This window comes from Chenopodium quinoa, unplaced genomic scaffold (assembly GCF_001683475.1).
Source record: "Chenopodium quinoa cultivar QQ74 unplaced genomic scaffold, ASM168347v1, whole genome shotgun sequence".
NCBI classification, from domain to species: Eukaryota; Viridiplantae; Streptophyta; class Magnoliopsida; order Caryophyllales; family Amaranthaceae; genus Chenopodium; species Chenopodium quinoa.
In genome coordinates this window covers 1633803-1694750 of record NW_018743783.1, presented here as the reverse complement: position 1 = coordinate 1694750, position 60948 = coordinate 1633803, and the positions used below count along the sequence as shown (strand labels likewise).

At 38.2% G+C, this 60948-nt stretch overlaps 1 protein-coding gene and 1 long non-coding RNA gene across 3 annotated transcripts; one reads left to right on the top strand and one right to left on the bottom strand.

Annotated features, from left to right (window-relative positions):
* Positions 1-2602: 2602 nt before the first annotated feature.
* On the bottom strand, positions 2603-7510 carry LOC110684818. 2 transcript variants are annotated; one of them, XR_002503849.1, is made up of 5 exons: positions 4085-7510; positions 3688-4008; positions 3465-3608; positions 3279-3388; positions 2603-3190 (listed from the first exon to the last, which is right to left on the bottom strand). It is a non-coding gene; the product is annotated as an uncharacterized LOC110684818 (long non-coding RNA). The 2 variants fall into 2 exon arrangements; XR_002503848.1 differs by having other exon boundaries at positions 3688-7510.
* A 4898-nt stretch (positions 7511-12408) lies between these two features.
* LOC110684817 lies at positions 12409-31652 on the top strand. The gene is made up of 6 exons (XM_021861248.1): positions 12409-12731; positions 12830-12941; positions 15743-15787; positions 16784-16892; positions 18937-19198; positions 31135-31652. Exons 1-6 carry the CDS (start codon positions 12681-12683, stop codon positions 31336-31338), a joined length of 783 nt encoding a protein of 260 aa, XP_021716940.1. The 5' UTR covers positions 12409-12680; the 3' UTR covers positions 31339-31652.
* The last annotated feature ends 29296 nt before the right edge of the window (positions 31653-60948 follow it).

Here is a 60948-nt window from a genome sequence, read left to right as displayed (position 1 = left end):
AATGAATTTTTGAATATGTCAAACCTTGATCAACTCAAGAAGTTCTACCCATGATTTAATTGAGTTCTATATTCAAGAGAGCTACGTCTGGCCTGATTCCTTAACAAGGATACGTAGGCAACCCTTTTAAAGGGTGCGGCCACTTTAATTTCTCAAAATCCCGCCTTTTTTCGACAACACTTCAATTCATCAGCGCAAAAGTCAAGTATCGCGGCAAATTAGGAAACCAATGCGCCACGATAAATCCATCGCGTCGCGTCAGCAATATCACGCCACGATGGAAGCCGATTTTTTGTCGTTTCAAAGCTGCGATTAATCACGACTGTTTCAGATTACTTCGGAGATTCTGCGACTTCCATACTCGGATTATTTTCGAAATTACTCAAGTTGTTTAATTTCTTAAAGTTATTTCCAATAATAAAGGAATATTGAAGACAAAAAGTTAATTTAATTAAAAGTTAAAATTGCATTAAAAATTGGAATAAAGAAAATTTACATTATTGATGAAATAAAAGCTTAAAAATAAAATTAACTTGAAATTAAAAATTGTCTAATAAATTGAAAGGAAAGCAATGCTCTAATTTGTCTTCTCCTTCCTAGCTCTCTTCTAGTTCTTGTTTGTATCTTCTTCATCTTCTAGCTCCTTTACCAATAGGGAACCATTAGATGACCTAACCGAAACCTTAGAAGAAACAGTTTCCCCTTTAGCAAAAATGCCAACTTTCTTTCCAACCCAAGCCTTCTTTTCCTTAGGGTCAGCCTTTCTTTTACCCTGCACAACGCTTTTCTTCTTAGGCATGATAGGAGTCTTGAATTCAACTCTTGAACCCAGACGTTCTTTAGGAGGAGCCTTCTTGTCACCTAAGCGGTCTTTTATGTTAGTCTTCTCTGCACCCTTAGAGCTTGTGTTTCGAACCTTGTTCTTATCCTTTTGGTTTCGACCAAGTAACCATTGTCTAAATTCCCTAGACAATGGAGGAGGAACCCTATTAGAGACGACATTCCATAAGGTCTAGCACACCAATAATCATTAAATTGTTCAACATTCTTCAATACTGAGTACTCATATGGTCGACGATGATCTCTAGAAAGTATGGTTTGAGCAAGACCGTATTGTCTCATCACTCTAGAAGGGTAGTAAAAGGTCAACCTCGACAAGCTATGGATACGACAGAAAGGTTGAGTATTGACTCCTACCATCTTCTTAATTTTCCACCAAGGAATGACCCAGTTAATGGAGAAGTCGCGAGTTTCAAAGATTCTACTCAACTCCCGGCGTCCCATCTTCAAGGAAAAACGCTTCTTCCTTCTCACAAGACAGTTAGGAGTATACTTCTCAATATTGTCAGAAGGGCTGATTAATTCAAGTCTTTCCATTAGCCAAATCTGCAAGAATAGAAACAAATTGTTATTACTTTACAAAATTAAATATTTTTATTTTTGTAATTAAGAGTATTAATTTTCTACCTGTAATAATATTGGAGATCCTTGAAGTCGTGCTTTGGGATCCTTCTTTAGTTCATCTAAACTTAGCATTGTTTTTCTAACAATTAATGGCATTGGGATTCTCCCAGCGTCAATTTGCTTCATGACAGATGCTAAAATAGAATTACCCATATGCATACTACCACTAGTAAGCAGAAATTGGCTAAACATGCAATAAAGGAAGGCTCTTCTTCTATATATGTGTGGAATGAGTCAGACTTAGGTTTATTAAAATAAAAAGATGCAAATTTTCTAAGATCAACTTCACTACCACCAACTATAGTTTTCAAATCATTTTCCTTCAGATTATAACAACGCTCAAACTCTTTGTAGTAATATTCACACACCGTGGGAATTAGTGCAAGGTCTACTGAGGGAAAACCAAGAAAAGCACCAAATTCTTCTGGCAGGGGGCTAATTTCATCATTACCTAGTCTAAAGCAATGAGTGTTGGGGTCCCAACATTCTATGGCAGTATGAATAAAGTCACTATCAAAATTTACCCCTTTAATGCCAAATAAACCTCCCATATGAAGAAAGTCAAGCTCTTTTCTCTCCTTAGCGGTCAAAGACCGACACCACTCATGGGTTGTGTCACAAAAATTCCTAGACATGATTACTAATGGGAATGGAAGATTTAGAAGCTAGTGACTCGAATTATACTGAGTATGGCGTATTTGGGGGCTGTTTATAAGCAAAATCGAAGTAGAAATCGAGTCTCATTCGGACTCGATTTTCCCGAATCTATCGCGCTGCGTTACATGTATTGCGCCGCGATAGATTCCAGCGCTGGCGATATAAAAGCGCGTATTATTTTACATTGATTTGATTTTGACTCAGATTTGTACTTTGATTTTTTTTTCGGGATTTCGCTTCATCTTAACCCCCTTTTCTTATTTCACGCTTTCCTACAAAAATTCAACCTTTTTAGCTAAATCCTAATTGATTTGGGGAATTTCTTTGAAAGGAATTTCAAAATTAATTAATTTAACTTATTTTCCCTCTTTTTTCCTTTTTTCATTTTTTCTTTTGGGGGAGAAAGTTGGATACCCTCCATTGATAACAAAAATGACGGAATTTTTGCGCAAAAATTCATACACATGCACATAGATAAATGTAAGAAAATAAAAAGACTAAACAATATACATAAAAGTCTAGTGTACACACATAAGTCTAATAAAAGAGTTGATAAAATATACAATGTGTGTGCAAAGTCCTAGAATGTCCAAAAAATACATGCAGGAGCAACTATGGCGCTGGAGGACGCAAATCCAGAGGAATGCCAAAAGTATCATAGAACTCTGCACCATGTGGAGTCCACGCCTGATCAGTATCAGCACCACCACTTGTCGGGATTGTGATTATAGGACCAGTCCACTGAGTACCTCTGTGTGGCTCGTACTGCTAAAAACTCCCCCGAGCAAAAGGAGTGGGCCCTGGCTGCTGCGACAACAAGCCAACCTCGTACGTCCCACCACCGGGCCGAGATGATGGACCAGCCACAAAAGCACTCGGGGACCTGGTGAGGAAAGAGCAACGGAGTACCATAACCAAGTGGCCTCACATCCCCTGATGACGAGCTGCTATCATCCTTAACCGCGGCCTGGCTGCGCACCTCCTCCCTACATGGGATCTCCAAAAAGGTGCGTCGACGCCTCGATCCCCCTCGTTCCCTCGAGCTCTTTGGCCTCGAACGAGTGCGTGGCTGAGGAGCAGGATGAAATAAAAACAACAAAACGAGTCAAGCGTAAAAAGGCAAATGAACAAATAAAAGCAAATGTACAAAGGCATACCGGCACAACGCCATTCGTACTCGACACGACACTCAGCGACTCCATCTCACCAGCTGGTACCGAAAGGCATCCATGGTCGCTGCCATCCGCGTCACCACCTCGCGAGAGAACTGCAAAAATAGACAAACTCAGGGAAACACAAAATATATACATGTACACCGAATAAGCTGAAGAGTGAGAGCTCACCTAAGTCACGTGACGAGGAATAGACTGGGACACTAATCGCCACTCCTCCGGGGCCAGAGGAATCATTTCCTCAACAGGTCCATAAGTCCCTTGATAAGTGATGGACATGCATAGAGGAACAAACTCCACAAACTCCTCCAACTCCTGGAAAGAGTAAAGTCCAATGGTAAGACACCGTTGGGGGCTACAGAAAAGATGAAATGGATAGTCAGGAATGACAAACCTCCTCCTCGTAGTAGAGTGGCAGAGCTAGCCGAGGAAGAAACACCTCCGCGTAAGGACAATCGGGGTAACTATATATATGCCCGTCCTCACAAATCGCTCCGGTGGAAACATGAATCCGGAGCCGCTCCTAACTCATCATCTGAGCAGGAGGGTCAGCAGGAACTACATGAACAGTCGAGGAGTGCTGAATGGCCACCCTCTCGCCCAGGTACCATACTACATCGTAGTTACCCTAGAAGAAACGCCTCTCAGTAGTATATTGAGAAGCCAGCCTAAAATCACCCAAATCAGCCCATGGGCGATACTGAACATCAAGGCGCTACAACAAAAAAGAATAAGTTAAGTATTTGTGATGAAATCCTAAGAAACAAGAAAACAAAAGGAAAAATCTTTACCTCAAGAATAACAGAAGTAGTAGTAACTAAGCCAGCACGGCGTCCTTGCCAGCTGGTGGCGATTGGGAGCCCTCTAGCTCGAGGCCTCGTCGGCGCCAAAGAAGGGAAGTACTCGTAGAGCCAAACGTACAAGGAGATTGAAAACCTAAGACTCGATAAATATCGAGATGAAAATTAAACTCACCAAAATAGAAGGACATATACCTCTACGATCTTCCAGAAACTAGAGAGAGTAATCTTTGAACTACACTGTCGCTAACGACAGGCCAACCGCAATTCCAAAAGCAAGTTGGCATAGCCAAGGCTGCCCAGTCGCACGTGCCCATCAGCTGAAGATCATGCACGAAGGAGAGATAGTGTAGCAAGACACGACTTCCCCTGTTAGAAGAGAAAGTCCCCGACAGGAGAATAAGAACAAAGATGCACACCCGCTGCTCCTGGGTGGTCGCATCATCATCTAAAGCCTCCGTAAGTAGTGTCCTGTGGGCTGACCTCATGCTGGTGTTTAAATTCTGAGCCTCAGCAGCGGCTCGGTGGACAATAAAGCCTAGCAGCTCCATAATCTCGGGAGAAACTAGACTATGCATCCCGTCTGCAGGAAGTGAGGTGGGCCAAAATTCTAGGCCAGTGATAACGGAGAAGTCGAGAGGGGTGATGGTCATCTCGCCCCATGAAAAGTGAAAAGTGTTCGTTGTGTCCCAGAAATACTCCATGACACCCCGAACAATACGACGGTTCTCCCGCCAAGGATGAACAACCATAGCGACTCGAAAAAGGGGAGTCAACCCGCAAGACTCCCAGAGAGCCCTCATCGCCTCATTCCTCCCAATGTAATGGTAATAGATGTACGAAATGCTATCGTTGCCTGAGCTGTGACAACGAACATGCTCATCGGTGATACCCAGCCGGACGCGCTGGGAAATGTGATAGACTGGTAGAAAAGCTAGGGCGTGCTCGTCCCACTCAGGGAATGACCACCCCCGGCTGGTAGAAGCACCGTCGCCATCGCCTACGGGCTCGTCCTCTTGGTGGGACGAGTGGGAACGTGAGCCGGAGCCTTGACGACGAGCCATAATATTTTTTGTTGTTGACATAAAAACAATAAATTAAACGTTCTATAGTATCTAAGTTCGCATAGTCACATGATACTATGTTCGTCGAAAAATAGAGTACAAAATACAAAAACAAAGCATGATTTTGATTCGCACAATAACAAAAATTTTGAGCACCAAAACAATTTCTTGCAAGTTTATGGCCAATGTTGCAACAAATTAAGTACAAAGAGCAAGAAATCATGAAGAAAAAGCTACAACTCACGAACCTAGAGTGTTCACCAATGGCAAAATACTCGTTTCTTCACCAAATCAAGTAATTCTGGTCTCAAGTTACTCACAAAGCAAAAAAAAAACATATACAGGCATTTTTATGGCAAAAGATTCAACCAAAATGAATAAAAAAGGCACAAACATGTTCGAATTTCCGGAAAACCGCAAATAAGAACGCTTGGAATTTACCAAAATTAAGAAAAGTTTGAGCGAAACTTACATAGATCGGTAAAATAGAGTGAGAATGCAAAGATTTGCAAAAGATCTGAGTGAATTTTGTCAACAAACAAGCAAGAACGTACAACTTGAAGTTCCGCGAACGAACGAACAAAATGGAAGCAGCAGCGGAAAATGCAAATTTATCGCAAGGCGATACTCCCAACGTGGCGCGATACAAACTGGCATTGCGCGATGCGTCTACTGCTGTCTGCGTTGGACTTTGTAAGACTCATAGGCTGACTTTGTGGACCACATTTATCCGTTTGAGTTCTATGGCGCGCCATTTAGCCTCTAAGCAATTGATTTGATTGATGATCGGCCTGATGACGATCATATTGATAAATTGAGCACATTTGAGTATTGATTAGGCACATCCTTTAAGTAGTGATTGATTATAATCAAGAAATTCCTAAGATGGAAGATTTCTAAGGATATTGATTTGAGCTTGGTGAAATCTTGAGGAGTAAGGTTTTACAGTAGGTTTTCCAAGGCGTGAGAAGCTATCACTTCCAAGGCGTGAAGACGAGAGAATTTGAGAAGACCGCTCGAGGCGTAATGGCCTTCAACAGCGTTCCCTAAAATGTGGAAGTTGTCACCTTGATTTGAGAAGATGGCTCTAGGCGTAGTGGTCTTCGATGGCGCTCCTCGAGAATGTGGAGGTTATCAAAACAAAAAAAAAAACTTGATTGACTGTGTCGCAAGTTTCTCGAGGCGTAGAGACACGTAATTACTAGACAAGTTCTCCCAAGACGTGGAAAATTGTATATCATTGCGCACTTCTCAAGGCATAGAAGACGACGAATGTACCCCAAGGCGTGGATGCTTAGTGTTATTCCCGAAGTATGGAATTTCACTTGTGAATTGCTTAAGGCGTAGGAGTTCACGATAGGCTTCCCAAGGCGTGGAGACTGTCCCAGATTAGACTTCCTGAGGCGTGGAAAATCATCATTCAATAGGTTGCTCGAGGCGTAGGAATCTACGACATGTTGCCCGAGGCGCGGAAGCTTGTCACCTTTCACTTGTGAGTTTCTCGAAGCGTAGTGATTCGCGATGAGGTTCCCGAGGCGTGGAATATATCTCATATCAGTCTTCCCAAGGCGCGGAAAATTATCATCCGGTGGATTTCTCAAGGCGTGAAAAGTTGCTAAAAGTGTTTGCTACCAATACGTTGGTGTCATATACGCATTTTTTCTCCTTAAATCTCCTTTATTTGTAGAACTAGCATTTTCTGCAGGTATCGGAGTTAAAAAGAATGGTTTAGGATAGCATAACGTTCTGAATCATTCTCCGTCCCTATCGATCTACTTTGACTTTTGTTTTTGAAACTTACGTTTCTCCAAACTTAGTTAAAGTGGGGGCTTCTGTAGACACCTGATTGTGTCTCCCCAAAAACCAAACCCAGTGATGAGTACCTTCACGTCTTTGATTATCGAGTTAGGTGAAGAGTTGAAGAGTCTCGTGAGTTTCCTTTTAGCCTTAACCGTTTCTAATCTTTCCTAAAATCTTTTTAGCCAAAATCATTTATTTCGTGTCTTTAAACCCAAAATAGTTCATTTCGTTTCCTGAAAATCATTCATTTCGTGTCCAATTTATAAAAATGTCTAATATTGACTATTTTGGTCCATAATCTGGGTCAAATGATTGCGTAGTTGGATGGGGTTTGAAAAGAGATTTCCAACAATATATTATAAGCCCAAATCCGAGTTATAATGAGGAAGTTAAGGCCAAAATACTAAACTAAGCCCAAACCGAGCCTTACCTACGACTCAATGACCATGTGGAGGGTCCATTAACCTTAACACCATCCCTAAATCCCTTAGGATTTAATATTAGCTTCTAGAATCCTCTAGAAGGTTCTAATTTATCCAGTTTTTGAAAAGATAAAAATTTAAGAATTTTACTTCGGATAAAACACTTGTTTTTCAATAGATTTAATTTTGATAAAAACTAGAATACGTACGGAAATACGATTAACCCAATTTGATTGGAATTCGGATTCCGTACGGATTCTATCTTCTCAAAAGTATCGCTGAACGATGATAATATCGCGCAGCGATATAATTAGCGCCGCGATATAACTGTCGTTTCGCGATACGATCAGTTTTACTTCGAGTCGAATTCTGACTCTTTTCTGATCTTTTCCCTCGTTGTTCTCTATAAATAGAGGTCATTTTCCTCCGTTCTGATTCACCAACAACCATCATCTTAATCTCTGTGTCTAAGCTATAAGCTTTTTTTTTCTCTCTCTCTTTTTCTTAGCCTTAGCCTAAACACATCCCAACTCCATACATCCTTTGCGAGACTTGAATACTCCAACCCCTTCTCGTAGTTGCCTTCGACCTCGACGTGAAAGGTTGATAGTTCTGAGGGTTTGGTCCCAAATCAATATCTCAATTCTTATTTGTTTATTTGTGTGATTTATTCTTTTCTTGAAGTTACTAACTCGTGTATTGTTTTGATAAAAGAGATACGAGGCATCAAAGTGAGTAGATCTACTATTCTTATTCCTTTGATATAGAAATCGTGCTTTGAATATTATTTAAATTTCTAGTATCATGTTAGGATGTCTTTATGATTTCTAGTATCATGTTAGGATGTCTTTATGATTTCTAGTATCATGTTATGATGTCTTTATGATTTCTAGTATCATGTTAGGGTGTTAATTAATATTTCTAATATCATGTTGGTTGCTAGTATCATGTTTAGGATAAAGCTTTAATCTTGATTATTATTTAGTGACATGCTAGGGTTTGTTATTAATCCGTTTAGTATCATGCCTAAGATCTTGCTATTAATCATGTTTTGATGAGATTATGATGATGATTGTTGTGTCAATAATTATTATGCGTTGCTTGATTGTTCATGATATATTGTTATTGCTTGATCACGCACCTTCTTGCAGGTTTAAAAGGAATTTGTATTTGAAATCATGCCTAATAAGATAATTAATAATTTGATTTTAGGTTAATATGATTTAAATTCAAGTGATCACCAATAATAGATTTATTTGTGCATTAATAATCAAGCAATGTAGATTAAACAGGTTTAGGATTAATTTGTTGTATGTATGTTAATCGGAAAACGCACATTAATATCATAAGAATTAAGTAGAGGCCGATTTAGGGCGGGTTCAATCTCTTTTAGGTTGGATTCGTACCATCATCCCCGAATATCTAGTCATGGTTCCGGGCCACTATGGAGTTAGCGATCTCCGTGATCGTGTATGGGGTGTAACCTTTACACCCGTGAATCGTTTACAAGTTCTTAAAACTTGTTGGCGACTCTTTTATCTCTAGCTTCTTTCCTTTTGGACGCCACCATGCTTAAATGCATGACCACAGTGGGGCTCAAAGTTGATGTTTGAAATATTCTCTACAGTTTGTTTTTTTATTTCTTTTTTGTAATTTTACAGCAAGGAGAAATCTATAATATGCCACTTGAGATTATTTATGATAATCTTGAAGTCCCTGGAGCAATTATACACAAGTGTTGTTGGTAAACATCATTAAACAATTAAATTCTTCTTATTTGTTGTGCTTTGTGTTTTGTAACATAGGGTGAATCTTATGGAAAGGAAGCTTCATCTTATTATAATATATGGAAAGAGGTCCCATTTCAAACTCAGGTGTATGTTGTAAATAATATAATTTGCATGTTGAAGTAATACCTTATACTTATACATTGTCAATGACTTTTTGTAGGCTATAAATGTACCAAATTCTAGTCTTGAGCTCAATCCTCAAACCTATTTTAGCAGCATGTCAAATGTAAACCGATTTGGTATATTAAATGTTATATAATTCCTACAAATCGTGTGATACATACTTAGGTAGTATAAGCGAGTTCACATAGTGACATTTTTTTTACATGGATGTAGGTATGTGATGCTTAACGCCCCTCTGGGTTGCTTTACAAGTTGAAACTCATGGTGCAAGTTTGATGAAGAAAGAGTCATGTTTTTTATTCTATGTAATCATACATCATTATGAATTTATCCATATGCTCATTCTAAATAATAGTATCAATTCAATTAGTTTTATCACAACTCAAATATTTCTTCATAATCGTTTAGCCTATATAGGATTTGAACCTACTTTATTGTGTGCTTTAGCACAACGCTCTACCATATTGAGCTAATAGGCTAGACATTAATGGCATACCAAATTCAAGTAGCCGATGTAAGTAAGCTCTAGTAGGAGAGGTAGCTTGTCATACTACTATAAGTGAATGTAGTTTGTCATATACTTGAACATAAGTTCCACTAATTACAACAATATGTGCAGTAGAAATTAGGAACAAAATTCAACAGTTTGAAAAGTAAATTAAAATGGGTGGAAACTGGAAAGCAACAAAAGTTCTATTAAGTACTACGCAATTATGTCTGATCAAAATCAGTCAAAAGTCCTATACCAAGTAAAAACTAATTAACCATGATATAATCAAGATAATATTTCCCCAAAATTTGAAACTAATTAAAAAATAAGAGCAACAAAATTAAACCCATCAAGCTCCAATAAACAAAAAACCAATTACGAAGTATTATTTTAGCACACAATATATCAACAACAACAATTACGCGCTGCGGCTCACAAAGATTATAGAGAGAATCAAAACCCCCAAAATTTATCAAATTCAACCAAAATAAAACCACCCAAAATTAAAATTTCAAGAAATACAAACCTGATTTAATTAGATGCCAGGTGATACTTTGATGGTTTTTATTGACGATCAAAAGATGAAAATTGTCATGGGTAATGAGAATTTTGGTCATCTAGATTCTAGAAGACAATGGAGAATGAAGACCCATGAGAGAGAATGAAGTGAGGGAGGTGGAAAAAAAACGAGTACAATATGTAATTGGGGTGAATAATGATTTTTTTTTTAAAAATTTTTATTAATGAGTTAAGGAAGCAACATCAACCGTTGATATACATGGAGGGCTGTGATAAACCCAACTCTACATGGTACAGTTTTCCTCCAACTCTAGAGGATTTAGACACGAGAGTAATTTTTTAGGGGGAAAAAATTACACTGGGGGCCTGGGTAACTTTTACCCCTATTTTAGGGAAATATATTACTTTAAGGGGTTGTTTAGTTCAACAAAGAGAGAGAATAAACATAAGAAAGGGAAACAAGGAGAATGGAAACAAAAACCCATACATTTACCAATTTGTTTGTTTGAATTGAGAAATTAAAGGGAATAAAACCACTAGCAATCATTTCCAATTGTGTGTTTTTAGTGAAAACCCATAGATTGGATGGTGTTTTTGTTCACTCAAAACATAAAATACAATCTTTCAAAAACAATATCAGTCATTTTCAGTTTGAATATGTTTATGTTGCTTCTGAGTATTTGAGCTGCATATCTCAGGATCAAGGAATATTACTCCTCATACTCACCAATAATGAGCTTCTGACCCATTTTTCTAGCCATGTATGCCATATATCTGGTGCGCTCAACGCCAATCTTCCCGAGATAGTCAACCTTAGGGAAAATGTGAGAGACCAGAACCTCGTGTTGGCTCATCAGAGGGTGGGCATCAAAAAGATCGTCCATACATAGGTAAGGTCAACAACTCCATTTGATGTGGTTGTGAAATGGTACAAACTAATTAAACACTAACTGCTCGTTTAACTAACAAAATACTTAGCATATAATCGTGCGTTGTCATTGTTAAGCGTAAAGTATTTTAATTCATCAACTAAGCATAGCAACCAAAATCCACTTTCAACATCATAATAGTCCACTTTGAACATCATTAAAAAAGGAAAAAAATACTTCACTTTTAGCAAAACCCACAAGATATATAACACTCATAATAAGACAACCTTCCAATTTCATATAAAACACAACATACCTTTTCTAGTACGTAAAGCACAAAAACAATAAATAAAACCTAACTTTTCCTAAAAAAATAAACTTCCATTAACTCAAAGAGACAAAATTAAAGATTATACCTTAAGCAGAAGTCAATTTAGCTGCTTTATTTGCTTGCGTATCTTTCAGTGAGGTTGCAGTTAGGCCACATAAAATTAACAGCGAGCTCTGTTTTTTTCTCTTACTTAAGGATTTTTTTTTAGTTGTATAAATGCTAAAGTACAAGTGATGAAGTACAAGTCATTATATAGCCAGCTAAAACCAAGCAAACATTGGTGGAGTTGGTGGGGAACTCACCCTTGTGACTTTGAGGTCACAAGTTCAAGCTCCACCAACTACATTTGCTTAGGAGTAGGGGGATCCCTTACCTCCCCCCCTACTCTCAAGTGTTGACCTATGGAGCTGAGTTGGCTTAACCTGTGAGAGGTGCCGGTTCAATAGGGTTTTTTATCTTACCTTTAAAAAAAAAACAAGAACATAGCCAGCTAAAGCTTCTAGGGGGGTGAATCCAAATCATCTATTTTCCCGCATTATTTGCTCTGTTATGGGAGATATGAAGCCTTGGGTGATGTTCCCAAAAATGCCATTAATACAGAATTGCAGTGCAATTTGATTAATTTTTTTTTAATAACTTGCAAATTACCGGGTGTAGCAAGTTTTTGGCCGGAAAAGTAAACTCAGGCAGGTAAAAGTACCCAAGTTGCTATGGCCCAAACTTGAGTACCTAATTTGCAACAATAATGAAAGTTTAGTACCTAGTTTTTATATTAACTCGCATTTTTATGAATTTGTATTTCGCAATTATTGAACTGCAACCAAATAAGACTTTAGTGTACAAAGTAGTTAAAATTAATAAATTATATCACAATCGTCAGTTAGCGTATCAATATTTTGTAGGACCCGTATTTGATAAAAGTTATTGACTTTTTTTTTTTATTTATTTTTCAAAAATATTAAAAATTATTGACTTATTTACACAAATTGTCACTATCCCGAAAAACAGATAGATCATGCGATTTGAAATCCATTTGCAAATTTGCAATTAGGGAAACGGGGAAGTAGGAGCAACTAGCGGCTAGCAACCAGAACCGAGTTGCTGCAAACTCGGAATCATCATATATATCTAATAAAATTCAAATTTTCATGAAAAGTTGTTTGAATTCAAAGAATCAAAATGGCAGGTCCAGCATTAGACGAACTCTTCCGATCTCTCCTCTCCAAAACGGTAATTTTTGTCTATTTTTCTTTAAAATACCCAATTTTCAATTTCATTGAATTGATGGAACAGTTAATTGAGCTGATAATTTTCATTTGATTGAATAGGGACAAGAGAAAATGACCACCCAAGAATCAAAAGTCTTTGTTGAGTGGAAGTCTCAGGCCATTAAGAGTTGTGCTGTAGGAAGCGGTGTTGCCTCTGGGCTTGCTTGGATTGGTAAGTTAGATTCTCCCTTTTATTACCTAATTTACTCCGACTCGGACACGGGTATGTGTTTAAGTGTTTAATTGGCTATGTTGTGAAACTTTTCCATGATCATATAAATTAAAATGTCAATGTAACCATACCTAGTCGAGGATCTGACATGGGTTTGGTTTGGTTTATATGTTGGATTCAATTATGTCAGCAGTTGATTGATTTGTTGAAGATTCTTAGCAGCTAAAAATCTATCAATTTAATGTCATTTGAAAGGCAAATTAGCCTACATTTTTATTATAAGATGGAACGAAAACATTTTTAAATTGTGCAATGTCTATTTAGTCTGATCGCTAGATTAGACCAGGTTCAATAGGACAACAACTAGATTAATAAGGATACTAATGATAGTGTAGGTTCAATGATTGAGGATGAGTAACCTACGAAAAATGAATAAAGGGGAAAGTGAAGAAAAGACACAAGATGATGACCCAGAAAACCTTAGGAATTAGGGTAAAAACTGCGGGTGGCGTTGAGTCACCAATCTACTAATTTGAGAATTAAGTACAGGTACAGTATAGGTTGTAATTTGATCAAGAATGAATCTGTAATTTGGTTGCTAATTGCTAGTATGATGCTTAGGGCTCGTATCTTGTGTTTTTACAATGGTTTTTCATCCTATTTATAATAGAAGAGCATTTTGAAGTTTTGTAACAGCTTCTTTGATGATTCCTTGAAAATCAGAGTTAGTTGCCAAGTTCAGCTCCGAGATTCATGCCTCATTCTTCATGCTCTTATCCATTATCCTTTGACTTATTCTTTGCCAATAGTTAGTTGGAGTTTATGGTTCCTATTTTTATGGAACTTCTCTTGATTCATTCAAACTTGGATTCTCTTGGAATATTCCTTGGAAATATCTTCATTTAACTTCCCTTGACTTCCGGTAACCTAGTCGTTGATTTCGTAGCAACCTGTAACCTACAATCTAGCAACCTATAGACATCTGAACCTGTAGTGAAAATTTAGGCATAACAATGTCTGTTCAAAGAATTGGTGTTGTATTAAGAGAAATCATATTTGTTTATGTTTATGACATACTCCAATTTTTGTGCTAAAAACTTCTTCCTTTCTCTTTTGGGCCTTCCCTGGATTCCCTCAAATATTTAAGGGGGAAAATATAATGGGGACTATGGGGTACATTTTCCTAGAGGATCAATTAATGGGGTAATTATTCATTTTTTTCAAGTTTGGAATTATTTCAGGGGTAATAAACAAAATTAGCTTCTATATTAGCAAATCTGCCATCATCCAGTCAGAACCACCGTCATTATACTGTATGGTAGGGAGGAGTGACATATTGATGAAGAGAATTGTTAGGGGGGAAAAGTAGGGGGGTCTGGGAAACAATTTCGCCTAATTTGAGGGGAATATATTACCCCATTATAACTGTGTCCTCAGGCAACTCAAAACATCGGAAAATTTTCCTCCTTTAATTATTTCTCCCCTATTACAAGCAATCCAGGCAAGGCCTTGGTGTTGCTAGAGGGAATTCTATAGTTCTAGAGCCAAAAAAAATTATCATTTGGGATCTTGTTATATTCTAAATTCGCGGTGTCGTTTCATAATTTTAAGTATCATGTAATTAAAGATAATTATCATCAAAGATGTGCCTTGCAAAATTTGAAAAAGAAAACAGGAACAACAAATGGGAATGGAAAGAGGATATAATGTAGCTTAGAGCTTGGAGTGAATACTATGTAACAGGTTTGTCCTATTTTAGTGAACAACAACACCATCCAATCTGGATTTTTCCAAGGGAGCTGGGATTCAATGGCCTTACCTTTGATAGGTTAGGAATATTTTCATAGACAGTTGTTAAGCTATACCAAGTGTCATTATATGATCACTTAGCAGAGTTAGGCTTTTGATTATTACAATTTCGTAATGGGTGATTATTTGTGTGTTTTTAGTGAACAACAACACCATCCAATCTGGAATATTCCAAGGGAGCTGGGATTCAATGGCCTTACCTTTGATAGGGTTAGGAATATTTTCATTGACAGTTGTTAATCTATACCAAGTGTCATTATATGATCACTTAGTGGAGTTAGGCTTTTGATTATTATAATTTCGTAATGGGTGATGGATGATTGTTGTGGTATTCTAGGAATTTTGTATTTAGGTTTGTATGTTGTTATATTGGCATTTCTTTTGTTCAATAGTTGCTTCATTGTTGTTTGGATAGAGAATCTACATTCATGAGAATCATGGCTGGTTAATAGAATCATAGAATCTCCATTTGTTGCTTCTAAGCTTTGTTGATAACTTTGGAGGGAGTAGCACTAAGAATAGTTTATAAAAAAATTATTTAATGAGGCACCTCGAATTACATTGACTTGTATAACATTAAAGAGGTTATTCTATTTTCCTTCTATTTTCTACATAAGAATAGTATTTATCCTATACCACAAATGGTGACATGGTGACTTTAATGGTTTTATTACCCTTCTATTTCCTGCATAACGCTAATATTATTCTAATACCTGTACCACACTCCCCACCCCTGGCAAAGAAAATGGTTGGATGTATCCAATGCATCCTTGACTCAAAAATTACAAAGAGACTACTTCTATTGGACCCTTGATTCAAAAGTCGACAACCACTATCTACTTAAAAGAAAATAATAGAACTAAAAAAAAGAAGCAAGTATACGAGTCATTTTGACTTGTGTCCATTATAATCCAAAGCCTAACAATAGCGAATGTTTTTAATTTTTTTTTCTTCCTTCTATTACTTTAATTGAAAAATCTTTGTCTTTGCAGCAACGAGAAAATGGAGAACTGCTAATCGTGTGATACCTATTGCAGGTAATTTAAGCTTTATTTTTCATATCCGATATATTATTAATCTGCTTACAGATGATATATGAATTTCATTAGCACAATATTCATTTATATATTACAAAGTTGTGTTGTGTTCTTTTGTTTCCTATTTTCATGCTGTTACTTGTTCGGTCATGAATTTCATTCTTTGTATATTTGTAGCTGTCTGCTAAATTGCTAACATTGATGATTCTAAGGTATATTCAATCAACAATTACTCCAGTAAAGTTTAAAATTCAGTAGTTACATTTTATACTATTCTTCTTCAAATAACTGAGATAATGGACATGTATATCATCAGGCTGGAAAAATACTGCATTATAAAACTTCTGCACTATTCAGTGTGGATGGATGTTTTGAATATGAATATTCTGGGATAATTTCCGGCTAGATTGGTTCATTCTGAGGCTATAATTTCTTTTGGTCCCATAGATGATTAGATAGTTTAAATGGTTTTTCTATATCATAAGACTAAGAGTATAATGTTTTTCCTACCACAAACCCATAAAATTACTAAATTAGCCAGATGGTTGCTTTTGTTCAATTTTCATGACATTGTAGTAGCAGTTAAATGCAGCGAAATTCAGTGTAAGTGTCTGTGTAGACCTTAGATTCTTGTAATTATTGTAAAAGCTGATTTACATCAGTGTAAATATTATTTTCTAGGAAAAATGTTTCATGTAGCCATGAGGTTCCTAACATGTGGCTATGATTGCCAAAGCTGTGGACCAAATATCACTTTAAAATAGCTGTGTGAAATCATATTCTTTTACTGATCTTGGTTGAATATTGGAAATTTTTTCAGCATTAACGCAATATGATATTTTGTTCAATCTAGATAATCTTTATTAATGCTAAGTAAATTGTTTGTCCATTCTTAATTCCCTGATGACCTGATATGATTGCCATGAATAAACAATTAAGGCTTTTCTTACTATCTATGTCATCGTACATCGGAAGTCATTATCTTAACTATTACAGGAGCTGGGTTTCTGACTGCAAGTTGGGCATTTGGTAAATCTGTAAACACATGTGCTGACCGAATTCTTCAAATGGATGGGAGTCGGATGCAGTATGAGCTGGAAAAAATGTAGGTACAATGTCACAAACTACTTTATTTGTATTCCATATTTCTTGCAATGTTAATTTTGAAATGGGCAATCATGATGTTTCATTGAAATTAACTTAGGAAATGATTGTGTTGCTAGCTTTGTATCTCACTGAGTATATAATCAACATCTAGCATTTCACTGAAAGTTACTTAGGATACTTGTGGCCTTGCTTTATGTTTGATTTCAACATCTTCCCAGGACTTTTCTTATGCTTCATTTGTGAAACACCCTTACCCCTAAGCAAAAACACTAAAGATCACTCAGCATACAGATAGCTATGTTGAATTTATCTAGTTTGTGTTAGTGACATCATTTGGAAGGTACTTGGCTTAATGGTTGAAGTGTGATTTCTCTTTATCTTTTGTTATGGAACAGAAATTGGAAGGTTCTTGATTGCTAGCATTTGATTTTTGGGGGTATTTATGATTTGGGGTTGGGGAGGGAAGAGGCCGTAGGTTTCAATGCTTGGAGCTTGGAAGTTCATCCTTTGGAAATTTGTTTTGAGTTCTGCTATTTTATGATGATTATTAAGATATGGAACATAATGACCTGCTTCCATATTTCTCAGATTTTGAGGCTAGAACACCAAATGGGTATTTCAAACCATCTTTATGTATCATATTATATGGGTATTAAATCCGGGAACAACTAAGTAATAAAAAATTGACTCATTTTGCCGGGGCAGTTGTGTTAGTTTGGTGTATAGTTTAGTGTTTCAATTTTCATCATTATCCTATGATTTTTTTTCCTTAATGTACCCTTCCACTGAACTTCTCCCTTTTATTTACCATACTCTTAAAGACTAAAATTAAAGGAATTATATTTCACTAAATATATGATTCTCTAGGTCCCAACAGATTCTTATTAATAGTAGTGAGTAAATCCTAATATTGGAGTTATAAGTAAACCACAATTGTTATCTATGACCCAAGAAGTAGTTGCAAAATTGCATTTAATAACATTAATACACTAAGTAGAAGTAACATAGATGTTCTCCTCCTTGGGCAGGAACTATCACCAGGATATTTTTTCTTCACCCTTTTTGCTTTTCTGCTTTGCTGGTACGATATCAGTTTTGTTTCCATGCTTCTTAAACCCAATCTCTTTGCCCACCATTGAAATGTCCTTGGCAAGTCTTTCCTTGATATTGCCTTTAGTAGATTTGAGCATACCATAAAGCTCATTCAATCTTTTCGGCATTCTGTCATATTGAAATTCATTTTGAAGCTCTAGAATGTGTCCGGAAGTGAATGTGAAATGGTGTTTGTGGAAAAGCCAAGCAAAGGCACTCATAAAAAAAAATAAACATTTTAATAACAAGAGGACTGCCTCAACCTTATGGTTGACTATAGCTTTAGTTATCGCAAAATTCTAACTGCTCTTAAAACAAGTTCTTGATTTTGAGGTTGATAGTGTATGCATCGGAGTTCAGAAACTCCTTTTGCAAATCAGGGGTGGTTGTGAAGTTAGTGATTCGGATGTTAGGATTCGTAGATATGGTGGTGGTGGTGTTAAGTTTTATATATTTGGGGGGACGATGGTGGTGGAGAGGGGAGTTGGGGTGGTGGTGGCTGCCATGGGGAAAGGTGAAAATGAGGAGAGAGAGGGAGTGAATTAATTTGTAAATGGTCATGACTTTGTGAGTGATTAAAGTCCAGGGAATAATGTTGTATATGGTAGGACTATAATAAATGATAGGTGGTGTTTTGGTGGGTAATATTGTTTAAAGTAGGGTTAAAACTCTAATTTAAGACGATAACATACTGGGAATAAACTAGTTAAAGGTTTTTCTGCTGTCTATGTAGCGCTGTGTTCTTATTTTCCAAATTAATATAATGAAAAAAAAGTCATGCATTATGCTCAAGTAGAGCATTCTTGGTTTTTTTTTTTTTTTCTTTTTTCCAGTCTCAGGTTTCAATAAAGATTAACATAGTCCATGTTTTGTGCTGCGGTTTAATGTTTGTTGTGTAGACAAAATAATTTAGATGATGCTGAGCTATTTTTTATTATTTATTAATGCAGAATACTGGAGAAGTATGGCAATGATCCTGAGAAAATGAAGCCTTTCTCCAAGCATTTCTACTGTGAAGAAATATTTAATGATTCAACCCCTGGACGTCCCAAATCAATATACCGGCAACGGCATCTGCATGTCGATAATCACCGGACAACTGATAACAATACGAACCATGAGTCTGCTAAGAAAGGTGTCTATTATCAACAGAGAGAGGATGATTCTAACGTCAAACTGAAAAGCCCCAGTGCAGAGAATAAACAATCCTCTGTAAGTACATGCTCATGATTTGCTGCCAAATGTACTCTTATCTGCTTTTGTTATCTATGTTCTCTTCTATTGATTAGTGTGATAAGTACTGATTTTGATGACTTCTGCTTGAAATTTGGCTTGTTGCGATCTCCTAACAAAGCAAATGAGTCATTATCTATCATACTTTGTAGTGGCTGTAGCTAGAGTTTCTAACTTTCTATACTCTTATGTTGTGGATCCATAATTGATTGCTTTGATAAATTGTATTGCTTACATTTTGGCGACTGTTGAGCCCTTTAAGATAAACATAAGCGGAAATACTATATAATGAGGCTAAGTAAATTTTACTGAACTGTCAGTTTAGCTCTGATCTGATAGTAGAATATAATAGTAAGACAACCGGTGATTTCTCTTCCAGTTGAAACAAGAATTACACTCAACCAAGGCCTGATGACCATTACCCTGATGCTCATACGCTTTGCTTCAATCTACTGATCATATCCCAGCTCTCTCATTTCTGATTCCTGCAACTTTTAGCCCTTTGACATAGGAGTTATACCTAACTGCCTCTATTCTTCTTTTGAAACTCTGAAAGTTCCAAATGTGAGATGAATAATAGGGATCTTTTGAGGCATTTTGAATGGTGAAATGAGGATCTCACGTCCTAAAAGTAAGAATTATTTCTGAACTTATTAGGCCTGATCAATTTTACACTTTGTGATAGATTCAAATCAGTCACACAGCAAAACCAATATAACAGCAATGCAAGTTTTAATAGGCTGGTTTTCGGACTTGGAATTTCTGATTTAACTAGCAAATTAATAAAGATGGAAGCTTTAATATTGATTGATAATGGTGGAAGGGTTACAAAAGGGTAGGGTTCATAGCTTGAGGCTATCAATCTCACAAGTATCTTTAGGCTACAACTCTCTCAATAGTGACTTGAGGTCACAACTCTCAAAAAGACTCTATCCAATTTCTGCCTGATCTTTTTTTTTTCCCCTCTCTCTATATATATTCTAAGGACTATTAACCTAGCAAACTAATACTACTAGAATACCCATACTACCCTCCTTAGGTTATTCTATTACACAATTATTGCATCTGAGCCTATTTGACCCAACATTTATAATTAGTAGACAAAAAGAACAAAGCCTTGATAACTTTAAAATTTTGTATTCAAAGGGACCATGCAGTTAAAACAATCACCTAGTTTAGGGTCGCATAATTAGTTTTTCTAATTTTTTTTTTTCTTTTTGTGGGTTGGGGGCTTGAATACTGTTTTGTTATTGGCTATTGCATCCAGTTATTGGTGCTTGAGGAAAACCATTTTTCTGAATGATTTGGGGTAGGCTAACATGAATTGTTACAAAGAACCGTTCGTAAACGAAAATAAGCATAGCAAAATAATCGATTGAATAAAAGTTTGAAAAATAAAATTGTGTAATGAGGAAACATAAAATTAATCAATCAATCAAATAAAGCCTTAATCCCATAAGTGAGATCGACTACATAAACCAAAAGTGATTATTTTGTGTAGTCATCAACAAAAAAAACTTCCTCCTCCTTCCCTTACGATCCAATGCCTCATCCTCATACAAATTCATATACTTCATATCCTTTCTAAATCCTTCCAACCAAGTCATTTTCGGTCTCCCTCTCCTTCGTTTAACCCCTCCATGGTCCCACTCTTGCACTCTTCGTACCTGACACCGTACTGGGTAGGGGTGTACACTGGACCTGGACCGGACCTGTTTGGACCGGGGACCTAAATTAGGAAATTTTGAGGACCGGGAACCGGGCCTGATTCAACAGGTCCAGTTCCGGGTCAGACCTGAAAAATCAGGTCCGGTCCGGGTTTGGACCTGAATGGACCTGTTTTGTGATTTTTTTCGTTTTTTTTTTTTTTTTTTTTTTTTTTTTTCTCATAACCTGTTGGACCTGCATATGGACCTGTTTTGTGATTTTTAGACCTGTTGCATAATTTAATTACATATAAACCCAAATTATCAATCAAAAAACTACATAAAGTCTATAAAGTCCCAATTCTCAAACAAAAAAAATACAAATGAGTCCACCGAAAATACAAATGAGTCCATGAAAACTCATAACATTACATAAAGTCTCTTAAGTCTCAAGTACTAGATACATAATTTCTCCAAGGACAACTTGAATTGTGACGAGTTGTTTTCCCTTTGATTGCGTGATTCACACTAATGAGTCCACGAAAACAACTTCATCGTCTACATCGTTAGATTCACCACGTTGCACCTCTAAATAAAAAACAATATAGAATATATTAATGATTGATAACAATGAAATAATAAATTTGGTGTAACAAAATTTCAAGTACATAAAATTATTACTACCTTTCTCTATTTCCTGTAACTCTTTCAAATTTTCTTCCACATCAACGATTGGCACTCCCTTAGCTCTAAGCCAATCTTGTGTGCAAAGTAGCGCTTGAACCATCTTCAATACAAAAGTATTACATAAATATGTATAAACGAAGTCATATTTAGATATAAACAAACTTGATTTTATAAAATAAAAAGATAAAGATGCATTACCTTAGGAGTTAAAGAACTCCGAAATGGATCTAGAGTACGACCCCCCGTACTAAAAGCAGATTCCGATGCAACAGTCGACAATGGGATGGCTAGTATGTCACGTGCCATGCGAGTAAGAATCACATAACGTTGACCATTCTTACCCCACCATGTCAATGCATCTTGTTCTTCCTCCTCCGGCCCTAATTGATCATTTAAGTACCTATCCAACTCACTTATCGCATACCCACTTGTCCCCTTCAATCGTTCTGCTCTTTTTTTTAGTTTCTTCACATAATCGGAACGCACTCCTACACTATTATCAATATCCATTGACATATTATCTCCACAATCTGGAATATTAGAAGTAGCATACATTTTTCTATATTCCTCAAATAAAGAGTAAGTGAACTCCTTCACATCATTAGCAAGTTTCATACCCTTTTTCGGTCCATGCATATCCGTTAGTGTCAATTCAACAATGACCATCTTAGAGTGAGGGTCGAGAAGAAGAGCAACATAAATTAACTTATTCATTTTATCCACATCCCCCCAATACTTATCAAACTTTTTTTTCATTGCAATGGCCATAGCTTGAAAATTCAAGTCCCCACTTTGTTCCCAATTATTCAACATATCATACATAGAAGCAATTTCTCCTAAACCTTTATTAGCTGTCACATAATGGGAACCAGAAATTCGTTTAGTTAATACATAAAACCCCTCTATAAACAAAACCAACCTCTCCACTTTTTCCCAATCTTCGGGTTCGGGAGGCCTTTCTTTGTCATTCAAATCCTCTCCATCAGGAAGAGATAACCCACTAAAAACACGTTGAAACTTCAAAGCCGTTTTCAACATTATGTATGTGGAGTTCCAACGAGTGGGGACATCAAAGGATAAAGAAGATTTTGAATCTATGTTTGCTTTTTGCACAAGATCTTTGAATCTAAGTATTCTTGCAGGGGAATTCTTAACATATTTCACAGCATTTCTAACTCTATCAATGCACACACCATGCTCTCTTATACCATCCCACACAATTAAGTTAATGATATGAGCAATGCATCTAACATGAAGATTTTTTCCATCATTAACACATCCTGTTCTTCTAACCATTCTACTGAAGTGTGCACAAGCAACATCATTTGAAGAAGCATTATCAATAGTGACAGTAAAAAGTTTATCATTAATACCCCAATACCCTAAACATGCCTCAACTGCTTTTCCAATAGCCTCTCCTTTATGACTAGAAATCGGACAAAAATTTATGATCTTTTTATTCAATTTTCAGTCATTATCAATGAAATGAGCTGGAAGACACATATAATTAATTCTTTGTATTGAAGTCCAAGTATCAGTGGTCACGGAAATTCTTTGACATGTCTTAAACATTTCTCTCAATTTCTCTTTTTCACTATAATACAACTTTAAACAATCACGAGCAATGGTAACACAAGATGGAATGTGAAATTGTGGACATGCAACTTGCACAAAGTGCCTAAAACCAGGTTTTTCCACATGCTTAAATGGTAACTCATCAACAATAATCATGTGAATCAATGCCTCTCTAACATCATTCAAGTTAATAATCCTACTCCCACACTTTAATTCACCACTCTCATGTTCTTGATCAAAATACAATTTAGTTTGCTTTTCTTTGCCCTTTTCTTTTTCTATATTATCAGGATTACCAAGACATGATTCGGCATGGTTTTTAACATTTTTTGAACCATTAAGATTACCAAGCAAAAGTTTTAAGACAAAACTTACATTCAGCTCGTAGTTTTCCATTCTCGACGTACTCTAAGTAATATTTCCAAATACTCAGCTTTCCTCTTACTTTTTCTGTTCCAGATATATTCCCGCCCCGCTTTTAGCTTCTTATCAGGAGGCAAAGTAGATTGCAATTCTTCCATATCCTTTTTAGAAAGTGGCTGTGACATTTGTTTAGAAAAAGAAGCAGACCTTTTGGATTGAGAGCTCTCCATCTACAATATAATTATATACAATATAAGTAATTTTAAAGTAACAATTATATACACATACCATTTTATAAAAAAATTTAAGAACAACTTACATTGCATGAATAAGAATTCGTGGTTCCTTCACTCCCTTGTTAGCCCTGGGCAAGTCTGCAAGAATAAGAACAAGAATAAGAACCCCTCAACTGCATACAAGTTAGCCAACTTATTTAATCATCCGAGTCTCTTACAAATCATGCACTACGTTTATTTATTTATTTATTTAAATTTGGCCTAATAGAGATTCATAGGCTGTGATAGTGTGATCAATTCTAAACCCTAAACCCTAAACTTAAAAAAACCAAAAAGAAAAAAAAAACATAAATTCGAAATAAATTCGAAGATAAACCATACTTCTTATCAATTCTAAACCCTAAACTCAAAAAACCAAAAAAAAACATAAATTCGAAAGAAATTCGAAAATAAACCATACTTATCAATTCTAAACCCTAAATTCAAAAAAACCAAAAAAAAAAAAAACAGAAATTCGAAAAAAAACCATACTTCTTATCAATTCTAAACCCTAAACCCTAAAACCGTAAACCCTAAACTCAAAAAAACCAAAAAAAAAAACATGAATTCGAAAGAAATGAACTAAAAAAAAGAAATTCAACATGCAAACATCAAATAATCATTATAAGCAATAGAAACATGAATAAACATATAAATTCTCACACTTAATTCATTATTTCAAATACAAAATACCCAAACATAATTAGATAATTTAGATTTACATTAAAAAAAAAAAAAAAACCTTACCGGAGAATCGCGCGGTGGCTGTCTCATGCAGTGGGCGGTGGGCGTCGCCTGAGAGAGTGAGGAAGGCAGGGGGTGGGCGTTGGAGTGAGAGTGAGAGTGAGGGAGAGTGGGAGACAGCCAGACAGGGATTTTGGGGAGTTTGGAGAATTGGAGTTAGCTGTTAGGGTTAGAAATGAAAGAGAACTGAAGCGTCAGTGCGTCACTCAAGCAGGCGTTATTGCGTTAATTTGATTTTTGAATTGTTTTTTTTATTTTTTATTTTTTTAAAAAATACAATTTTTCCGGGTTTTAGGTCCGGACCTGAAAACCCCGGGTTTAGACCGGGTTCGGACTGGAACCGAGAACCTTGATTTTTAAGGACCGAGACCGGACCTGAATCAACGGGCCCGGTCCGGTCCGGATCAGGTCGGTTCAAGTTCGGTTTCAGGTCCGGTCCAGTTTTTTTACACCCCTAGTACTGGCTAGGGGTCGTATAGAATTAGCCAAAACACCATGTCGATCGGCTACTCCGACGATAAAACTCTACTTATTCCTAGATATAGAAACAACCACTAGGAACAATTGAGAGAAAACCTTGGATACAGAAACACCACCAAGGGATTAGGAAGGATGCTCAACCTAACAACACTCAAAGTGTAAAAAATTTTCATATGCAAAGCTTGAGTTTCCCGGGTTACATCTATGGCTATTTATAGCCTTAATTCAGTACAACTGCCTAAGTTAAGCTAATTAATGCAAGAACCTAACTATTGTTGAATTTGGATTTTGCCGACATGAGCTTCTAGGGGTGGTCAAATTGGAGGGGTTGGTTTCTAGAAAGAGCTTTCAAACCTTATAGCTACTCGAACCTTGTCAAACTCCCCTTGTTGGAGAAGACTCGACCTCGAGTCTTTGCTCTTCCTCATCCTCGTAATATGGGGACAAATCAGCAACATTAAATGTAGCGGAAACATTGTATTCCCCCGGAAGCTCGATCTTGTATGCATTTTCTGTGATCCTTTCTAGGATCTTGAATGGTCCATCGGCTCTGGCTTGAGTTTACCATGTGTTCCCCTTGGGAACCTTTCCTTCCTCAAGTGAATCCAAACCAGATCTCCTTCTTTAAAACAAGTTGGTTTACGAAACTTGTTAGCTTGTTCTTGATACTGCCGATTTTTCTTTGTGATTTAAGCTCTAACCTTCTCATGTAGCTTCTTAATTTCCTGAGCTCGTTCATTAGCATCACCACTAAAGTGGTCGGGAGAAGGTAGTGGAACAAGATCAATTGGTGTGGTTGGATTTTTACCATAGACGACCTTGAAAGGGCTTTCACAAGTGGTTTGACTTAAAGAACAATAATAGGCGAACTCGGCTTGAGCTAACAACACATCCCACTATCGAATGTTCTTGCTTACAAGACTTCTTAGCATATTCCCAAGAGTCCTATTGACAACTTTAGTTTGACATGGGGTGCTTATCGAGCGAGTCGATCACGAGCTGAGGGGTGATCGATTCGACTCGAAAACATTTTACATGTGCTCAACTCGTACTTGCTAAAATTTCGAGTCAATAAAACCTTGACTCGTGCTCGTTAAAGTTTCAAGTCAAGTCGAGTAGCACTGCTCGTTAAAGTTTTGACCCTTCTATAGTTATATGCCCGTATTTTTTTTTGTTAACTTTATATTGTTTTCTTTTTTATAGTAGTATATTTATTATTAAAGATTTACTCTCTTTTTTAATAATATAAATCAACACTTATTAAGTGTCAAATTTGTTTAAACATGGTAACTTTATTTTGTTTGTAAATTTTATATTAATAAAATATATTATCGAGTTGCTCACGAGCTTATCAAGTCGAGTTAGAGCTTGCTCAACTTGTGCTCGTTAACATCTCGAGTCGAGTCGAATTCGAGTCGAGCTAACTCGAGTCGAGTTTTAAATGAACATTGACCGAGTCGAGTTCGAGTTGCTCACGAGCTGCTCAACTCAATTAGCACCCCTAGTTTGACCATGAGTTTGAGGATGTGAGGATGTGCGGCTGAGCTAAACTGCAATTGTGATTCTAACTTGCGCCATAAGGTTCGCCAAAAGTGGCTCATGAACTTGACATCTCTATCAGAAGTGATGGTCTTCGGTATTCCATGTAGCTGTACAATTTCTCGAAAATAAAGATCAACAATTTGTGTGGCATCATTATTTTTATTGCATGAAACAAAATGAGCCATCTTCGAGAATCGATCAACAACCATGATGGAATCTTTGTTGCGTTGGGTACGGGGCAACCCAACAACAAAATCTATACTAACATCTTCCCAAGGAGCATATGGCACCAGAAATGGCGTGTAAAGACTAGTGTTTTGACCTCTGGCTTTGGCAATATGACATGCTCGACATCGCTTGACATATGGATGTCACAAACCATGTGGGGCCAATATAAATTTTCTTTAACAATGCCTAATGTCTTATCACGACCAAAATGGCCAACAAGACCACTAGCATGACACTCATGTAGTATCATCTCGCGCATGAACATCTTGGCAAGCACAGTTGATTTCCCTTGAATAAGTAGTCATCTTGTCGATGAAACTAACAGTAAGGGCCTCATGAACAATTCTTCCAAATTTCTCCAAAGTCTTCATCATCTTCATATAAGTCTTTGAGGACCTCAAAACCAATGACTTTGACTTGAAGAGTGGAGAGCAAGCCGTGTCTTCTACTTAAGGCATCATCAACCTTGTTTTGTGTCTCGGATTTGTGCTTGAGGACAAAGTGGAAAGGAGATAAGAACTCACTCCATCTTGCATGACACGTAGGAGTTTCTGTTGGCTTTGAAGATGCTTCAGTGACGTAGAGCACACTCTTTAGCCAAAAGATAATGACTCCTATGATCTAAGGCTCGTACTATTGCATAGAAATCATTTTCATATGTTCAGTACTTGCGCCTTGACTCATTGAATTTCTCACTAAAGAAAGCAATTGGTCGTCCCTCTTGGTTGAGGACTGCACCTATACCAATTCTCGAAGCGTCACAATCTACCTTGAAAAGCTTATCAAAATCCGGCAAGGCGAGAATTGGTGCATGGGTGATCATGATCTTCAATTTCTCAAAGCTTTGTTCAGCAGCTGGGTCCACTCAAACTTCTTCTTCAATACTTCAGTGAGCGGGGAGGCAATATTGTTGAAATTTTCGATGAATTGGCGGTAGAAAGATGCTAGACCATGAAAGCTGCGAACATCATGTATTGATTGTGGAACTGTGTTGTTGGCTTCAACCTTGCTAGGATTCATCTCGATCCCATTGCTAGAGACGACATATCCAAGAAATTCCACTTTGTCGATGAGAAAGTGACATTTCTTTAGATTGACATACAACTTTTGTTCACGATGAACTTGGAAAATTTGTTGTAGATGATCCATATGCTCTTCAGAACTTGCCAATGAAAGGGCGGAATACCTAATTCATCGATCGCATAAAGGTACTAGGAGCATTGGAAAGATCGAACGACATGACCATCCACTCATACAATCCATCTCTGGTCTTGAAAGCAGTCTTCCATTCATCTCCAAGTCGCATTCGAATTTGATGATATCCGCTTTGTAGATCAATCTTCGAAAATACAACATCATCATGTAATTGATCAAGTAGATCATCGATGCACGGAATGGGAAAGCGGTATTTGATAGTGATTCGATTGACGGTACGACAATCAATGCGTATGCGCCACGATCCGTCTTTTTTAGCATGGACTTATGCTTTCACGTACCAATCCTTTTTGCATGAGATCAGTGCTTTAGGAAAACCTTTTTTCCAAATGATTTGGGGTTGGCTAACATGAATTGTTACAAGGAACCGTTCGTAAAGGAAAATAAGCATAGCAAAATAATCGATTGAATAAATGTTTGAAAAATAAAATTGTGTTATGAAGAAAGATAAAATCAATCAATTAATCAAACAAAGCCTTAATCCCATAAATGGGGTGGCCTACATGAACCAAAAGTGATTATTTTGTGTAGTCATCGACAAAAAACTTCCTCCTCCATCCCTTACGATCCAATGCCTCATCCTCATACAAATTCATATACTTCATATCCTTTCTAACTCCTTCTAACCAAGTCATTTTTGGTCTCCTTCTCCTTCGTTTAACCCCTCCATGGTCCCACTCTTTCACTCTTCGTATCTGACACCGTACTGGGTAGGGGTCCGATATAATTAGCTAAAACACCACGTCGGTTGGCTACTCCGACGATACAGCTCTACTTATTCCTAGATACAAAAACACCACTAGGATTGAGAGAAAACCTTGGATACAGAAACACCACCGAGGGATTAGGGAGGATGCTCTACCTAAGAACACTCAAAGTGTTTAAAAATATTTCATATGCTGAGTTTCACGGGTTACATCTATGGCTATTTATAGCCTTAATTCAGTACTATTACAACTGTCTAAGTTAAGCTAATTAATGCAAGAACCTAACTATTGTTGAATTTGGATATTGTTGACATGAGCTTCTAGAGGTAGTCAAATTGGAGGGGTTGGCTTCTAGAAAGAGCTATTCAAACCTTGTAGTTACTCGAACTTTTTCAGTACCGGTGCACCCTCGGGTCTCCGTGTTACATGTCCAAACCAACGCAGGCGATTTACCCTTAGTTTGTCTGCCATGCCTGCCACCCCTACTTTCTTGTGAATAACCTCATTTCTGATTCTATCTCTTAGAGTCTTTTCGTATATCCGTAACCTCTATCTTTTTAATGTGTTTCTTCTTAGAAGCCCAACATTCGGTACCATAGACCAACAACACTGGTCTTATGGCAGTAGAATTTCCCCTTCAACAATAGGGAATGCTTCGGTCTCATAACACTTCGGTGGCCGCTCTCCACTTAAGCCACCCGACTTAATCCTGTAGGCCACGTCTCGGTCAATGTCACCATTTTTCTAGATGGTCGACCCAAGATATCTAAAACATTCACTAACGGTCAACTCCTTTCCATCCAAACTTACCACATCATCGCTTGTCCCCCTCTGAGTACCAAAGCGGCATACCAATATTCAGTCTTACTCAAACTTAGCTTAAAGTCTTAAACCTTCTAGATTCCAACCATTGCCTCCATTGCTCCAATCTGGCATTAACCCCATCTTTGGTTTCATTCAACAAAACGATATCATCCGCAAACAGCATACACCATGGAACCTCATCTTGAATTGGGCTGGTTAATTCATCTAGAACCGTTGCAAAGAGAAAAAGGATTTAATGCAGACCCTTGATGCAACCAATTGTAATAGGGAAATCTTTAATCAACCCTCCACATGTCCTCACATCTGATACATTTCCATATTCTTAACCAGGTCCACGTACATTCGTGGGATACCTTTCTCCAACATTGCCCACCAAATTACTACTCTTGGCACCTTGTCATATGCCTTCTCTAAATCGTTAAAGACCATATGAAGATAGAGTATACAAATAAATTTGCGAGAGTTTTAAAAGACTGGTAAGGGGATAAAAAGGAAAGTCTAAACATTAAGATTTGAGAAAACTTTAGCAAAGGAAATAAATAAAGTTTGCAAAATACGAGTTGAGTAAATAATAAAAGTAAATTGTAGTATTAAAAGTAAATGAACAAATAGAGTGTGTGGGTGTGTATATATATATATATATATATATATATATATATATCATGACACATCCTCTACATGAATATTCTCCCTGCATTTCCGCCTTTTCCAACACCATATTTACCTTAATCTCCACAACACTCAAGTCATTCTCAATTACCCTCTTCCAAGTTTTCTTTACCCCTCGCGATCCCAACACTTTGCCACTCTTCAAGCCTCCTTATCAGAGCCTCACTCTTCAAGCCTCCTTATCAGAGCCTCGATCCTTCTTACATGTCAAACCACCTTAGGTGATTCCCCCTCATCCTGTATTCAATGGATGTAACCCTTACTTTCTTCCTTATTATCTCATTCCTCAATTGATCCTTTCTTGTATAGTCGCACACCCATCGCAACATATGTATCTCAACCACGTTCATCTTATACACGTGACAATGCTTTACAACCTACCATTCGGTACCATATAACAATGCAAACTTACTTGCCGTTCACCTTCGGTTTTGTATCCAAGCTTGCATAAAGGTTCCGATTCACCTTCGATTTCGCATCTCATACAATCTTTGCTTCTTTTCTATCTTTTTATACTTCTCATAATTCTCATTACTCCTAAAAATTTCCCTATTATCCTTAGATAATTGGCAATAAAGTTTCAAACTGTATATTTTTTTTATTTGTTTTATGATTACTACAGGACCACTATGCAGATGTACTTGCTTTTCTTGTCTATCTCTGTTAGGACTTTGGGACGTTTTTGTTTAGAAACTGGCTTTTGGCACAATTTTATGATAGTGATCATTATAATCATGGATTGGAACTGTCTTGTCACCATATAGGACACAGTTCCGTCCTATCTTCATAAATCAGCTATTGGATTGCTGAGCTATGTGCATACAACGATGACCACACATGCAAATTGTTTATGATCGTGTGTTATTTAATTTTTTTTTTTTTTTTTTGGGGGGTTGGAAAAAAGGAACAACGGGTGATTCTAATGCCAAACTGTCATGTCTGATGTGAGCTTTCTGCAGGTACATCCTGGTATTGTTGTATTTGGATATGGAGACCCTCTTGATGTTTTGTTTGGGTATTCATCTACAAATGAGGACCCTCATCATATACCTGATGAATCTGGAAACTCAGCCAAAGTGCAGAGTCGCAGTCAAAAAAGGGCCCGCCGTAGTAGGCATAGATTGAGGCATCATCATCAGGAGACATTGGCACTTGGGGGGTAGTTGATCAGATTTTCGCCATCAAGATTGGATGTTGAATAGTGGCCGTCAGTTAAGCAGAAAAGGTGAGGAAGAAATGTCCTGTATGGAGAAAAAACAAGTTTGTATATTATCATTGCATTTATGTTTCTTGGGTATCCCCTTCTTCTCCAGCTGTTTATATCAAAGAGCAACAGTTTTCTTTATTAACATAAACCAACAGAGTAACATGACCAAAAAAAACGGTGATGCTCTGTTTGGGAACACTGTAATTTATGTGAAATCGATTAGCTCGTATCTTTGTGGAATTTGGAGTAGGATTGGTGTTGGTTTATTTATTTATGTATCATTAAGTTTTAGGGTAAGAAGATCTATCCTACCACGTCGGAACCCGAATGGGGTAAGCATGCTAGACTTTTTGAGAGTGACGGGGAAGGATAAGCAATCCCCATTCTTAATGGTGACGGGAATGGGGATATAAACAGCAATCCCCGTCACTCTCAAAAAGTCTAGCATGCTTACCCATACATCCAATCTTGATAAGCAATCCCCATTCTTAATCGTGTCATGCCCCACATCGTTGTGGTAATTGAAGTTTTAGAGTGACGGGGATGTAATTGAAATTTTATATTTATCATGGTATGTTTAATTATTTGATTTTAACATTTTAAAATACTCATTGAGACGAAAGCTGCTTTTACTATATCTTACATATCCAACCCTGGCTACCCCAATGCCCCATACTATTTATATTTCTCTTACACCTTTACAATTTTTTACCTCTCAGTTCCTCTCTTAATTGTTTCACTTTTCCTTACACGTATTTCATGTTATAAAAAATCTAAGAATTTACAATAAGCAAGTTGAATCTTTGAAAACCAAAAGAAGTATGAGATGTATCACTAAAATTTAAAATATAATTATATATTAAAGATTACACATCTAGATTAATTCAATAAATAGCAATATATACTAAATCATGTCCTAATCTCTAAAATTTGCTCTTAGTTAACTAATAAAAAGTCAATGGTTGCAAATTAATATATCCATGTTAGTTAGACACATGTGGACGCAAGAAGGCATTGACTGTAAAGGTTACATTATAGGGAAGTGATCGAGACTTAAACATCAAAATTAACAAGAAAAGGGGTATTTCGATCAATACCAAAAAAAAATAAGAGTAACATTGGTGAGCGGCATAGATGATGAAAAATAACAATTATGTTAGTGAATCGCTTAACATCGCCCGCAAATCTCCACATAAAGCCCACAAATTTGTATTGAAGTGACCTTATTGCCCTTTTCGTTCTTTAAAAAAACTACTCACTACATCTCTCTAAAAGCAGCAAGGAGAGGTGGCGGCGGCGACGGCGGCGGCGGAGGAAAGGCGGCGACTAGGTGGCAAGGTAATTATTTAAATTATTTTTTTTTTTTAAAAAAAAATAAGCGGCGAAGGTGGGGCGCCTGGCCAGGACGCCCACCCACTGGCGGTGGCGCCAGCTCCGGCAGCCAGTGCCGGTGGCGTGGCGTGTGGCTTGGAAGCCCAGCCAACGGTAGAGGCGTCCAAACCAGGCGCCTGCCCACTGGCTATGGCTGCCGGATCTGGCGCCACCGCCAGTGGGTGGGCGTCCTGGCCAGGCGCCCCACTTGCCTTATATTTTTTTTTTTTAATTTTTTTTTTTTGGAAAATCAGAAAATTTGTGTTACTTTTAAATAATTTTGTTTTATGTCTAATTTTTTTTTAATATTTATTAATTTTATGTGTTATTTTTTATAAGTCTAGTATATATATTTTTTATAAAATCAAATAAAAAACATAAATTTCCACATCCTAAATCAAAACATAAATTTGTTAAACATAATTTTTTTTTAAAAAAAAAACATTCCGGATTTTCAATTTTTTTTTTAAAAAAAAAAACAAAAAGAAAAAAAAAAAGGCAAAAAAAATAAAATTAAACGGTAACGGTGGCGTCTGGCAGGTGGCGCTTGGCCTGGATGCATGTGCACTGGTTGAGGCGCCTGGGCTGGACGCCAGTGCACTGGTTGTGGCGTCTGGCATGGACGCCAGTGCACTGGTTGTGGCGCCTTGCCTGGACATCCTTGCCATGGTTCCGGCGTCCAAACTAGGCGCCACCTCGTTTTCCGTTGAAGACGACGTATCTCTGGCGTCCCTCGCCTCTCCGGCCTCCCCTCCAGTCTCCCTGGGCAACCCAGTACGACTCCACATTTGTTAGATCGAGATTTGTTCACTTTGGGTACGATTTTAGAAATGGGCAAAATTGTCAAACCATGTCTAATTTGTGGGCTTTATGTGGAGATTTGCGGGCGATGTTTAACAAATCCCTTATGTTATGGCACTTCTACTTGTCTTTACCGTCTTCATATTGATGACCACCCTTTTTGTGCCAGCAGTAGCTAAGATCCGTGTTCTATTAGCTTGCCCTCCGGAGTGCCTGCCTCTTTGTTTGCCTATTTGTGCTTGCTCCGAATGAATGTTGAAGAAGAAGAAGAAGAAGAAGAGAGCAGACACTTCTAAACGTGTGTGTGTGTTCAAGTAATACGGCTGCGTTCCTGTGGAAGCAGTAGATTGTATCCATGGTAATATTTGAATGTGTAGGAGTTTGAATAAGGGAGGTTGTTGTTGAATGATTTAGATGTTAGTACTAAGTAGGCATTGCATATTTTAACTAATGTGATTAATCTTGACAATTTCGTTGATAAAATTACTTACCTTATTTTTTTTTTTTTAAATTTTGTATATTACCACCCACTAAATACACCTATTTTGAAATTATCACCCCAAAAAAAAAAAAATTTTAAATTGCCACCCATTTAATTAAAAACTAATTAAATCACCACCTTTTTCATATTTCCAGTCATTTTTCCGGCACTGGGCATCACATAATGACTAATTTGACCCTAGTTTGTATTTTTTTCCTCGATTTAAACTACTCTTCAAACTCCTCCACAATTTCGTCATCAATTACCTCCTAATTCTCACAAATTTTGCAAGGTTGTATTTGAAGAAATCTCCCACACTGTCGGAAAAATGACCAGAAATATGAAAAAGGTGGTGACTTAATTAGTTTTTTAATTTAATGGGTGGTAACTTAAAATAAATTTTTTTTTGGGTGGTAGTTTTGAAATAGGTGTATTTAGTGGGTGGTAAAATACAATTTTTTTTTTCTCTAATTTAATTAATTGTTTAGTTTTGCTATTCATATCTTCTACTTCCACTACATTATTGGAGATAAGTGTGTGAGAAATGAAATAATAATCAAGCTGTGTAATTCTTTATTTTCTCTCACTTTAATACTTCCCTCAATTTTTTTTTCCTTGAGTTGTTTCTTTTATCACGCTTGCCGATGCACAAATTTAACCTTCAATAACTTTATTTCTCTATAAGTCAAGATTATAAAAGTTATATGTTGTGATAGCACTTATTGAGACGTTTCTAACAAGATCTCACATGATATATGTTTTTTCTTGCATATTATTCACAAAACATGGTCAAAGAAGGGTAGTTAATAGTGTTAAAGTCAAGTGGGTCAAGTAATTAAAAAAGTACGGAGGAAATATGTAATTATGTTTTCTGATTAAATATTGTACCACATGCCCCATAACAGCCGTTGTTCAAGTACATGTCATATATGGCAGTAGGTTGTTGTTGTCTTTCAGTCTCGATCACTTAGGAGCAATTTATTGGAGGAATGATGAAGGCAGATTGAATGTTAAGGGTGATTACATATATATTTTTTTGTTGAAATATTAAGGTTGATTACATAATTAGGAGTGAAAATGGTTTAGATTAAAACAAGGTAAAATTGGAAACATAAGTTTTAAATATCTTTAAGCTTATTCTACATTTAGGCAAATTGTTACCTACATTTAATACCTAAATAGATGGAGGTACGTAGTTGGAAGTTGCTTGGAATTTTTGCTAAAACTAATCATGTCAATTATTACACAAGGTCATGCCCATATTGGACAGATGTGGACACAACGTGCATTGACTTCGAAAGTTACAAATCAGAGTATTTAAAAGTATATATAAAGAAACGGAGGAAGTTTTATTTCTATCTAGCTATCTAATTACAAAAAATAATACAGTACAAGAGAGAATTTAGTAATTAATATTGGTGGCCGGAAGATACGATGAAGAGAAACAATTATGTTATGACACTTCTACTAATCATTGCCACCATCATGTTAACCACCATTCTTGTGCCAGTAGAAGCCGAGGATTATTGGAGCTATTCCGATGCATACTACTATTCTGAGGCCGACCTTGACTTGTCTCCTAACAGCCATTCTTAAAGTATATTCCTGGATTTGTTGTCATCAGTTCCTTTGTGTTATTAAATTTCGTGAGATGAATACTACAGAGTTCATCAACTATGTATTGTGTTTGTATTTATTGTTGTGGTGAGAATAATACTACTTCAATTATGGCTGTGGTTTGTGTTGGATTATTGTTGTTGTTTTATCTTCCAGCCTCGAGCACTTAAGGGGAAATTCTAACTGAAAACGGTTTGTGGGGTGTGTTTACATTCATTATCATTATTGGTTTTTATTTAGGAAATTTTTTATTTTACCACCCACTAAATACACCTATTTCGAAATTACCACCTAAATTACCCATTAAATTAAAAAACTAATTAAATTACCACCTTTTTCATATTTTCGGTCATTTTTCCGATAGTGGGTCCCACTTTCTTTCCTCCTGTTTTTTTCTTCTCTTCTCTCGATTTCCCTCTCTTATGATTCTATTGTACTCTACCCTAATCTTCCTCCATTAAATTTCTTCTTCTTTCCCTATAAATTCACTGTCAAATCATCAACCTCCCCACCAATACTGAAAGTAAACTATTAATTTTTTTTTTCCTGAAAAAGGGGAGCGAGGAAGGAGAAGTTGCCATCGTTGGTAGTTGATAGGGGACCAGAAGGTGGGTATTTTTGCTTATTAAAACGCATATAAATACATTAATCATCACTTTTTTAAAGACGATTGCACAACAATAACTGCGAAGAACCCTAATTTCATAAAAACCCCCAATTCATTAGAAGCATGAACCCTAATTTCAAAAAACCTCCTATTCAATTGAAGTAGGAACCCTAATTCAAAAAACCCCCAATTCAATTGAAGCAGGAACCTTAATTTCGAAAAAACTCCCCAATTTAATTGAACCAAGAACCCTACTATCAGAGAACCCCTAATTTGATTGTGTGTAGAACCCTAATTTAACAAAGAATTGAGCTTATGTGATTGTGAAAGGAGTGTCTGCCCTTGTGTGGGATATTTCTTCAAATAAAACCTTGCAAAATTTGTGAGAATTTGGAGGTAATTGATGAAGAAATTATGGAAGAGTTTGAAGAGTAGTTTGAATAGAGGGGAAAAAAATAGGGTGAAATTAGCCGTTATAAGGGCCCACTGTCGAAAAATGGGCGGAAATATGAAAAATGTTGTGATATAATTAGGTTTATTTTTTTTTTTTATTTTTTTTATTTAATAATTGGTGGTAAGTTAAAAGAGAATTTTTTTGGGTGGTAATTTCAAAATAGGTGTATATAGTGGGTGGGATTATACAAAATTTCCTTTTATTTATTTATTTAGTTTTTAAGTTCTGTTTATTTTTAATCATCATGTGCTTATTTAAACAAACAAATAAACATATACACAAACTATGAACTATATAATTAGAGCTGTTGGGTTTCGTATGTGACCCACACTATGCGGAAAGAAACCCGCCAAGACCCGCCCCCATAATAAATGCAATTAACAAGCAAAACATAATTAAACACAAGAAAGGATGAAAGATTATACCTTTGATGCGTGTTTCGCTCAACAATGAGCTCTTACTTGAACCCCGAAAATACGAGGTTTCCAACGGGATCGTACCCTCGAACCCGACCCGAGCGTCCTAAGTCTCGAAGGTTAGTCGAGACCCGGACAAATAAAACTATGAGTTTTACGAATCAAGGTTTACTCAAATCAAGAGTTGCCTTTTAATTCCACTCAAGGTTGTTGTTCTTCCTAATACCCATGCCTTTGGTATTTATAGGGAAATGCACCCTTGATTTCCAATCTTCCACCAATGTGGGAGAGTTGGTAAAATCAATAATTTATTTAATTCTAAATTAAATAAATAATCAACTTAATCACATTGCGACAAGTGGCATGATCATATGCAAAGGAGTGATGGCCAAGGTTAGGTGGGGGTAACCATAGCCTTGCTCCCCAAGGCTTTGCTTGGTCCCCACACCCACACACAAACCGCCTCAATGGGGATGTGCTGGCTGCCAGCTAGCGCTGCCAACTAGCACCAGCCAGCAGCCTCGCATCCCAGCCAGCCAGTGCTTGCTGGTGCTGGGTGATGCTTGGCGCTATTGCTGCGTGCTAGTGCTGTGCCGTGCTAGCATGCTGGCACTGGCCCAGCACTCCCACGCATTTTCTCGCACACACACGCTACTACGCATAGCCATGCCAGCCAAGGCCACGCACTTACTAGCAGCGCACACCCAGCACACTAGTCGTCTACACGCACACGCACCACATGCATGCGCACCAACACGCATACGCACCACACGCACTGCTAGACCATCCAGAGTGCCTAAGCACGCAAGGGCCTAGCATGCGTGCTGGGCGATGGTGCGAAGGACACTATGGCCTGCGATGGTGCCAGGCATGCATGCACACACACATGCGCCAGTGCCCAGCACTGCGATGGTGCTGTGCGTGGTGCTAGGGTGCTGCGATAGTGCCTACGCACATGCACACACACATGGGTGCTGTGCTTGGTGCGATAGGGCAGCGATGGTGTCTAGGCATCATGCTAGGGCTGCGATAGCACCCAGAAACTCATGCCTTTCCTAGCACACCATGGTGTGCCTAGCACACACATGGTGCGCCAAGGCTTGCGATGAGCTAGCCTAGCCTAGCTACGGCTACACTCATACTTGTCGCTTGTGATTTTGCGACGCTCGGTCTCGACGCCCTAGGCTCGATATCCGACGTCTGTATTCGTAAAACTCTGTCGACTTATTAAATTCTTCGGATTAATTCGTCGTCTTGGATCGGTAGTTCGATTGGGTTCGACCCGAAGTGTTCAGTTAAGATTAAGCTGTAATATTAATTATACCTTAATATTACTGATCGAAAGCGGCCTCCATCTAGGCATTCCGATCACTTGACCTTACTGAAGAATTAGCTCTGTAATAATTCTGAACCCTCTATCAGGAAAATACACTTGTTGAAAGGACACTATTCCTTTCAATCTCCCACTTGTCCTTCCGGACAAGTGTGTATATAGTGTATAGCCCATTTCCTATGTCGCTTAATGTCTCTTCGTGAACTTTAAGGTAAGATTCATCGTCATCCTTATTACGTTCAAAAGTGTTTCTCGATCTCCGAGTTCGACTGTCAATAAGCAGATGATTTCTGAAATCCATCCAAGCACAGCCATGCATTTTTACAGTCTCGCTCATCGAGCGGCCTTGTAAACAACAAAGACATATTCCCTATTGTCAATACGGGGACATTTCCAGTCTTACATTGTAAGTTTCTCTTACTAGGAGGACCTAATCTCCCGAGTGTTCCCGTTATGATCCCCAGTTACGGCAAACGTTAGGCAACATCAAAGAGACTAGTTCTCAAACAAGAAAACTTCACAATACTCATGGTCGAGGAAATGAGTTTCGATAGCTATAATGAGAAATGTAATTATGACAATTTTGAATCTCTTAAAGTACTCTCATAGGTCGATCCAGTGCAGTTCCAAACTTGCACCTGTGCAAATGATTTATGACCATCATGTCCTTGCAGCACAAGAAACGGTGATGTAAATCATACTACACACTAATCTCTGGTGGTCATCAATCGTCCATCATTTAGATGACCTCGATTAGGGATAATTTTCGATTTAAATATTCAATGTTCACTTAACAGGTGTTTCTTTATCCAAGACATGGTCTTGATACCCTGTTTTGAATATTTCCATAAATCGAATGGACTCATTATTTAATTCTAAACCACAATTAAATAGCAATGGAGCGAATGGTAATTTTGCTCAAAAATTAATTACTCCATTAATGAATGGTTTCAATACAGTGTCTTACATTAAAACAACCTATTTAATTAGAACACATGTACAGGGAATTTCAAAGCCAGTCTCCCAAGTGCTTGATTCCCAATGCCTCAACGTGCTTGTTGTGTTTCACTTGAGGCAAAGGTTTAGTTAAAGGATCGGCCACATTATCATCCGTGCCAATCTTACAAATTCTGATTTCACCTTCGGATTTCCATTCCCTTATCATGTGAAATTGCCTTTGGACATGTTTGACCTTCTTGTGTTCTCTTGGCTCCCTGGCCTGAGCGATAGCTCCATTGTTGTCACAATAGAGATCTATCGGTCCCTTGATGGAGGGTACAACACCAAGTTCACTGATGAACTTGCGAATCCAAACAGCCTCCTTAGCAGCTTCCGAAGCAGCCAGGTATTCGGCTACAGTTGTAGAGTCTGCAGTTGTGCTCTGCTTGGCACTCTTCCAGCTAAATTCTCCTCCATTTAGGTAAAAATATGTACCCTGACTGTGACTTGAAGTCGTCTCTGTCAGTCTGGAAGCTAGCGTCGGTGTAACCTTCAACAACCAAATCTTTACGGCCACCATAAACCAGGAATTTATCCTTGTTCCTTTTCAGGTACTTCAGGATATTCTAGGCCGCAGTCCAATGCGCCTCTCCTGGGTTTGATTGGTATCGGCTCGTAGCACTCAAGGCATTTGAGACATCTAGCCTGGTACATATCATGGCATACATGATCGACCCAATTAGCGAAGCATATGGAATCCGATCCATTCTCTCTCGCTCAACAAGTGTCTGTGGACACCGTTTCTTGCTGAGAGTTACACCATGGGACATAGGTAGATGCCCTCTTTTGGCATTCTCCATGTTGAATCGTGCCAGTACTTTATCAATGTAAGTACTCTGGCTCAATCCAATCACCCTCTTAGATCTATCCCTGTAGATCTTGATGCCCAATATGTACTGTGCCTCTCCTAAGTCTTTCATTGAAAAGCACTTTCCCAACCAGCCCTTTACGGACTCCAGTAATTTTGTGCTGTTTCCAATGAGTAGTATGTCATCGACATATAGGACTAGAAATGCGATGTCACTCCCACTGACCTTCTTGTATACACAAGATTCATCTGGATTCTTGATAAAACCAAACTTGCTGATGGCTTCATCAAATCGCAGATTCCAACTCCTGCTGGCTTGCTTTAGTCCATAAATGGACTTCTTAAGCTTGCAAACCTTTCCAGCGTTGCTCGGATCAACAAAACCTTCTGGCTGTGTCATGTACACAGTTTCTTCCAAAATCCCATTTAGGAAGGTGGTTTTGACATCCATCTGCCATATTTCTTAATCGTAATATGCAGCTATTGCTAGAATAATCCGGACAGACTTTAGCATTGCGACCGGTGAAAAGGTTTCATCATAGTCAATCTCGTGGATTTGTCTATAACCTTTTGCCACAAGTCTAGCCTTGTATATCGATACATTTCCATCCTTGTCCGTCTTTAATTTGAAGATCCATTTGCAACCAATGGGTTTGTAACCCTCGGGCAAATTCACCAAGTCCCAGACTTGATTTTCAGACATGGAGTCCATCTCGGATTTCATGGCTTCTTGCCATTTAGCAGAGTCGGGGCTTGTCATAGCTTGCTTGTATGTCGTTGGCTCATCTCCATCCATAACTAGGATGTCCTGATCATCGGTTAAGACAATACTAAGGTATCTGTCTGGTTGAGCTCTTTGCCGTTGCGACCTACGAAGGGTAATAGGATGAGCATTTACATTGTCTGTTAGATTCTGACCAATCTTCCCAGCTGCTTCCAAAGCACTTAGATTGTCAAATTTATCAGGTTGACATTGTTGCTCGTCCTCTCGAACTTCGTCGAGTTCGATTTTCCTCCCACTTGTCATTTTGGAAAGGTGTTCCTTCTCCAAAAAGACACCATCATGAGCAACAGACACTTTGTTCTCGGATTTATTGTAGAAGTAATATCCTTTGGTTTCTTTTGGATATCCCACAAAGAAACACTTATCCGATTTGGGTGAAGTTTGTCCGAAATTAATCGCTTGACATATGCTTCGCATCCCCAAATCTTGAGAAAAGACAACTTAGGAGGTTTCTTAGTCCATAATTCATATGGAGTCTTTTCAACAGCTTTTGACGGAGCGCGGTTCAGTGTTAGTGCCGCGGTTTGTAGTGCATGTCCCCAGAAAGAGATAAGAAGTTCACTAAGACCCATCATTGATCGAACCATGTCTAACAAGGTTCGATTCCTCCGTTCGGACACTCCGTTCCATTGAGGAGTGCCGGGAGGCGTCAACTCTAAAAGAATACCATTTTCTTTCAAGTGATCGTCGAATTCATGGCTCAAATATTCGCCACCTCGATCCGATCGAAGTGCCTTAATTTCTTGCCAAGTTGATTTTCAACTTCTTTTTGAAATTCTTTGAATTTCTCAAAGGATTCAGATTTATTCGACATTAAGTAGATATAGCCATATCTACTAATGTATGTTTAACGAAGTTGAATTCTTAGTGGTCTTAGTTATCGGTATCAACTTTTGTCTAATCATATGTAAAAACATGCAATTTCCATTGAACATATATTTGCAAGACAATTTTGAAACAACTATTGTCAAAGTCTTACATTCAAAATACCTAGGTGTCCAACACCATAGATCATAGTATGTTAAAAAAGGCATGAAAAACTAAGATTAGTTTAATTACATGTCATAGACAAAATAGTGCATGCAAGCACGACCGAAAAACCATCTTTGTCGTCCACTTGTCCATGCACCAACACTTGATAAGCTTCTCATTTGGTCCCTGAAAAGACAACATAAAGTGAGTCATACTTGGTATCTAATACCTATGATAAGCTTAATTCACAAGTGTTTAGGAAGATACTTGAGGCAGATGCTCCATTTCTCTCCTCTTCTTCCTTGAAGAGCTTGCATTTTCTTTTGTAGTGGCCTTGCCCACCACAATAGAAGCAACGCATCTTCTCCTTGACCTTCTTGAACTCCCTTCTCCTTGCTCTTAAGGGCCTCTCGGCCATTCCACATGCGGTGGCTCGGCTGAGCAGTTGCACCACCTCCATTAAGGAGCGTGTCTCCTTTCCTGCAGCTATATGCATTCTAAGTGCATCATAGCCCGAGTGGAGCGAAGCAAGCAAGATATGCCCCGCCATCTCATCCTCCAATGAGATTCCGAGAAGCTGCATGTGTTTGAAGAGCCTAGTCATTCCAAGCACATGAGGTCGGAGGGGCATGCCGGGTCTCAATTTTGCATTGTAGACCTTGGTCCAAAGCCGACGCCTTTCCTTAGCAAGACATCCCACGTTTGGTGGCTTTATCCTCATGTTTGAGAGTGACCTAGTCAAGTCAAACACGAGTCCATCATAGTTGCCATTGTCACTCTTGGTGACTCTTACATTGACAACGTCCTCAAGTGCTTTGAGGAACATGTCCGGAAGGTAGGAGGAAAGAGTTTCCTTCCAATCTTCCGGGATGGAATTTGCCAAAAGTCGTTAGACATTTTTGCAATTAGAAGACCATTCTTCATGAGCCTCATCGGTCATGATCCCTTTGGCAAAGAAGCTTGGAATGGGAGTATCAAGAGTATACTCCAAGGAACAATTCCGGAGAGTTCTCCTGTGTTCCTCCTCCCATTCCTTGAAGTTGACCAAGTTTAAAGAAAAGGCCAACTTTTCGAGGAGTTCCGGGCACATTTGGTTGTTGTTTGAGTTACTTGCAGACATTATTCTACAATTGAAAGAATTTGAAATGAAAAACCATTCATAAATCAATAAGTTGAAATTTAAAGCGTTCATGCATATTTTCAATCTTATTGAACATTTTATCCAGCATTAATAAATTGTCCCTTATGGGCGAGAATAAAATGATTCCGAGATCCCAAAGATCAAGAAATGGTTAAGCATGCTTTGGCTTGTCTTAATCATTAAATATCTTAAGGTAAGCAATCCAATTGCTAATAGCTCTAAGCTACTCTCGGTTTGATAAAATGTCGCATCTAATGCATCCTTGACATTTTATCTCTTTTGCCACGACATCTAAGGACTCCTTACTGATATCGTTGAGCTTAACCAAGACAACTTGTATACCTAGTATACCTTACGTTCCTAGGGAAGTAGTGATGCCTCGCTTTGGCGTAGCCCATCACATACGCGCATTAGTTCGGTAAGTGTTGTTCTTGGAACGGTAAATTTTAGCTCAATATTATTAAGGGACCTAGGGTTTCTATGTTGGTTTGATTTAAGTGAACTTAACTAATCGTCGCAACATATAGAAATCCTAGACATGCATCTAACATTCATATATAACAATAATATATAAAGCATTAATTGATGCATTTGGCAACTAGCATGACCCCTTGAAATCTTCAATTTCCATGGGTCTTCATCTTGGCTCGTCTTCATCGAAACGCCGTCTTGAGACATCTTGGCCAAAATAAAATAAGCTAGCTAGTACGACTAAGATTAATCTAAAGTACAAAAATACTTAACGGTTTGCAGACCGTAATTAGATTTACAAAAATACATAACGGAACGCAGTCCGTATTTTCTATCCTAGTCGGGCCCCACTAGTTGCCATTTTCAATAACCTATTTTGAAAACAATCTTCCATTCACCCATTCACTATTTGTGAATGGCCCATGCAAATTACGAAATACATAATTAAACACGCAAAACTAGTAACTAACTTAGGTGGTTAATCCAATTAACGCGCCTAATTAAAACTAGTCAAAGTTGTTTAATCCATTATTTCTAAACGCAAATTGCTCACGTAATTAACTAAGCTCCCACTAAATTCCGCATCCATACTTAATTAATCCGATTAATTAAGTCGGCATAACCCATAATTTGTCAAAATCAAAAAATTTTGCAAAAGGCCGGAAAAACCGAGGTCTAACCTCGGTAAAATAATTACATAAATAATTTTAAACGGCAAAATTTTCGCAAAATTGCATAGTTCAAAATTAAGAAAAAACCCCACACAAGCACTTGGTGGGTGCACACCATGGCTTCTAGGCAGCCCATGTGCTGCGCTTGTTGTGCTGTGTGCCAGCATCCACGCCCGGCGTAGCTTGCTGCGCCAGCAAGCACTAGCAGCTCGCTACGCATGCTGCGCATGCTAGCTTGCTAGCTGGTGCCTGGCAGCGTGTGGCAGGCTGGCTGCCTCGCTGCCCAACAGCAGGCACAAGCATCTCCAGCAGCCCTGCCATGCCCCTAGAACTACGGCAGCACCCTGCTCCCACTTCCACACAGCAGCCTCTTAAGGTACGCCCCTGTGCGCACCATAGGCAGCCACATGTGGGCTGCTAGGCAGCCCGGCTAGCCTTGGTGGCGCTTGGGTGTTTTTGCCTCGATTTGCGTGCCATTTCTCGGGATCTTATTCCCGATTTATGTGTGACATAAAATTAATCTAAATTTATTTTAGAATTAATTTAAGGGCAAAATTGAAAATAAAATAAGTCCAACTTAATTAAATTCAATTTTAACGGTGCACAAGCCTAAATCATCCAAAATTTATTTTGAAATAATTTAGGTCTTCCTTTATGCTTAAAATTGAAATAGCTATGTCCATAATTAATTTTGCCAACGTGCAAATTAATAATGGATTTGACAAATGGGAGTTGGAAAAATAAATTAACCATCTAATGATAAAAATTTTTCCAACTTTCATACTTGTGTAAAATAACAAGATTACATCTTCCAATGTAAAGATTAATCAAAATTTTACTCACAAGTATTTGAACTTCATGGATTTTAATCAACCAAACATGAAAAATCCAAACTTTGTTCAATGGAATTTAGGGTTAGAGTTCCAATCATTTAAACCTTTAAAGATTAGAACTTTAACATACTTGGGAACTTAAAATTACACATTCACATCAAACATTCACACATTATTGCAATTAATTTGCAAAATTGTGAAAAATCAAGTTTATGTGAAAAAGGCATATCAACTCAAGCACTAATTAAAACTCCATAATTATGCTTAAGGATATTTAAAAAAGCAGTAGATTAGGGATGCAATAATGCATTTAATCTAACCTTGTAATGCTTGCATTAATCAAGACTTAAAAAGATTTAAAATTTTCGGTGAAAAACGAAAAAAACCCTAAAAACTTGGGTTTCTGGTTCGAATTTAGCTTCTGGACAGTTCTCGAAGAGGGTTGAATCTGTTTCAAAATGTCGATTCCACCCAAAAATCACTATTTTTGAGCCAAAATCTGGGTTCGACAGCTAAATCGATAAAAAAACGAGTTTTAAAATTAATTAAAACGAGCTTCTAATCTAATTAGAAAAGCAAAACTAGAAATTAAATCTTACTTTAAAACACCTTAATTAATCAAAAATTGCAAAAATTAAAAGGAGCGTGGCTCTGATACCACTATTGGGTTTCGTAGTGACCCACACTACGCGGAAAGAAACCTGCCAAGACCCGCCCCCATAATAAATGCAATTAACAAGCAAAACATAATTAAACACAAGAAAGGATAAAAGATTATACCTTTGACGCGTGCTTCGCTCAACAATGAGCTCCCCAAGGCTTTGCTTGGTCCCCACACCCACACACAAACCGCCTCAAGGGGGCTGTGCTGGCTGCCAGCTAGCGCTGCCAACTAGCACCAGCCAGCAGCCTCGCATCCTAGCCAGCCAGTGCTTGCTGGTGCTGGGCGATGCTTGGCGCTGGTGCTGCGTGCTAGTGTTGTGTTGTGCTAGCATGCTGGCACTAGCCTAGCACTCCCACGCATTCTCTCGCACACACACGCTGCTACGCATAGCCATGCCAGCCAAGGCCACGCACTTACTAGCAGCGCACACCCAGCACACTACTCTCCCACACGCACACGCACCACATGCATGCGCACCAACACGCATACGCACCACACGCACTGCTAGCCCAGCCAGAGTGCCTAAGCACGCAAGGGCCTAGCATGCGTACTAGGCGATGGTGCGAAGGACACTATGGCCTGCGATGGTGCCAGGCATGCATGCACACACACATGCGCCAGTGCCCAGCACTGCGATGGTGCTGTGCGTGGTGCTAGGGTGTTGCGATAGTGCCTACGCACATGCACACACACATGGGTGCTGTGCTTGGTGCGATAGGGAAGCGATGGTGCCTAGGCATCATGCTAGGGCTGCGATAGTGCCTAGGCATGATACTAGGGCTGCGATAGCACCCAGGCACTCATGCCTCGCCTAGCACACCATGGTGCGCCTAGCACACACATGGTGCGCCAAGGCTTGCGATGAGCTAGCCTAGCCTAGCTACGGCTACGCTCATACTTGTCGCTTGTGATTTTGCGACACTCGGTCTCGACGCCCTAGGCTCGATATCCGACGTCTGTATTAGTAAAACTCTGTCGACTTATTAAATTCTTTAGATTAATTCGTCGTCTTGGATCGGTAGTTCGATTGGGTTCGACCCGAAGGGTTCAGTTAAGATTAAGCTGTAATATTAATTATACCTTAATATTACTGATCGAAAGCGGCCTCCACCTAGGCATTCCAATCACTTGACCTTACTGAAGAATTAGCTCTGTAATAATTCTGAACCCTCTATCAGAATAATACACTTGTTGGAAGGACACCATTCCTTTCAAGAGCATCTTCAATGGTAAGCTACAAAAACTCGTAGTTAAACTTGTCACATCATATATTTAAGCTCGTATATATTGTAAATACAAAGTGTTCCGATCCAGTGGTTAATTGTAGCATATTGTAACTTGAAATAAAAATAAATAAATAAAATATGATTTTATTATACACATATCACTATTTTAGTGGGTGGTGATATTATCTTTGATGAATCAAGAAACATAGCTTGATTGAGCAAGGTTGCTTAATCTAGCTACATCAAATTTTCATTCATATAGTAAGCTATGCATGAAGTTTGAATCAATTTGCAAGCAAGACCATTTTGTATACCATTGGAGATAATAAGATAATAATTGTCATTATTGCAAGTAGGTGGGCCTTGTCCACTCTAATCCTGAGCACCGTATGGATGCTACACCAAGCAAATGCCTACTTGCGTTTCGAATACCCGTCCGTTTCATAATAGGCATAACACCTTTCTTTTACGTATGTTTCATAATAATTGCATCACCTCCATATTTTGAAAGGACCCAATATTATTATATTATGTTAACTCCACTAATCCCACTAACAATATTTTATTATTCTATTTCTTATTAACTCCACTTACACTATTTTTTTTTATTATTCTTATTTTTTACTTACTGTACTAAATATTTTAATAAAAACCCTCTTTTGGTCCCCATCTTATAATTTTTTTTACAAACTTTTATTATTTCGAAACAAAGAGAGTATTTTCTATCATTCACCTAAAACCTACCAGACGAGCTGCCATCTCCAAATGTAGCGCTAACTATATTAGATTATGAGATGCACTGCCCTATACATTCCATGTTATACAAGCATATCTAAAGTTCTAAACATCAAGTATGCTTAATCCAATTCAAAAGCCATGTACTAGTACTCGTGGTATGTGTTTCGGGGTTTTTTGTGTCCTTCGGGAGAGTTTCAACACAAAGACTTGAATCCGGACGTCTGTACCTGCAAAAAAACGGAGACTCCAAATGAGAGAGTTCCGCCTCCAACGATCAAGTTAGAAGCGGGATGGAGTTTGTAATAAATGCGGAGGTAAATGCTCTTCTCGAATTACGAGAGTGAGAGTAAATTATTTGCACTTAATGTGCTCAGTTGGTGGGTATTAATTGTGAATGGTTTTCAATAGGGAAACATCTTCCTATTTATAGTATCTGAAAGCATGTGCCACGTGTTCAGAGGAGATTGGTCCTCATGAACCACTCTGAAGATGCCACGTGTCACGCTCGGATTGGGCCACGTGGCATACAATATTTTTACCCTAATCATTTGCCCCTCAAAGATGTGACGTGGCAGGCCACATGGCATCTCTGACACTTGTCACTCAATCATTGGCTAACGGCAATAACTGTTCTCCTTCTAGGGTAGTTTACCTTGGTGACCCTTCGCATCACCCTCCTTTATATAGCCGTTCACCCCCCATCATTTCGTCACTTTCTAAAGTTGAGAAAGAGAGAGACTCAGCCGACTTCCAGAGAGAATTAGAGTGAAAAACCTGCCTGCTCTCACATTTACCCACATCCGGTAATACGTCTGTGATTTGGCAGACAACACAGCTTCTTAGAAACCGCCTGAAGGTTTTGCAAGCAATCTCTTCATATTTCCAAAGCACATACGGTACACTTAACTCAAGCTTCACTAACCTCTTGGGTACAACCCAACAAATTCACCTGCTTTCAGAGAGGGTACATCTGGTTAAGCGCCTGTGCCCCTTACAAGCCATCAACTGATTTTCGCCTGCTACTTCAGCCAGTCAACACTTTGTTTCTTTTAGCTTACTTCTGAGGTACCGTCTCTACCTCCCTCAGCTCTTTCATGTATTTTTGTTTGTGCCTTATTCTCTTTTTCTTTTATAAAAGTAAATGGATTCACCAAAAACACACACGTCATACCACGATTTAGAGGGCAACCGGTCCCCTAGTACGGCTGAGTCTAGGACCGAGGGAGCCGCCTCTAGGTATTGGGATTCCCCTTGTCCATCTCCCAATCCGAACATCTCCGTGTCTGTGCAGGACACTATGGCTCTAACTAGAAAGACGGCTATAGACCCTAAGTATAGAGGAGAAAGCTCCGAAGAAGGTTCGCCTAAGATGGATCTGGCTGAGATGACAAGGGGATCTTCGGGAGGTGCCCCAAGCACCCCTAGCGATGGACTTCTAGGGTCTGAAAGCAGAGGCGGCGAAGATGCCGCCTCTATCTCCGAAGCTGAGAAGAGAGAGCCCTCCAATGAGGGAGACATCAGTGAGGCCGCCTCTGATCAAAACAGCAGCAACAACTATCTTACACCGGTTGTAGATAGCGAGGAAGAGGAAAGGCCCACTTGGAATAATAGGGGTGATCCCCTCCGGATTTAGGTTTCAGCTTTTTTAATACTTTATAAAATCATAATTTAAAACTATACAAAATCTGAAATTTATACTCTTTAGTTGTCAAAACATAATTATAAAATATACTAATCATATTTCAACAATTAAAATAAAAAAATCCACAATATAGAATTATAGGAGTAATAATTAAAACAAGAGGAGAGAGAAACAACCACCGAGGGTGGCCGACGGCTGGCGGTGGCCGGTGTGGTCGCCGGTGGTGATGTGGCTCAAGGTGGCGTGAGTTGGGTCATGCGTGACCTTGCTTGGGTGATGCTTCACGTATGAAGCATGAAAGGAAACAAGAGAAGGAAAAAAAAGAATAAGGGAAAAAGAAAAAGAAAAAAAAAAGAAAATAAGGGAAAAAGAAAAGAAAAGTTGCTTACCCCCAAAATCTGATTTTTGATCTCTTGTGTGGGAAAATTTTGGGGTTTTGGGGGATATTTATAGAGTAGAGAGTAGATATTGGGTTTGGGCAAAAATAAATAAATGGACTTTAGTCACGAAATATTTGACCTACAAGGATTCAGAAAAAAGAATTGGGCTTATTTAAATAAAATGGGTTGGTCCACTAGGAGTATGTAAAAATTGTTTAATACTATTATTTAAATGAGCCCGAACGATTAATAAACGTTTAGCCCAAAATAAATAATACTTTTATAAAACTCAATAATTTAAATACTTAAGCCCTTTAAATATTTAATTAAAATACTTGAGTACTTTAAAAATATATTTTATAATTAATAAAATAATTTATAAAATACATAAAAATACGGAGTATTACAGTCTACCCCCCTTAAAAGAAGTTTCGTCCTCGAAACTTAGGTACAAAAACTTTAAAAACTTTTTAAAAGACAAGTATATACTTAAAATCTTAAAAAAAATTTCCTTAATTTACTTTTAGTTGCCGTACTCTTTGTCAATCATACTTTATATTTCCTTACTCATTTCTACACAAACATACGTGTAAAATGACGAACTTTCTAACATCTTACACAATAGAATGTGAAATAACAACTTGACTAATAAACTTACACCAAACATTGTATAAAATGTTGGACTAATTACCAAACTCTCACTATTATTTGTGTAAGATTCATCCTTGCTAATAAACTTACACATCCTAGTGCGTAAAATAATCAAACTTAACAGCCAAATTAGTGTAAAACTGATAAAAAAGCATTTAAATTTTCAAAATTAAGGAAAATAAGTGCGTAATTCTATCGCACTCTACCCCCTTAAAGAAAATGAGTTACGCCCTCGTAACTCCACTTAACTCAACTTTAAAAGAAATGTACTTCTTTTCCAATCCATACTTGGTAAAATCATAATACTTCTTTATAATCATCCCTTGTTCCTAGTATTAATAATATTATCAATGATTACTCCTCATACTAAGGATAATAAATTTCCATATAAATCACCTTTTCCAATCCCTAGTAAAAGTAATAAGCAATTTGCTATTCATAACCTTGATTTTCCGCTAGCTTTCTTGTAGATCAACTTGGTAAACTCAATAGTTCTTTGCAACTCATACCTTTAGTCAGGAATATATTTTTTTACAATGACTTATGAAAACTAAATGTCTTGTACTTTACCAAGGTCCAATGATAAGACTAAATTATCCGTCACTTTACCAATTCTATGTAAACTCACATATATATACTTTGGCTCATCTTTTCTTTCTTATCAAATTCATCTTTTGTTTCATTGGTTACCCTTTCAATAATACTTTTCCCTCGTTTAACTCACATCACTCAAATCCCTCTTGGATAATTTTCACTTGTGTTCTTTCACTCGTTTGAGCCGTAAAATGGGAATCTCACTTATGTTCCTTGACATAGTGAACTTTCATGGTTGTTTCTATACGAAGCCTAAAAAAAAAAGGAAAAATTGCTTTAAATAATACCACCTTTCACCCGTCCGCTAAAAACAAGTCCACCTTTTGTTTATTTCAGAATAATACAACCTTTGGGTGGTTTCCGCTTTAAACAAGTTATTTTACCTACAACCTGAATAACCGGTTAATTTTTTTTTCCTTCTTTAATAAATTCATTTAAAAACTCTTAATAACAACTTTAATTATGATTTATTAACAATTAATATATTTTTTAAAAAAATTCTTTAAAAAAAAAAACCACTCTTCTGGCCACCCACCAGCCACTACACACCAGGCCTAGACTACTCCCAGCCCCCGGTGCCGGCCACGCTCGGATTCTTTCTCCCCCGGCGCTGGCACTGACCCCCTTCCCCTGCGCGCACCCCTTCCCTCTTCCCCGGCGCTAGCCTGAACCATCGAAACCCCTTCCCCAAAATCCTCCCTCCCCCGCAAAACCACCAAAAACACATCCTTCACCCTCGAAAAACCCTAACCGAACCCCTATTGGGGCTAGTGGTGGCTGGGGAGGTCCGATTCGGGCTTTTCGAGGGTAGGGGATGGGTTTTAGGTGGTTTTGCGAGGGAGGGAGGGTGCTGGGGTGGGTAGGTGGTTTGTCGGGGTGGCTATTGGGGTTTCTAAGCGGGTAAGGTTTTCGGCAATGGGTGGCTAGGTGGTGTTTCCGGTTGTATGGCCGGTGGTGGTGGAGCTGGGCACCAGCCGTACCGTCGCCGGGCTGCGTGTGGGGGAGGGGGATAGGGATGGTGTTTTTTTTTAAAAAAAAAAAATAATTTTAAATTTTTTTTTAAAAAACTATATTTTTAGACCAATAAAATGATGACACGTGTCCATATAACCTGTTAATCAGGGTACCAACAGGTTACAGCTTGTTTAAAGCGGACACCCCCTAAATGTCGTATTATTCTGATATAAACAAAAGGTGGACTTGTTTTTAGCGGACGGGTGAAAGGTGGTATTATTATGCCAATGCTAACTTGAATGGCCACTTTGTGTTTGTTTTCAGTCCAAGCTATCTTTACATTCTTTTCGAAATTAAGTACACATGCTCTCTGCATGACCTCTAATGTCAAATATTTCTCTTTGTTTGTCTATTCACCGCTTGGTGGTTGTTGTAATCGTCCTCAATGTATTACCAAAGTTCTCTTGTATACCTTCCAGGATCTTGAAAGAAACTTGGAATCTCTACCTGACATGGTATTCATAGGAGCTCCATGTAGTCTCATAACGAATTTGATGTAAGTCTTCGCAAGTTGCTCCATCCTCCAAGTTGTCTTCTTTGGTTCCATACATCGCAGACTTGAACAATCTATCCACCATAATCCAAATGATATCACTTTCATTCTACACCATCAATACACTTTTACCAAACCCTTATACAACTTGTCCTTTCCTGGATAGGGTGTATTGCGTCTTTCTTCCATTAGTCTCTTTCAATCGTTTACTCTTACAAGATATATTCAAGCTTTTATCTCTATGATATTAAAATCAATCAACCTTTCACAAATTGATAATACTTTGCATTCTTTACTTAATTTTCCTTCATCTCCTAGAACATTGTTGGTCTCATACTCTAGTTGAACCACATGTTCTTTACCTTTTCTCTTTCCCAACAATTTCAAGGATCTTAACCTCCTTATTTTCCATTCACTTCGCCAAGTATCACCAAAGTATCCATCTTTTACATTGCTTCCCTTTCAACAATATTCAATGTATTGACCATGATCTTTTATCAATTCAATCATTATTTCCTTGTTACATATTCAAATCCTTATGTGTGAAAGTCTACCTCAATCTTTACACTTCACTACTACCCCACGAACTTCTAATTACTTTTTTTCAAGGCATTCACTTGTCGATAATCCTTGAAAATCCGTCACAAATCCTTTACACCTTTGTCCAACTTAAAAACCTCGAACAATAATTAATTTATAACATAGTCCATAGCTAACAATTTATATCCTTGCTACACCAACAATTTCCTCTATTTTGTCACAAGGTGTCTTGAACTAGTTATTTCTCAAATCAAATCACTCTTAGAATTTGCATATAGTTTCTTCTCTCTTAACATCACCCAACTTTATCTTGTGTGGTCTTTCAATTCTCATTCTAAACAAATTCACATGATTCCTTAAGTCCATAGAAAATATAGGTGCTTCATTAACCCAAAAAGCAAAAAAAACTCAAACGTCCAAATTTTATCATAAATGTCAATTTCGAAATATATATCCTCTTTTGAATATTCTTACTTAGTAACTCCTATCCTCAAGTCTAACCTCATAATATTGTTACTCCTTTCGATTGACTAACAAAACTCCACTCCAAATCAAAAGATAAGTTATTTCTCATTATCACCTTCCAATCCTCTCATAGGCTCTTTACAACACTTTTATCCTTCCTCTTTTACAATTTCATGTGCTCTCCAAGGAGATGTAACCTTATTTCAATGACCTTGTTACTAAACCCTTTAATTCCTCTAACAATACTATATCATCCTTTCTCCACACACAACAGTGTACTTATTTACCTCAAACTTTACTCCACCATTATACCCTTTTCTTACATTTCTCCATAAAAACCATCACTTTTCTTCAAATATTCTTGAATAAGTCTCTTATGATTCACAATTATTATTAACTTCAATTACTTCATAAATAATCCATACTTAAATTATATCAACATTTTGCAATTAGCTCCATAAATCTTGCCATAGATTCAGTTCTTTATTACCTTCTCATATCCATAGCTTTATAACACTAATGCTTCCCAATATACTATTTCCTTATAATTCAAAATTCTTTAACTTTCAAGAGTTACTCAAGCCACCTTCTTAAATAGTTCACTTTTAGTATCTCTATTATTAGCTAAATTCCTTGCTAGTTGTTGGGCAACTACTGCCAATTGTCTCACTATTTCACCTAGGTCTCCTCCACTATTATTGTAACCACTCCCCGTCATATTCTTTCGCCTAAATTTAAACAAAAGGGGTATTTATTAAACATGGTTTTGGAAAGCCCTAAAGTTAGACACTCATCTAACTAATATGTACCCTACGCACACACATTAAATTTTAAGCTAACAAATCGGGATTAGAAAATCTCCAAAATTTATAGCTATTCCACCAAATGTTGATTGCTAACCAACCACACATTTAATAAAGCATTAAATTAATAAACAAAATAATTCCCATAGAATTCCCAGAGCTTAGAAGTGCATTATTGGAATAATTGGAGTAGGGATATGGCTTCTTGGAGTAGTGATACGAAATGAATGATTCGAGAACAAAATGAATGATTTGTCAATAAAATAAATTAATTGATTAAGAACTAAAGGAAATTTTATTGATAACTAGAAAAATAAACGGAATACTGAAAATAAATAGGTTTAAAGAACTTATGCAACTACATAAGTTTATTGACTCATTGTGAACGTGCCACTTATTACTTTACTGAAATTGAAATATCTAAAGTGCGGAAACGAATTTAGGAATCCTAAAAGAAGTGAAACCACGTAAATCTAAGGCTTTCGAACGTTGTCTCTCTTGTCGGTAGATTGCTTGTAGCTTCCAGGATCGAATTCAGGGTCATCTTCTTCTTCCATTGGTTCAGGCGACTCGGATTGTTGATCTACTTGCACAAAATCTTCATCCTCCTCATCATCCGATGAAATATCAATTATGACTGGAGTTGGAGGTGGATTTGGATTTGAAATTTCCATGATGGAACTATCATCATCACTATTACCTTGAGTAGGAGAAGAACTCCCTGACTGGTGACTGGAGGAATTTGGATTACTCCCGACTGGAACACCATAGCAGTAGGTGGGGTATGGAATATTTTAGTGTTGACAGTGTTCTTTTTCAATCTTAACAAGATAAGAGGTTGGATACCTATAATCGGGGTACCACTGTCCATAACAATTTTTATATTTTTGAATAATTTGGAATGTCTCCTGTTAAGTACAAATCAGAGAACTTCTCTTTGACAAATAGGTATGGAGGTTCATCGGGAAGACAATGAATTATCATTGCAGAAATATCCATGTTCATCTCCAAAGCCTCGGATAAAGGGTTGCCCTTTTTCAAGGCCCTTAAAGTCCCAAAATCAAAGGAGCTCATCTGGAAAGAAGAGCAAAAGACAGCCTTTTCGAAACTCCGAGAACACTTGGCTCATCTCCCAACGCCGGCAAGACCAATCGAAAGAGAAATCCTATACTTGTATGTGGCGGTCAGTCCGACCATAGTGAGTGCGGTGATGCTGAGGGACGAAGAAAAGGTCCAGCAGCCGATCTATTTTGTCAGCCATACTCTGACAGATGCTGAAACCCGCTACACCTTACCCGAAAAAGTTGCATACGCAGTAGTGGCTCGGAAGTTAAGGCCCTACTTTGACTTGCATCAAATAGTGGTCTTGACAGATCAACCGCTGGAAAAAGTCCTCGGCAAGGTGGAAAAATCAGGCAGATTAACAAAGTGGGCTTTCGAGCTCACTGTGTTCAGCATAAGCTACTAGCCGAGGGCAGCTATCAAAGCCCATGCCTTGGCAGATTTTCTAGCCGAGTGCTCTTATCAAGAGACACTTGACGAAAAAAAGAAAGTTTGGACCGTTTTCACGGATGAATGGTTCGAGGGCAGGAGTAGTCATTACCTCTCCCGAAGGCAAATCCTTTGAGTATGCACTCAAATTTTCATTCAGAGCTTCCAACAACGAAGCTGAATACGAGGCAGCAATTGCTGGCCTAGATTTGTGCATAGCATTGGAAGCCGAACACGTCTGTTTAAAGACAGACTCTCAGCTCGTCGCAAATCAGATCTGAGGCAAATATGAGGCCAAAGAGCCCTCCATGATCTCCTACCTCGCCAAGATCAAAACAGTTATAGCAAAGTTGAGAACCTTCGAAATAGAGCTGATCCCAAGGGGTCAAAATGAAAGAAATGGTGTCCTTCCATTAAGTGTATTCTTCCGATAGAGGGTTCAGAATTATTACAGAGCTAATTCTTCAGTAAGGTGAAGTGATCGGAATGCCTAGGTGGAGGGCGCTTCCGATCAGTAATATCAATGTGCAATTGATGTTACAGCTTAATCTTAACTGAACCCTTCAGGTCGAACCCAATCGAACCACCGATCCGAGACGACGAATTAATCCGAAAGGATTTAATTAGTCAGCAGAGTTTTACGAATACAGACGTCAGAAATCGAGCCTAGGGCGTCGAGACCGAGCGTCGCAAAAATCACAAGCAACAAGTATGAGCGTAGCCGTAGCTAGGCTAAACTAGTTCATCGCAAGCCTAGGCGCACAATGTGTGTGCTAGGCACTATCGCAGCCTAGGCGTGCCCTGGCAGCCCATCGCAAGCTAGCAGCATGCTAGCATGGGTGCCTGGGTGCGCATGGCAGCTATCGCAAGCCCCACAAGTACCAGGCAGCCCATCACAGCTAGCAGCGTGCTAGCTTGGGTGCCTGGGTGGGCATGGGCACTATCGCAGCCCCCTAGCACCACGCACAGCAGCATCGCAGTGCTAGGCACATGCGTGTGTGCGTGTGCGTATGCACCATAGCACAGCAAGCTGGCAGGCAGCGCTGGCCTTGCGTGAGTGCTAGGCACCATCGTAGGCCATGCACCAAGCACAGCTAGCTAGCAGGCATCGCTAGCCTTGCGTAAGTGCTAGGCACCATCGTAGGCCACGCACCAAGCATAACGCTAGTGCGTGCTGGCCTGGATGCACGTAGCTATGCGAGCATGGGCGAGTGGTGCTGGCGTGCTGGGTGCCATGCGTATGCTGGTCATGGCTATGCTAGCTATGCGAGAGCCACACATGCGTGTGCGTGTGCCTGCGATAGCAAGGCAGCAACACCACATATGCGTGTGCGTGTGCCTGCGATAGCAAGGCAGCAGCGCCCAGCACAAGGCGTGGCTCGCTAGCAGCACGCAAGTGCTGGGCTGGGTGATGCGTGTTGTGCCAGCCATGCATGCTAGATGGCTGTGCGTGCTGGCAGCCAGCCCAGCTGCCTTGTGAGTGTCGGTTTAGGAGAGGTGGGGACCAAAGCCTCTAAGCTTCCCTTGGGGAGCAAGGCAATGGTCCCCCCATGGGATATGGTCCTCACCTAACCCATTCTCTCCTCTTGCCACTTGTTGGCTTGTGATTGCTTTTGCCTAATTATTTATTTTGGAATTAAATAATTTATTGCAATTGCACATGATCCCACATTGATCATGAAAAGGGGTTTCAAGTCCCCATTCTCTATAAATACCCACTTGGTAGGGATTTTGAGAATACAACCTTGAGTGGAATTAAAAAGGTAACTCTAAGAAAGAGTAAACCTTTGATTCGTAAAACTCATAGTTATTTTGTCCGGGTCTTGACTAACCTTCAAGACTTAGGACGCTCGGGTCGGTCGAGGGTACGATCCGTTAGAGATCTCGTCTTTTCGGGATTTTGAAGTAAGAGCTCTTTAGGAGTGAAGCACGCGTCAAAGGTATAATTCTTGTTCTTAATCTTGTTTGATTAAGTTTATTATGCTTGTTAATTTCTTTAATTAAGGGGCGGGTCTTGGTGGGTTTCCTTCTGCGTAGTGACGGGTCACTACGAAACCCTACAGCAGTATCGGAGCCACGCTCCTTTTGATTTTTGCAATTATTGTTTAATTAAGGTGTTTTAAAAGAATTTAATTTTCTGGTTCATGTTCATCTAATTAGATTAGATGCTCGTTTTAATTAAATTTTAAAACTCGATTTTATTTTTGATTTGGCTGTCGAACCCAGATTTTGGCTCAAAAATAGTTATTTTTGGGTGGAATCGACATTCTGGAACTGTTTCAACCGTTTGAGGGTTGTCCAGAAGCCAAATTCGAACCAGAAACCCATTTTTTCAGGGGTTTTTTTCGTTTTTCAACGAAAATTTTAATTCTTTTTAAGCCTTGATTAATGCAAGCATTACAAGGTTAGATTATATACACATTTGCATCACTAATCTACTAGTTTTAAAATATCCTTGAGCATAATAATGGAGTGTTTATTAGTGCTTAAGTTGATATACCAATCTTTCACATAAACTTGTTTTTCACAATTTTGCAAATAAATTGCAATAAAGTGTGAAAACTTGTTGTGATTTTGTATTTTAAGTTCCCAAATAATGTTAAAGTTCTAATCTTTAAAGGTTTAAATGATTGGAACCTTAACCCTAAATTCCATGTTGAACAAAGTTTGGATTTTTTCATGTTTTGGTTGATAAAAATCCATCAAGTTCAATTACTTGTGAGTAAAATTTGATTAATCTTCATATTGGAAGATGTAATCTTGGTATTTTACACAAGTATGCAAGTTGGAAAATTTTATCATTGGATGGTTAATTTATTTTTCCAACTCCCTTTTGTCAAATCCATTATTAATTTGCATATAGGCAAGATTAATTTTGGACATAGCTCATTTTATTTTAAGCATAAAGTTTGTCCTATTTTTGTTCAAAATTAAAATTTTGGATAAATTTAGGCTTGTGCACCAATAAAATAAATTTATTTAAGTTAGACTTAATTTTATTTTATTTTATTTTCCCTCAAATTAATTGTAAAATGTAATTTAGAATTAATTCATGTCACACGTAAATCGGGATTAAAATCCCGAGTCATAGCACGCAAATCAAGGCAACACACCCAAGTGGTACCAAGGCTAGCCGGGCTGCCTAGCAGCCCACATGTGGCTGCCTGTGGTGCGCACAAGGGTGAGCTATGATGCGGCTGTGTTTTGTTGTGTGGCGGGAAGGCATGGCTGATGTGCGTGGGCAGTGGCTGGGGCTGGCTTGCGAGGGATGCTGCTGAGCAGCAGGGCAGCAAGCACCAGCCCAGCGCACCACGAGCATCAAGAGGCGCCTGCCCAGCAGGCCAGATGCTCGCAGGCACCAGCATGCTAGCAGGCAGCTGGCGCTAGCAGCAGTGCTTGCTAGGCACAGCAAGCCTCACCTACGCACCATGGCGCCATGCCATGGGCTGCCTAGCAGCCATGGTGCGCACCCATCAAGGGTTTTATTGGGTGGTTTTGCTTAATGTTTGGGCTATGATTTTTGCGAAAATCTTGTCATTTTAATAATTTTTAAATAATTATTTTAACGAGGCTAAAAACCTCGATTTTGATTTTGCAAAATTTTGACAAATTATGGGTTATGCCGACTTAATTAATCGGATTAATTAAGTACGGATGCGGAATTTAGTGGGAGCTTAATTAAGTGCGTTAGCATTTTGCGTTTAGAAATAATGGATTAAACCACTTTGACTAGTTTTAATTAGGCGCGTTAATTGGATTAACCACCTAAGTTAGTTACTAGCTTTGCGTGTTTAATTTTGTATTTCGTAAAATTGCATGGGCCATTCAAAAATAGTGAATGGGTGAATGGAAGATTGTTTTCAAAACAGGTTCTTTGAATGTGGCAACTAGTGGGGCCCGACTAGGATAGAAAATACGGACTGCGTTCCGTTATGTATTTTTGTAAATCTAAATACGGTCTGCGAACCGTTAAGTACTTTTGTACTATTAGATTAATCTTAGTCGTTCTAGCTAGCTTATTTTATTTCATTTTGGCCAAGATGTCTGAAGACGGCGTTTCGACGAAGACGAGCCAAGATGAAGACCCATGGATATTAAAGATTTCAAGGGGTCATGCTAGTTGCCAAATGCATCTATTTTTATGCCTTATATATTTTTGTTATATATGATTGCTAGATGCATGTCTAGGATTTCTATTATGTTGCGACGATTAGTTAAGTTCACTTAAATCAACCAACATAGAAACCCTAGGTCCCTTAATAATATTGAGCTACAATTTGTCGTTCCAAGAACAACACTTACCGAGCTAATGCGCGTACGTGAAGGATTACGCCAAAGAGAGGCATCACTACTTCCCTAGGAACGTAAGGTATACTAGGTATACAAGTTGTCTTGGTTAAGCTCAACGATATCAGTAAGGAGTCCTTAGATGTCGTGGCAAAAGAGATAAAATTTCAAGAATGCATCAGATGCGACATTTTATCAAACCGAGAGTAGCTTGGAGCTATTAGCAATTGGAATGCTTACCTTAAGATATTTAATGATTAAGACAAGCCAAAGCATGCTTAACCATTTCTTGATCTTTGGGATCTTGGAATCATTTTATTCTCGCCCATAAGGGACAATTTTAAAATGCGTGGATAAAAAGCTCAATAAGATTGAATTTATGCATGAACGTTTTAAATTTCAACTTATTGATGTATGAATGGTTTTTCACTTCAAATTCTTTCAATTGTATAATCATGTCTGTAAGTAACTCAAACAACAACCAAATGTGCCCGGAACTCCCCGAAAAGTTGGCCTTTCCCTTAAACTTGGTCAACTTCAAGGAATGGGAGGAGGAACTCAGGAGAACTCTCCGGAATTGTTCCTTGGAGAATACTCTTAATACTCCCATTCCAAGCTTCTTTGCCAAAGGGATCATGACCGACGAGGCTCATGAAGAATGGTCTTCCAACTGCAAAAGGGTCTCACGACTCATGGCAAATTCCATCCCGGAAGATTGGAAGGAAACTCTTTCCTCTTACCTTCCGGACATGTTCCACAAAGCACTTGAGGACGTTGTCAATGTAAGAGTCACCAAGAGTGACAATGGCAACTTTGATG

Bases quoted from the DNA above. Each gene is read 5' to 3' on its own strand.
- LOC110684817 (XM_021861248.1), top strand. From the start codon at position 12,681: ATGGCAGGTCCAGCATTAGACGAACTCTTCCGATCTCTCCTCTCCAAA. The intron at 12,942-15,742 runs GTAAGTTAGATT...TTGTCTTTGCAG, and splicing joins CTCTGGGCTTGCTTGGATTG to CAACGAGAAAATGGAGAACT. The intron at 15,788-16,783 runs GTAATTTAAGCT...TAACTATTACAG, and splicing joins TCGTGTGATACCTATTGCAG to GAGCTGGGTTTCTGACTGCA.